General features: G+C 43.1%; 1 protein-coding gene, 1 non-coding gene and 2 pseudogenes across 3 annotated transcripts; 1 reads left to right on the forward strand and 3 right to left on the reverse strand.

The window, feature by feature from the left end:
- Positions 1-7,230: 7,230 nt before the first annotated feature.
- Positions 7,231-7,339, reverse strand: LOC123629108. Its single transcript, XR_006731906.1, has one exon. It is a non-coding gene; the product is annotated as a U6 spliceosomal RNA (small nuclear RNA).
- A 19,288-nt stretch (positions 7,340-26,627) lies between these two features.
- Positions 26,628-26,718, forward strand: LOC123629145 (annotated as a pseudogene).
- Positions 26,719-28,593: 1,875 nt separating this feature from the next.
- Positions 28,594-28,684, reverse strand: LOC123629146 (annotated as a pseudogene).
- A 2,578-nt stretch (positions 28,685-31,262) lies between these two features.
- On the reverse strand, positions 31,263-56,274 carry LOC123629088 (zinc finger protein 736-like). Of its 2 annotated transcripts, XM_045539040.1 has the most exons (6): positions 56,171-56,274; positions 52,854-53,013; positions 51,243-51,369; positions 50,642-50,737; positions 38,735-38,813; positions 35,093-35,159 (listed from the first exon to the last, which is right to left on the reverse strand). In XM_045539040.1, exons 2-6 carry the CDS (start codon positions 52,866-52,868, stop codon positions 35,111-35,113), a joined length of 366 nt encoding a protein of 121 aa, XP_045394996.1. In that variant the 5' UTR covers positions 52,869-53,013; positions 56,171-56,274; the 3' UTR covers positions 35,093-35,110. The 2 variants fall into 2 exon arrangements, with proteins under 2 accessions (XP_045394997.1, XP_045394996.1); XM_045539041.1 differs by lacking the exons at positions 35,093-35,159; positions 38,735-38,813 and adding an exon at positions 31,263-31,445.
- Positions 56,275-72,089: the final 15,815 nt, after the last annotated feature.

Consider the following 72,089-nt stretch of genomic DNA (forward strand, 5'->3'; position numbering starts at 1 on the left):
GCGAAACACCTGTTACTCGGCCTCCTTCAGCCCTGGTTTGACCGCGTCTCCTGTCACTCATGGCCGGAGGGGTGGGGCCTAGAGCCTTATCCAATCCGGCGTGCCGACGTGAGAGCTGTCCAATCAGATGCGCAGCCGGGAAGAAGGAGGCGGCTTCCGGGATCTGGCGCGGCCTTTGTCTCTTCCGCCGGGCTCGGAGCAGCGTCCGCGCTCCGCTGTCGCTCCTGCAGGGGGCCCAGGTGTCTCTGCCGCAGCCCGTGTCACCCGTGACCTGCAGGTACTGGGGGTCCCTAGGGAGGACGCGGGGACGCCCCGGAAGCTGGGACGGGGCGAGTGTGCGGTCGGCGCTCCGAGGGGGCGGGGGCCGGGCGGGCGGCCGGAAGCGGCTGTGGGGACGCGGCCTCCCGGCTTCGCCTCCGGAGTCCGGGACCGAGGTCGGGCCGAGGCGCGCCGGGGCGTTCGGTCCCCTCGGTCCGCGGGGCGGGGCCGGGCCGGGCGGGCAGCGGGGCCCTGGGCGTCCTGGCCCGGCCCGGCGTGTCCTGCGGCCCCAGCCCGAGCGGCTCCGGGCGGCCGCGCGTCTCCCCAGGTTGTGCGGGGACGACGGGAGGGTCCTCCGGGGACGGCGGCGACGCTGTGCGGGGCTGGTGCGGGAGAGGAGGCGTAGTCCGTGAGGGCCTCGTCCCTCCTCCGTCCTGTTAACAGTTAAACTGGGGAAGCGTGGAAACTTAGAATCGTTTATTTAAGCAAATAGTAATTGGTGAATCTGCACGTCCCCAACCGTGGTTTGAGGTCTTGGGGCCACTGGAGGGGCTTGGCTTGCAAGAAAGGCGTTGATAAGGTGCTTGAGGAATGGAAGGAATTTAAATAATTGATTGGGTACAGTTATGTAGCGGCTTCTTTGGAGTATCCCTGTGGCTGTTTTCTGCTTATGTAATCGGAGCTCTATTGGCAGTTTGTGTATGTTGTGATTTACGGGAAATGCATTTGAGTTAGAACTAAATTTCCATACGGAGGAGCCCGGGACACTGTGGCCGGTTCAGTCTAGTTGCTCCCTGACTCAGGGGACCGGTTTCCCCTGCATTTTCCAGATGTGTGGCCAGCAGGGTCTCAAATCCAGTTTGCTCAGCCAGCTGTTCTAACGGGGCCTGTTGGAAATCTGAAATTTCTAGTTCTTTTCCTATGTTCCCAAATGCCTCCTTCCGCTCCCCAACTCATAACATTATGAACTGTTTGTTCCTTATTTATTTTTCAAGCAGACACACTATTGTGCTTGTTGAACATGTTTTTCCCACAGGACTCTGGGTGGCTCTTTTTAAAATATTTGTTTTCTGTTTCTGAACATTTCAGGTAACAGGAAAGCAGAGAATAATCACCTGACACTCCCTGTAAAATTCTTTGTGCTTCTGCTCCTGTTGTCTTCCCTGGGCTCACACACCTTACCAGCTTATCTTTAGGTTGAGGTCCCCGTTGAAAACTTTACAGGGTGACGTGTCCTCAGCCATCCGTGTGTCTTTTCCTGGAGCTGGTTTCACACTGTCTGGGGATGACCCAAGATACCCACAGTGACCGTGTCTCCTGGAACGTGTGGTGAATGTCAGTCCTGTGTCATCTCTGTCCAGAGCACAGGCTGAGGATGGGGATGGAGCCTTGCAGGGGTGGGGAACCTGCGGCCTTCTGATTTCAAGTTTGTTCATTTTTAAGCAGCAAAGGAGGCAAGAAAAGCTTCACCTTTCTCTGCTGCACCCCTTTTAATAAAAGGATTTGTTCTGTACAATTTGGATTCAGTCAAAAGGCCATACTTAAGGTCCTAGAGGGCCACATATTGTCTTAAGGCCGCAGGTTCCCCACTCCTGCAGGGGGAACAGCTGGGTGCCCTGTGGCTGACAGGAGCCTCCTGTTGTAGCCTTCATCTATAAAGCCAATCCATTGGGATAGTAAGGTTTTCTTTCCTGAACCTGAGCTTCCATTCCTTGGAGAAATGCTGGTGCTCAGCCAATAGGATGCTGGTATCGAGAGGAAAGGGCAGAAATGGCTCCTGCCCTCTGGACTCTTTCTCAAAGGACAAGGAAAACTCACCCGAGTGAGGCAGTGCAGGAGCCGGCAAAGCAGTTTGCACTTCAGGCGCACAGAGGCCCAGAGCAGTGTCTGCTGGGACGTGGTCGTTGAGTTTTTCCAGGGAACAGGGTGGGAGTGGGGGAACGTCACACGCGACAGGACGGTCTGACTTGGCCCGGGAGTCACACGTGTCTGTCCTGCAGTCAGCCCCACCCCTCCCTGAGTTTGTCACCTTGAAAAGATTTACTCCTTAACAGTAAAATATATTTTATCAGTAGAGCTCAAAACATAAGAAAATATTTCCAGTGAGGCAAGAAGGAGGTGGCTATGGGGGGGAAAAAATCCAGTCTTACAATATTGCTTTTGTTAAAAATTCTTATTTACCGTTTTCTTTCCCAGAGTGAGTGCTGTAAGGTTCTGAGTTCTGTTCTAGTTTTGGGTGACTTCAATCAGAACCCCAGGGCTTAGCTTTGGGAATGCCACCAGGGAGAGAAAAGATGGGGAAAATATCTCTACAATCATGGCTGCAGGAAAATGAATACCTTTCCACAAGAAAGTGTGGTAAATAAATTGGTGAGTAGGAAATGTTCACCAAGACGTGAGTTCCTCTCTTATGCAGGCTGGAGAATGTTTGATAGTGGATGACTCTGTTCTGTGTCCTGTGATCTGCGTGTCAGAGTTTATAGCTAAATTTATGTGGCAGGACTTGGCAGTTACTAGAAGTGTTCACGTGTGATTCATTATTTACCAAACGATTTGTTATAATAGAAATAGCGATTAAAAGACATGTTTATTGTCTGAAAGGGGTAGATGGTTTTGCTTTTCTTCTTGAGATGTAAAATGTAGGTGCCGTATCATTTTCTTCCCTTCTATAATCATAAACAGGTAGTTTGAGGGATTTTGTTGGATTCTTCTAACACTTGCTGTTTTCTCATTTAAAACTAAGTGAATACTTTTTGCGCCCTTCCTTGGGCTCTCTCTCTGCTGCGACAGTGGGTCTGGTCATCATCTGTGATGTATGTGTCATGCTCTGTAAATCTGTATCTTGCTCTTGCCGTATAATCCTATCTGGCTGTCCTCAATAAACCTCATTTTCGTGCTTGTCTAAAGAAAAAAAATTAATAAGAAAAAAAAAAACTAAGTGAATAATAACCTCACTTGGGAAGCAGAGACCTGGGCTTGGATACTCCAAGCAAAGGTCAATCCTGACCTAGCAGAAGGGGGTCACTGAAGGCCCCGTTAGTCCTTCCTGGGAGCCTCCCCCTCCCAAGTGTCCCAGTCTGTTCACAGCAACCCTGGAAGGAGCCCTTTATAGTGAGAGAAGCTGCAGAGCCCTGGGAAGCTGGGGGTCCGCAGGCAGATGTGGTCGGGGTGGAGGTGGGGGTGTGATGCCCTGTCTGGGGGTGTAATTGTTGTTGTCCTGGGGCTGTTTTAGACAGTAACAAAATACGTTCTAATTTACGTTAGAGGTAACTTTCTTGTAAAGAAGTCTCGGTGTAAAAGCACCAAGGATGACATCTGCAAATGTCTCCGAGGTTAGGCAGACAAGGGCTTTTCTTCACAGCGAAGAGCAAACAAGAGTGGACAGAAGGTGGGAGGGAGGGCAGGATGGGGTGGCGGGGTCCGGTCCCAGATCAGAGAGGTTTCCCGCTGAAGTCAGCCTGTTCTCAGGGGAGGCAGACCCAGGCCTCTCTGTTGGCTCAGTCTGAGCTTGGTCAAAGTGCAGCAGCCTCGGAGGAGGCGAGAAACTGAAGGAAAGTTTGGTTAACAAATAGTTTGTTCTAATCACTTGAGGATACAACTGTTCAGCACATTGTTTATAAGGCAAAAGTAAAACTTTGTGGTCTGTCTGGCTTTGTGATAGGTGAAAAATAGAGCGTAATCTAAACCAAATGGAAAAGGCCTCGTCTGCAGTCGGCTGCTCTCACTGAACATAGAGGCTATGGGATTTCTTCACTCACACTGTTCTCCAGGACATCCATCCTGTTCCCCTGCCACATTTCCTCGTCCCCTACGGCTCTTTCACTCGGCTGTTCCTTAGCCGTATCCTTACAGAAAACTAGTAACAATAATTACAATGTTTTGCTGAGTTCTGTGAGTGCCTCTGTCCAGTTATTGGACTTGAGGAGGGCGACAGAAGCCCCTGATTCATGGGCAGTTGGTCGGAGGCATCGATGGGCCCCAGGGCTTGCCACTGGCATCTGCAGTGGCGACGGTGTTGTGGGACTGAGCCCTGAACTTGTGGGCTGTGTGCGGACTCTGGGTGGCGTCAGTATTGAATTGCTGGACACGCAGCTGGTGTGGAGACTTGGTAGGTGTTCAGCAATCCCCGCACACGCGGTGTCAGGAAAGAGGCATCACAGGTCAGACCTCAGAGTGACTCTCGGTGTTTGGCTGCTGGTGAGAACTGTGACCGTGGAGGAGGGTGAGTGTCCACGCTGCCAGGAGGGGACAGGATGTGTGGGGCTCCCAGAGTTAAATTTCCCAGCTGTTGAGGTTTCTGTCTCTCCCCAGGAGGGAGCCACCCTGGACTACGTCTCCATGGTGCTTGTGGTCTCCAAGGTGGGGACCCTGGTCAGCCTCCTGAGTGTGGGGTTCCTTGTGAACTGTGGAGGAAACAGGCTGCTCACCTGAGCTGATTCCATTTTGTTTCTTTTATAAAATCTTGCTGCCATGTACTTTTAGTTCATCCAAGCATTTAACAGTTTTTAATTTTTTTTTTTTTTTTTTTTTTTTTTTTTTTTGAGACAGAGTCTCACTCTTTTGCCCTGGCTAGAGTGCCGTGGCGTCAGCCTAGCTCACAGCAACCTCAGACTCCTGGGCTCAAGCGATTCTCCTGCCTCAGCCTCCTGAGTAGCTGGGACTACAGGCATGCGCCACCATGCCCGGCTAATTTTTCTATGTATATTTTTTTGGTGTCCATATAATTTCTTTCCATTTTTTAGAAGAGACGGGGTCTCACTCTTGCTCAGGCTGGTCTCGAACTCCTGAGCTCAAACGATCCACCCGCCTCGGCCTCCCAGAGTGCTAGAGTTACAGGCCTGAGCCACTGTGCCCAGCCCATTTAACAGTTTTATTCCATGATTTGAGTGTGAGATTTGTTTTCTTACTTGAAAATGTGAGTGGATTGAGTCATATGGTGTGAAGAAGCAAAGAAGGTTCTCGAGATAAACAGTTTTATGCTGTGTGCAAACACTAAGAATGTAACCCCCATGGACTCAGCGCAGGGAGAACAGACAGCCGTGGGCAGCCCCGGGGGTCCCCAGATGTCGCCTACCTTCCGCACCCTGAGCCGACTGCAGGGCTGGTTCTTACTGTGCTTTGTGAGTTCACCGTCGAGTTGTTGTGAAGCAGTTTTGCTCGGTCTTTCCTGTTGTGAGTTTTCAGTGGCTTAATGCCACCTTTAATATTCCATGAATATTATGCTGAAAAGGTTTTTTGTGGTTTCTGTGGCTGGCTCTGTGGCTGCCGTGCTGCCCTCCGGGGCTGTGTGTCACTCAGTGTACTCCCCCTTGCACAGCTAGTGGGACTTTAGTGTTTGAAGTTTGTTAAGGGTTGTTGAGAAGGCCATTTTTGTTTTGTCCCCAAGTGCTAATCCTTTATGAGTTTTTTTACCTAAAGGGAGAAACGGAGGCACAAAATATAATTTCAGAGTTTACTTGAGCCAAGGTGGGAACAGTTGCCTGGAAGACTGAGACCAGAGTAACCGTGGATGTGAGCTCTGTTTGGTCTTTTTTATAAGCAGACTTTTAAAGTCAAAAAGGGGGAGAAGGAGTGGAGCAATATGAAGTTGTCCCAGGAATTGTCATCAGTTTGCAGAAACGACATTGATTAGTGACTGGCTCTACACTGTTGAACTACAGGGTGTGAGTTACGGTGCTCAGCGTGTGGCTTTGTTAGTGACTTTGTAGCTACTTGTGCTGTCAGAGTCCACACAGGAAACAGGGTTTGCAGATGATTTCTTAGTTCAGGGGTCGGTGGGGAGTGGGCATGGCTGCTGTCACAGTCCTGTGCCCTTCTGGGCCTAATAATTTAGAGAAGGCGGCATTCCTGAACTGACAACTTTGTTTTCTTTATAATTTCCCCTTTTTGATCACAATCCTTCTTTTTAAAAACATTGATTAAATTCTGACTGTTAAGATGTTCTTCACTGTCGGGAAGGCTCGTGGCCATGTAGTCCTATCCTACGTTGGGATGGCGTTAGAGGAGACATTTCAGTGAGGAATTAAAGAGCAGCAAACAGCCAAACTGGGATGCTCTCAATAGAGTGGCAGAAATGAGATTTTAGCCAAATCACTGATTTACATAGCTGGTGTTGCTTATTTTAAATTTTCTACTCTTTGGAATACTATAATTTTAATTTTCCTAGAAGTAAAACAGCAATGCATGTGTTAATAATTTGAATAGCAAAAATACTAAAAGAATGCCAGAACAATAAGAAAATACTTATTTCATTAGGGATCCAGCTAAAAACATCAGCATGAAAATTCAATCCAGGGTTTTTATAGACCCTGTTGTAGGTCAAGTAGCTTCTTTTCTAATTTTTCCTGGATGAGATTCTACTTCATGGGGACTATTTATATATATATATACAACAAAGGTGTTTGCCACCACACATACACCTCCTTGCTCCGGCAATATATAATCTAAAGCAACGTGCTTGCCTAGTACCTCCTCGGCCAGTGAATCAGTAGCTATTTGTTGAGCTGTGATGGAGGGAGTAGTTTCATCAGCATTTTTTCTTTAGGTTATACAAAGATTTCTAATCATGTGTTGATGAGAATTGACAGCCACCAAGGCACAGGTGCCCACCCTGTGAAGTGCATGGAGCTATCTCCTTGGTGGCTAGGAAGATAATTAGCATTTGCCCCCAGTAGAAGTTGATCTAAGTTCATGCCTAGAGAAAAGTCTGAGGGAAGTAGCAGAGTGTTGGTTTTCCTCAGATCTATGTAGAGATAGAGGGGTGATAAAATATCCTAAGAGACTTTGTCCCTTAATTTAGCAGCACAGGGATTGTTCAACAACACCTGATACTTTTTCAAACAGTGCTAGAGTGAATCTTACTTGATGGTGTTTCTAGTAAATAAAGTATCCATGTTGCAGGCCATGATCTTTGATGTTTACATCACCAAAGAGCACCCTGTTCAAAGAAGTTTTTGTTTTGTTTTGTTTTGTTTTAAATATGAACGCTTCCCGAATTTCCGTGTCATCCTTGCACAGGGGCCATGCTAATCTTCTGTGTGCTGTTCCAATTTTAGTACATGTGTGTGCTACCGAAGCAAGCATGGAAGAAACTTTAATTAATTTAAAATTTTTAGTGAGGAGCTTTGTAAGGCCTTGGCAGTAATGAAGAATATCGGCTTTGAGGAGAGCTGGCTGTAGGCTACTTCAGCCGGGTGGATGCACCTTCCTGCTGCTATTTTAAGGGAGAAGGTTGATGTTTTCCAAACGGGGTAAAACGTAAGTTCAACAGAACTAACAGAAGAGTCTTAGGCCAGGGAAGGTTCAAAGTTTCTATAAACTTTGCCAGTTGATTTTGTATTAGCCCATGTATATATTCCACCAGTCTGGAAGAATAAGGGTGATATGCACAATGGAAATGCTAAAAAGTTGGCCCTGTATTACAGATAGACAAATTATTTTACAGTAAAAAGAGTCTGTCAATCTCTGAAGATGAGAAGGAAGTCTCCAGGAAGAAACAGGACAGCACACAATTGATGAAGAAATTTTGTCATTTTATTTCTTTTCATAGTTTACTCAAAAGGTGAACCAAAGTCTTTTATTATCTCTTATCAATACTTCATGAAAATCTTATTTAAAAGATAAAACCAAATTTTATCTTTATCATTGTGAAAGCCAATTTTAATAAAACCTTATGAAAAGATCTAGCCAATGTCAATCAGCTCTGACCACACAAGATTTGTATAAACCTTTTATAACCTCTTATATTTTTCCCATTCTCTTTTTTCTCCAGTCTTCTACATCCATTTAGTTCACTTCATGTTTTTCTTCTTGTATTCTTTTTTTTTTTTGAGACAGAGTCTCACTTTGTTGCCCGGGCTAGAGTGAGTGCCGTGGCGTCAGCCTAGCTCACAGCAACCTCAAACTCCTGGGCTTCAGTGATCCTACTGCCTCAACCTCCCGAGTAGCTGGGACTACAGGCATGTGCCACCATGCCCGGCTAATTTTTTCTATATATATTTTTAGTTGTCTAGATAATTTTTATTTAGTAGATAATTTTTATTAGTAGAGACAGGGTCTCGCTCAGGCTGGTCTTGAACTCCTGACCTCGAGTGATCCACCCGCCTCAGCCTCCCAGCGGGCTAGGATTACAGGGGTGAGCCACCACGCCCAGCCCTTGTATTCTTTTAATGCCACTTTTAAATAAACTCTGTCCTAGGGAAAATTAAATTTTTTGGGAAAAAATACATCTTTATATCTTTTTTATAACCTTCTTCACCAGAAAACACATCTTATTTTCTTCATATGCTCTGTATGTAGAATTCTTTCTGTTCTCATCTCTAGCTTTAGTTACCATATGGTAGTCAGAATTTTAACCCTTGTTAATCTTAGTTTATAGTGAAGACCTAAGAAATAAGCAACTTTTGGGGGACAGGGTCTCAGTCTGTTCCCTGGGCTAAAAGATGGTGGCATAATAATGGCTCACTGCAAGACTTCTGGGCTCAAGTGATCCTACAGGCACGGCCTCCTGAGGAGCTAGCAGTCCAGGTGCATGCAGTCATGCATGGCTATTTTTTTTAATTATTACTTTTTGTAAAGACAGGGTCTTCCTGTCTTGGGCAAGCTGGTCTCAAACTCCTGGGGTGAAGCAATCCTCCTGCCTCAGCCTTACAAAGTGCTAGGTTGACAGGTGTCAGCCACTGCACCTATTTGTCACATGCTAACACTTCATGGGTACATCTTATCTAGTTTTCAGACAGGGTCTCACTCTGTCACGCAGCCTAGAGTACGGTGGCATGAACATAGCTCACTGTCACCTCAAACTCCTGGGCTCAAGTGACCCTTCCAGCTCAGCCTCATGGGAGCTGGGATTACAAATGCGTGCTTCCACACCCAGCTACTTTTTCCATTTTTGTTTTGTTTTGTGTAGAGACAAGTTTTCACTGTGTTGTCCAGGCTGCTCTTGCAGTCCTGACTCAAGCTGTCCTCCTGCCTCAGCTTCCAAAGTGCTAGAATTACAGATGTGAGCCACCACACCCAGCCAACATTTATAATTTTTAAAACTGAGTTTTCTAGTGTCCCTGCCTCTTTATGGACTACAGTCGCTCCTAGAGCACAGTTAGACCAAATTCCCACAAAACCACTCCCACAGGGTCACAGTCAGCAGTCCCGGCCCTGTCGTTCAGTGCCCCTGGCGTCTTCAGACTCGAAACCGACCCAGACACCCTGGGGCTCCGCCACCCACCCAGCAGGGTACACGCACGCCAGGTCAGCCCGAGAACCTCCAGCTCTGCTGTGTCATCCTGCCCAAACGCCAGGCAGTGTGCAGCAGGTGCTGCTTCCCCACCTCTCTGGGCCGTAAATCTGCAGCTTCAGATTCTGAATCCAAGGCCAGGGATCGTTCAGGATGCTCTAGAGCTGCCTGCAGGAGGGCCCCTCCCGCCAGTCTTCCTTCTTCAGCGTGAAACCCAAGGATTCGGAAGCAAGTGGGATTTCTCCTTGAATATACACACAAGACGTGGCCTCCACTTGGGCTTCACAAGACAGGGCCAGACTTCACGCTGGGGATGTACGAAATGCCCACGGTGGGGTAGTGCCTGCGGCAGGAGAGACTAACCTGAAAGACTTCTCTAGGTGGAGCTCCTGTAATTTTCCAGATCTTCTCCAGTCACCTGCTTTAACTGTGGGTGTGGCTTCCAGTGGTCAGTATAAAATCTGGAAGTGAAAACAGTCATCAGCATTGAATCCAACACTTCCATGGACACCAGATCCTACCTTGAACAACATAAGAAGGGAGAAGGTCGATTACCATTGAAAGGTCAGGACCACAAAATATCTAGAGCCATGACCAGAACTCCCCCTGCCTGTACCCGGTGTCACTGGGGCAGTGTGTTCCTCCTTTTCCCCGGGGTTGGCTGGTCAGGGACACATGATATGACACCTTTATCCACAGTCAGCTGCTCCACCAGGGCAGGCTGCTTCCCCGTCCTGACCCCACAGCGTCAGCCTGAGTCTCTCCTGCCTGCATCACCATGGAGACATCAGCCCAAGCTCACTAGGGACCCTGTCACCAACACCCGGAAGTCTTGGAGAGACTGAGGATGTCCTGTGCAGATTGAGGTCAGGATGACAACAGGGTCGAATTCTCCTTCCATCCAAGAGGGATAGCGATGTGTCATCCAGGATTTTTCTCTCCTTTCACAGAAGGGATGGCCTAGGTTGGTCCCCAGATGGGAGTGACTCCAGTTTCCTGGCACTTGAGTAAAGAACAAGGAAGGGGTTTAGAGACTCAAACTGAAACATAAACCAGCTGGCTTCCGTAACTTCAAAGGGCCATGAGAAAAGCAGTGGGAAGCAGTCATGGTTGCTGCTGTTCAGGAACTTTCAGTCTAGAGCACGTGGGTAAATGGCTGAATTCAGCATCAAGTGGTCAGTACACAGAAGGGGAGGTTCTCTTAATGGAAGAATTTATCAGTATAAGCTTTTGCATCACAGAGGTTCTGGTTTGTTCTCTTCCGAATTTCCCGTGTCTCAAGGTATCTTTTATATGCCTCTCGGTTGTTTCTTTGACCCTTTAGTTGTTTAGGAGGTTGTGGTTTAATGTCCACAGACAGAGTAGCAAAATAAATCTTCCAGTTTTCTTCCTGCTGTTGATTTCCAGTTTTATCCCATTGTGATAAGAAAAAAAGCATGATATGATTTTCATTTTCTTAACTTCAAAAGTATTTTTTCTCTTGGTCCAACTTTTGATCTGTCCTGGAGAACATTCCATATGTTCTTAGAGGAATGTGTATTCTCATACTATTGGATAGAATATTATATGTATGTCTGTTAGGGCCATTTTGTATTAAAGTTCCTATTATTGAATTTCTGTCTATTTCTTCCTACAGTTTTGTTAGTGTTCACTTTTAAGCCATCCAGTAAAGTTGTAGATCACAAAATCAGCATTCAAAAATTATTTGCATTTCTATACACTAAAAAACTGTCAGAGAAAATTTAAGATAACAATCCCATTTACAAAAGCATCAAAAATTAACAGTTGTTATGACTCAGTTTAACAAAGAGTTGAAAGTTCTGTTCAGCAGGAATATATAACATATTGATGAAAGTAACTGAAGAAACAAATGGAAGGATACCCCTTGTTTATAGATTGAAAATTTATTATTTATAAAATACTCATAGTACACAAAGCAAACTACCTGTCCAATGTCATTCCTACTAAAATGTCAACGGCATTTTTCACAGAAATAGGAAAACATTCTAAAATTTCTATGGAACCACAAATGACCCCAAATAGATAACAGAATTTTGAGAAAGAAGAGCAAATCTGAAGGCATCACATTTCATATATTTAGGTGGTCCAGTGTTGGGTGCATGTATATTTTTAGTTGTTATGTCCTTGTCACAAATTAACCTTTTTTATTATACAGCAAACTCTTTGACCCATGCGAGAGGTTTTGCGTGGAAGGGCATTTTTTCTAATATGAGTATTATCACCCCTGCACTCTTTTGGTTATCATTTGCACGGAATATCCCTTTCTATCCTTTCACTTTTAACCTATGTTTCTCCTTAAATCAGAAGTGAGATTTTTGTGAAGAGCAGAAATACTTAATTTTTTTGTATTTATTTAGCCACTCTGGCAGTTTTACTTCATTTTCTGCTGCTCTAACAGAATAACAAAGACGGCGTAAATTATAAAGAACAGAAGTTTATTCGGGTCATGATTCTGGCGGCAGGGAAGACCAATGACCAATAATGTGGCACTGGCATCTGGTGACATCCTTTTTGCTGTGACATTAGGGGCTGAAGACAAGGGGGGGAGGGGGACAGTGTGCCAGAAAAGCACAGCCCTGGTGGCCTGATCACTTCTTGAAGCTCTTGTCCCTTAATTCCATCTCAATGGCCATTAAATGTAGCTTAAAGGTGGAAGGCAACATTTAACCAATGGCTGTCTTTTTATTGGATAATTTAATCCTTTTATTTGTAAAGTAATTATTGATAGGAAAGGACTGGCTAATGTGATTTTCTTGTTTTCTGTCTGGCTTATAGTTCCTTTGTTTCTTTCTTCCTTTTGTGCTGCATTCCCTTGGGTTGCCTTTTGTGTATTGTTTTTGCTGTTATGAGCTTTGATTACTTTCTCTTTTTATTTTGTATCTCTCCTGCAGTTTATTCTTCTTAGTGGTTATCATGAGACTTTCATAAAACAACTAACAATCTAATTTAAGACAGCAATTTAACTTTTATGCATAAAAAGTTCACCTTTCTTCCCCTCCACACATTTTATGTTAATACTATATATGCTATACTTTTATTTTGACATTATATATCCATTAACAAAATAGCTGTAATTATTTTTAATACTTTTGTAGCTTTTGTACTAGAGTTGAAAGTGATTTATGCACCACTACTACAATATTAGACCATAGTGAATTTTACTATTTGTTTAGCATTTCTAGTGAGATAAATACTTTCAAGGTTTTATATTGTTAGCATTCCATCATTTTAACTTGAGTAATTCCCCATAGCATTTCTTATAAGACAGATCTATTGGTAATAAATTACCTCAGTTTTTTGTTTTGTTGAAGAACATGTTGACCTCTCTCAAAAGACAGCTTTCTTAAATATACTTGGCAGGGGTTTTTCTACTGCTCTTGTAGCATTTTGCATATATTGTATACCTCCTACCTGGCCCGCAAGATTTCTGCTGGAAAATATGTTGGGAACATTGTAGATGTCTTCCTGCTTTCAACTTGCTCACTTTGTCTTTGAATCTTGACATTTTAAATATAATGTCTCTTTGGGCAATCTTCATTAGGTTTTTCCTGCTTTAGGTATTCTGAGCTTCATGAAACTGGATGTCAGGGCCGGGTGCGGTGGCTCACGCCTGTAATCCTAGCACTCTGGGAGGCCGAGGCGGGTGGATCGCTCGAGGTCAGGAGTTCAAGACCAGCCTGAGGGAGACCCCGTCTCTACTAAAAATAGAAATAAAAAAATTATCTGGACAATTAAAAATATATATAGAAAAAATTAGCCGGGCATGGTGGCGCACGCCTGTGGTCCCAGCTACTGGGGAGGCTGAGGCAGTAGGATCGCTTAAGCCCAGGAGTTTGAGGTTGCTGTGAGCTAGGCTGACGCCACGGCACTCACTCTAGCCTGGGTAACAAAGCAAGACTCTGTCTCAAAAAAAAAAAAAAAAAAAAAAAAAACTGGATGTCAATTTGATTTTCTATAATAGATTTGAAGAGTATTAAGACATTATATCTTTTAAAAATCACTTTATTCTTTTTCCTTCTCTTCTTCTGAAAATCCAAAAATGCATATATTTGTTCACTTTATGAGGCACTATAAAGGCCATGTGCTTTCTTTACTTTTTCTTTTTTTTCCCCTAATTGGCCAGTTTCAAATGACCTATATTTGAGTTTGCTGAAGTTTTATTCTGCATGATTGAGTCTCCTCTTAAAGCTTTTAATTACACGATTTAGTTCTTCAGTTGTGTACTTTATCATCAAGATTTGTTTGAGTTTTTTTTATGGTTTTCATTTCTCTATCAAAATTCTCATTTTGTTCATGCATTGTTACAGAAACCTTTTTTATTATCTATGTTCGTCTTTTATCTGATTGAAATTTCTTTAAAGTTGATAATTTTAATTTTTATGTTAGCCAATTCCTGTATCTCCTTTTTTTTGCAGATGATTACCACAGATTCATTAGTTTTCTTTGGTGGTGATCAGGTTTGCCCGATGGTTTATGATTTGTGTATTCCTGTGTTTGTGTCCCTGACTATGAAGGAGCACTCCCCTCTTTCAGTCATTATCGACTAGTTTGAGAAGTTAAATATCTTGCCATATTTCATCCATGGGCTGATGATATTTTCACGGAGATTCCAGTCAGTTGAGTTTGGAGCCAGGTCCCATGACTGCTACTGGGACTGTAGCGGATTCGTGGTTGGCAGAGCACTCAGTTATCAGGGCATCGTACACTCATGCATCCTGTCTATTCCCTGGGGAGACTGAGCTTTCTTCGAGATCTTGCTCAGTAGGACTGGCGCTGAGACGAGGAACTGCAGTGGTTTCTGCAGATCAGGGGCTTCTACAATAGGTGTGGCAAGTTTGTCTCAATGACAGGCTTCTGAGAGTGCTGTCACCCAGGTCTCTGGATGGGCAGGACTGACCCCTGATCCCAGCTGAGGGGGCTGTGACTGATTCACGGGGCTGCTGCAGCTGGGACCTCAGTCTTCGGTTCTGTCTCTTGGTCCATGGCGTGTCTCCCTGCAGGTGTTGGCGTGGGCAGGGCTGCTTCCAGACCTTGGCTGACAGGGACTGGAACTGAGTTCCAGGGATTCTTAGATCCACAGTGAGACTTGCGTTAGCAGGCCTGCCTTCATGGACGCAGACGGATGCGCTTCCAGACTGCTCCCAGGTTAGCCAGCCTGCTCCTGGGCTGTGACTACCTGCAGCTGGAGGCAGCCGGGTTCCAGTGTTGCTTCAAGATCCACATTCAGGGCTCGGTGTGGTGGCTCACGCCTGTGATCCTAGCACTCTGGAAGGCTAAAGCGGAGGATTGCTTGAGATCGGCAGTTTGAGACCAGCCTGAGCAAGAACGAGACCCTGACTGTCCTAAACACAGAAAAAATGTGTCGGGCGTGGTGGCATGTACCTGTAGTCCCAGCTCCTGGGGAGGCTGAGGCAGGATGATGGCTTGAGGCCAGGAGTTGGAGGTTGCTGTGAGCCAGGCTGACGCCACGGCACTCTCGCCCGGGCAACAGAGTGAGACTCTGTCTCAAGAAAAAAAAAAGATCCACATTCAGATCAGATTTGGTGGTGCTACATACAGGTCACAGATGGATGTTTCTCCCTGAAGATCCCAGTGCGGGCGGGAGTTCTTTTCCCCCGACCATTAATGAGAGGTGAAGAAAGTGGGTTTGGGGCTGAGTCAGGGGCCACAGACAAGACCAAGGGCATCAGGCCTCACCTGAGACACAGGTGGCTCTGAATCTTCCTGGGTATCTTGGCAGATGGTGCTAATGGCGAGACCAAGGGAAAGCGGACCGTAACTAGGTCCCCAGTGAGATGTTGCTACCTTTTGTTCTGTAGCTGGGACTGTGATTAGGCAGCCTGTCACATGGGTGAGGACCTGCCCTCTCACAGCGGCCTTACTGCTTGGTTTTGAGCTGCCCTAGGGCACCACAAGCTCAGTTCTGGATCCCGAAGCTCCCACAAAAGCAGTTTCATCTGGGCACGGCTGCTGCATTGCGCTGTAGGGTACAAATGGGGGGGAGGTCCTGTTCTGTCATCTTGGTGACGTCCTCTCCTGTGAGTTTCACTTTTGTAAATGTTGCATGTCAGTTTGTCTGGGACTTTTAGATTCAAAAGTTCTGAAGCAAAATGCTCACATTTACATGTAATATAAGAATTGAATTAGATTATGAGCAGACACCACATGTGTTAAAATGTTGGAAAGTTTAAGTTTACTGGAAGGAATAAGGAATCATGGAAATTTATATATCTCTTTTCTCAGCCTATATCTAAATGATGGTATAATTTAATCCAAAATGTTTGTTTTATGGCAGTAATTACATGACATTTTATAATGTTTATGTTGTTCCTTTATTTGGAAACATAAAACTTTGCTTAGCTACTAAGGACTGTATTATAGCCATTGTATGTTGTATAAAAGTAGTACCAATACACTCAACAACATAAGAAAGTTTCATTCACTTAAATTTTCTCAGTATGGCCTTTTATTAATGATTATAATGCATTTTATGGGAAATTTTACTACCATACCTTAAATAGCATTGATTCAATATGCCTGTTTTCAGGAGACTCAACCTGTCTTTTCCATTCCCTTTAACACTCCATACTAAAGGAAGCAGTAACCAGTCTTTAGGTAGCCCCAGAAAACCTGAGAGCTTTGGACACATGTTCCATTCTTTTCTTTGTTTTCTGAGAGAGAAACAAGGTCTGGGAAGATTTTTTTCCTGATTCCATTCTGCTGTGGTGCAGAAAGGTAACAGACTTAATTTCATTCTTTCTTAATTTCATTCTTCTTGGCTTTGTGCTCACTGTGGGGGTACTGCAAATTGTACTTTTTTTTTTTTTTTAAGCATGTTTTGTTAAGTTGGTGTATCAATGGAGAAACAAAGGCCTGAAGTTTTTGATTCAGTCATCATGCTGATGTCTTCAGCTTGGAATACTTTTCTATATGTTATTTGTAAAGTATATAGTAATCGGAATTTTAAATTTTTTTGGTATATTTCAGATATATTTTCTCATTTCACCCAAGTCCTGTGGACAAAGAAGTGCATAGAAGCTCCATTCCAGAAAGTGATACTGGGAAGGTTTGTGAGTTGTGGTCTTGAAAATTTACACGTACGGAAAGACTGGGAAAGCGCAGATGAGTGTGAAGGGCAGAATGGATGTTATGATGGACAGAACAAGTGTAGAACAACCACCCATAATGAAAATATCAGTGATACTGTAGGTCAAGAGCATAAAACATTTTGGAAAAAAGCTTCATTTATATCAGATACTTCTGCTGAACCATATGTTTCTCTAAGTAAATATCAGCATCAATTTTTGGAGCATAACTTTTATCAGAAAGAAAATTTGGAAATTCTAGACTGTGGTGTGATGAATGTTCCAAATAATAATTTGGACCAATTAAAATACAGAATTGGATTAAATGTTCAGTCAAACATTTCTGAAGATGTGATATCTAAAAATGAAGGTGAGATTTCTAAATATGATCGATTTGATAGGTCATTTGTTAAAAGTTTATTATTTTTCCACCAAAACATAATACCTTCTTCTACCAAAATCTCCAACAGTAATCACTATGGGAAAGTCTTCACTTGTTCATCTAATCAATATCATGGAATAGATAATTTGGGAAAATATCACACTTACAATAAAACTTTGATGCCCTTTAGCCAGGGTTCTACCCTAAATAATGACCAAGATATTTACATTGCAGACAGAAATAATCACTGCCGTAACTCTGAGAAAACCTCTAATGAAGTGTATAGTTCTAGAAAATATCCGAAAATGCATGTTCAAGAGAACGATTACAAATGTAACAAATGTAAGAAAGTCTTTTTTCAATACTCAAAGCTTATTGTTCATCAGTGTATCCATATTCAAGAGAAGCCTTACAAATACAATAAAGGTTTAGAAGCTTATACCCAGCCTTCAAAACATACTCAGCATCTTGGAATCCATTTTGGAGGAAATTCATACAGATTCAGTAAATGTGAGAAAGTCTTGAGTCAATCATCAAATCAAAGGGAACATAACATAATCCATGCTGAAGAGAAACTCTACAAATGTAAAGAATGTGGCAAATCTTCTAATCATATTTCACATCTTGTTAAACATCAGAGAATTCATACTGGAGAAAAATTTTACAAATGTGGTACTTGTAGCAAATCTTTTACTCGATCCTCAAGTCTTATTGTGCATCAGAGAATTCACACTGGAAAGAAACCCTGCAAATGTAAAGAATGTGGCAAAGTCTTTAACTGTAGTTCACGTCTTACTCAGCACCAGAGAATTCATAATGGAGAAAAATTTCACAAATGTAAAACAAGTAGCAGATCCTTTAGTCATTCCTCAAATCTTGTTGTGCATCAGAAAATTCATTCTGGAGAGAAACCCTACAAATGTAAAAAATGTGGCTTGTCCTTTATCTGGCCTTCAATCCTTAGACAACATCACAAAATTCATACTGGAGAGAAACCCTACAAATGTAAGGAATGTGGGAAAGCCTTTAAGTATAGGTCCCTTCTTACAAAGCACTACAGAATTCATACTGGAGAAAAAGTTTACAAATGCAGTACGTGTAGCAAATCTTTTACTCATTCCTCAAGTCTTATTGTGCACCGGAGAATTCATACTGGAAAAAAATTTTACAAATGTAATACATGTAACAAATGTTTTACTTATTCCTCAAGTCTTATTGTACACCAGAGAATTCATACTGGAGAGAAACCATATGAATGTAAGGAATGTGGTAAAGCCTTTAAAACCAGTTCACAACTTACTCAGCACCAGAGAATTCATACCAGAGAAAAATTTTACAAATGCACAACATGTAGTAAATCCTTTATTCGTTCTTCACATCTTATTGTTCATCAGACAATTCATACTGGAGAGAGACCCTACAAATGTAAAGAATGTGACAAATCCTTTAAGTATAGTTCACATCTTACAAAGCACCAGAGAATTCACACTGGAGAGAAATTTTATAAATGTAATAAATGTAGCAAATCTTTTATTCATTCCTCAAGTCTTACTCAACATCACAGAATTCACACTGGAGAGAAACCATACAAATGTGATGAATGTGGAAAAGCCTTTCAAAATAGTTCACATCTTATTCGACATCAGAGAATTCATACTGGGGAGAAACCCTACAAATGTAAAGACTGTGGGAAAACCTTTACCTGTAGATCATACCTTACTCGACATCAAGGAATTCATACTGGAGAGAAACCCTACAAATGTAAAGAATGTGGCAAGGCCTTTAACTGTAGGTCATACCTTACTCGGCATCAGAGAATTCATAGTAGAAAGACTCTATAGATATAGCAAATAAGAAAATAATATCCAAAATACATAACGTAGAAATTACCAAAAATATGACAGAAAAGGAAACCTTACGGATAAAATAAATGGAAGCATTTAATTAAAATGCAAATTTCATTCTATTGGGGGATTCCCAGAATAAAAAAACTAAAGCACAAACACTTTGAAATTTTATACCAAAACAGAATATCTATTATGGAGAATAATCCAAATTCAAAGCAATTATATGATTTTTTCATATGGTTCAAAGGAGCAAGAACGGCCGGGCGTGGTGGCTGACGCCTGTAATCCTAGCACTCTGGGAGGCCGAGGTGGGTGGATCGCTCACCATCAGGAGTTCGAGACCAGCCTGAGCAAGAGCGAGACCCCCGTCTCTACTAAAAAAATAGAAAGAAATTATCTGGACAACTAAAAATATATATAGAAAAAATGAGCCGGGCATGGTGGCGCATGCCTGTAGTCCCAGCTACTCGGGAGGCTGAGGCAGTAGGATCGCTTGAGCCCAGGAGTTTGAGGTTGCTGTGAGCTAGGCTGACGCCACAGCACTCATTCTAGCCTGGGCAACAGAGTGAGACTCTGTCTCAAAAAAAAAAAAGCAAGAACATAGTCATTCGATACTTTATTTGTGTTGACAGTATTTGACTTGCTTGAAAAGCAGGTATTGATGTAATTCAGCTCTCAATTCAGTTGATGCTGTGCCTTAATTTCTAGTGTTCATATGAAAATATATGATCTTTTCTCTGCATCAGAACTACTAGAGATTATTCTATATTAAGTGGATATAATTAATATGAATTTTTCCATGGCTGTATAATTAAGATGTAAAACCCATGATGAAAATCTAAAGGAAGATGCAGCTTGTCTTTGACTTATATTATAAAACATTCATGGATATAAGCATATGGTGCATGTTGAGAACGTGACTCTTCTGAGTTTAAGTGAGGGGACCAATCTGAATTTACTAAATAAATCATTTTTTCCAGTTGGTCCTTACACGGAACAAACTAGCCACTTAAAATGCTGAGTTATTTTCATAGTAGAATCAAGTAGAAGTCTTGAGTATTATTTGGTGTGATAGAAGACATAGTAGAAGTGTTGAATGTTACTTAATGTGATAGAAATTAATATGCCTTCACAGATATCAGTCAAAAGTAAAGATTACTCCTATCTGGAATGTTATAAATTATTTCCAATCAACATTCAGTAAATAATTAGCCTCACAGGGGTGGGAAACTTGTGGCCTTAAGGCAACCTATGTGGCCTTGTCGATTCTTAAGTGTGACCTTTTAACAGAATCTGAAATTTACGGAACAAATTTTTTTACTAAAAGCGGTATAGCAGACAAAGATGAAGCTTTTCTTACTCATTTGGTGCTTTAAAAACAACAATCTTGAAATCAGAAGACCACGGATGCCCCCACCACGTGATACCTCGAGAAAAATGCTCCTGGAGTTCTTGCAACTGTGTATTACCAGGGAGCATATACTGGATTTTCGGATGCTTTCTGAAGACTGTTTGAACATAATTTGTTTGAATCGATATAACTAACTGATTTTTAAAGTTTAACACAGATATGTAAAGAAGGAATTGTTATCCTGTCATCAACTTTACACTGTCTCATCATGTCTAAGACTGTGGATAACATGTGGAAATAACATTGTATTGGGTGACAGAGTGGCATGATTTCTCTAGTAATCTCAATTCCCTCGGGACTTAAAATTCCTATACTGGGAGGATATTGTCATAGTTACTATTTTGTATTCTTTTCTCATTTTTGTAATCACTGGGATATTGTGATAGTTATAATAAAGTTTCTGTGGGAGTATAATTAGAAAACATACTTTTTAGATCCTAAATCACTATTTATATAGTTTTGCCCCATAATTTTTTGCACATGCTCTCTGAGTCAAATGCATAGAATCTTCTTTTTATTTTAAGTTACTTAGAATGCAATATCTAAATATGCTAAGCTAATAGTTTATATAATCTAATCATTCTCAGAAATTAATTTGAAGATATGAGCAATTCTGCAGTGATATATTTAGTTATGCTTTGTTTAATATACTTTATTTTCTCCATTTTCAATTAGAGAATGAAACTACCTAGCCAAGCTTTTTTTTTTAATTGTTGTCTTCCTTTTAAGACAAATGTACTGATTTTACTGGACTGACTTTTTCAGATAGAAACAGAAGCTTCAAAAATCATGCAGTTGTTTTGACATTTATATAAAAGTAAGAAACACACAGGGCAGTGCTCTATGTGAAATAGATGCTTAATATTATGGAGCAAAACGTTCTTACTGGGGTGAGTTTGTAGATGTAGGTAAGAGACTGAAATGTCCAGAGTGGAGAACTGGCATCAGCTCTGCACGTGCAGAGGGGACATCTGTTGCCAGGCTGCGCAGCTGACTCTCTGAATTTAGAAAGAAAATGCATCTTGTACAATTTTGTGATCGTCTCCAGCTTTTCTCTCTCTTTTATTTTATCCCCACCTGCGTGTGCACCACAGCCCTTCTCCCTCTTGGCCCGTGTTGTGGCTGCGTCCTTCTCACTGCTCTCCGGTGTCACGTCGTCTCACGCAGGGCTTCGTTCTGAGGATTGGTATGAAGTTTTCGTGATACAATGATAATTTGTTTCTGACTGGGAGAGTTTGAAGACATGCGTTGGTTTTATACACACGGTTTAGAGCACTGAATTGAAATAAGAGGAAAGTGGTGCCAGGAGCCCAGAGCACTAAGTCAGGCGGTGAGCACTGTGGGAGACGTGGAGACAGAACAACCGTGACCGTGCTGTGTCTCTCAGAGAGGCGGATGGAACGTACTGGAAAGCGTATATGGGAAACACTTTTGCCATGTGAGAAGCAGGCTGAACTGAGCTCACAGCACTGACTCTGAGTCACAGGTAGTTACAAGGGGTGTCGTCGTATGGCCAAATGTGACATAGATGGGATGGGTACTTTGGGGATATTGTCAGTTGCTGATTGTCAGGGTGGTGGGTTCTGTCCCCATGGTTGGGAATTACTGGGCAGTGTGCGGACCAGGTGCTGTTTGGAGTTTGAGATTGTCGCAGTTCTTCAGACCTCGATCAGCTTTAGTGGCAGGAGATGGGGTGGTGGATGAGTTCAATTTTGTGGGCGTAGCTTTAACATGTCGTGTTGTCAGAGTAAGTGTTTGAGACGAAGATGCCGCTGGGCGACTGAGCTGGGCAGAGTAAGCAAGGTGTGCCGCCGTCACACACAGTCCCAGTTTCCCAGGGAGCTGTGTGTGTGACCCCCGTGCACTTATGCAGAGTATAACCCCAGCTCAGGTGATATCTGCTGTAGGCGGGTGACCCTCCAGGAAAGCCGGCCCACAGGTGGCACGGACCCCTCTTATTGCCACTCATGCTGTCAGTCAGTCATGTCATCCATGCTCTGTTTGGGGCGCTGGGAGAGGGAGGGACGATGGGACGGTCAGATGCACTGGACACTTTAGCCTGAAACATTCTACCCACTTTTTAGGATAGAAACGTCCGTGTTCTTTTACAGCCTACGTTCCCCTTTCACCCAGCCTGTCTCGAATGGAAAGTGGGTTGTGAATTGTGGAAATGGGTACAGTGAGGTTGGGTTGCAGGTTAGGTTCACACAGTTCACATGGACACAGTTGAAATGTAATAATGCACCGTCTTCCGTAGGTACTGGTTTGTGTTCGGGCATACCAAGAGAGGACTGCTGGGTGGTATCGGAATAAAAGACGCGTGTTTTGCCTTATGTCCGTGGCGAGTGTGCAGCGGCACAGGACTGCTCACACAGTCCCCTGACTCCAGGCGCGCTGGTCTGTTTCCATTTCCTCTCTGACACTGTCCACACTCGCTGTTGCTCGCGCACACTAGGGCTGGCGGCTGCCCCGCCAGTGTCACGCCACATCCCTACAGCAGCAGAGAGTGCACGTCACCAGGATAGGACGTAGAGTTTCACTGGAAGCTGCTGCTTTTAAATTCAGAAAAGGCCATTCTCCCTTTGCATTGCTCTGCCTCTTGCTTTCTTACTACTGTTGAGGTTTTTCTGCAAGTTTGCCAGTCCAGGGAACCCAACTAGGGGACTAATGTTTGGGCTCATATGTATGGTTGTCTTCTCCATTAAGGCCTGGGAATGCAATCAAATTGACAGCTTACCGTGACTGGTTTTACGTGGGTTCTGGTCTTGGTTATCCAGATGGGAAGGGGGGCTCAGATGTGGACTGTCCATATGGGGATGGGGAGGGGGAATATTTCCATGAGTACATGGGGTGTGATTCTGAGTACTTTATTTGCCTTGTAGGCTACTCGACTCTGTGGAGAGCAATCAAGACAGATCACCCAAATGAGAATAAGTGGTATATATGCCGTGTGTGTGCGCACCTGTGTGTGAATAAATAGACAGACATTAGACATTCATTCATTCTCAAGAGAGTCAGTGTCACCACTGCTGCGGCCATCACCGCCAGCAGTGCTTTCTTTGCCTTTGGCAGAGAGTCTAAGGCAGGCAAAGGAGTGGGAAAGCCCTGCGGGGGAGAGAGGGGAAAGGCAGGCCCTGACAGGAGGCGGTTGGCACGCTTGAGGAAGCTGAATACCGGCCGGCTCCAAGAAGGGCGTCCCACGTGAGGGGCCGTGGGGTGCACCCGTGGCTCTCCATACCACTCCAGTCGGTCCAAAGTTGGAAGCAGGGACGAACGTGAGGGAAGGGACGCCCTGAGGGCTTTAGCCTTGGGGGAGTAGGGCGACAGATAGCTGCAAAAGTGCATTAGGTCAGGCTTGGTGGGCCGGTCCCACGGGTGGCTACAGAGGTGGTGGGTGTGGCGTCACCAGGGTCAAGGGCAGACTTTGAAAATTCTATCGCCCAGCCCAGAAAGGCTCCCTTATCATCTGCAGGCAAACCGACACCTTTCGTGCATAGAGAAACGTCGTTCGGTGTTTTTACGGAGGCGGTGGCGATGAGGACGACCATGACAACTGCTCCTGTCCCGCTCCTGCCGCTGCCTACACAGGTTGGGAAATGCGTTAAAATCTTCACCCCTCCCTCTCCCCAGCAGGCTGAATGGATGGATCGATCCCCCCACTCGTGGCCAAGGGAACCCCAGGAAGACCCTAAGAAGATGACTGCTTGGCCCTGAGAAGGCAGGTCAGACATACCCGGTCACGCCCCCTCCCTTCTCAGAGCTATCCTTCGCTAACTCGTCAGCCGGCCTGAGGCTATCTGTCTGCGAGACAGAGCTTCCATCACAGCTGCGGGTCATCCCTTGACTTAACAGCGTCCCGTGAGTGAGTGGCTCGGATGAACGGACTTCCTTAGCTTAAAAGATCGCAAGCGTTTAGACAAAGCTGCATCTTTTTTAACCCATTACCCATCCAAGTATCAGTGTAAATCCCGTCATCCCCCGCTTCGAGATGGCTCGCGTTTGGGGTGGGGGGTGGGGGGCAAACCAGCGTACACCGTGTCCCCGTATCGATCCATGACTTCACACAGAGTTCCCATGTCCCTGGAATGTAGAAAACCAAACTGTAACCAGACCACGGCAATAGCACTCACTCCTTGCTTCTCGGCGTGGCTCTCCGGGCCACCGTCAGGGACATCCATCTTACTGAGTTTGGCTTCTTTACCAGGGACAGACCTATACGTGTGCACGTCAGTTTGTGTATAAATAATGCATGCTAAAATTGTACAACCGGAAAAATTGAAAAAGTCATTCAGCACTTTTAACAGACGATCTGGTGTGCCTGCCTGCGTGCGTGTGTGCGTGCGGGCCGGCCGGCTCCACGCTTTATTTTTTGATTTTCATGTTTTCATGTTTTCCATCTGACATGAGTGAGTGGTGTGTGTATTGAAACACCCAGACGCTGGCCTTCCTCGCCTCAAAGGGGAAAATGTCTAGGATTCATTCCCCTTCCCCACTGGCCTTTGAGAGTCGTTGAGGCCCATCCTATGGAAGGACAGATTGGGCCTCCATGGAACAGCTCCATAGAAAAAGAAGTTAGGAAGTCATCTTTGATTTCTACAATGACAAATTCAAAAAGTTAAAATCCCCCAATCGGGGCCGGGTGAGGTGGCTCATGGCTGTAATCCTAGCACTGTGGGAGGCCGAGGCGGGTGGATCACTCGAGGTCAGGAGTTCAAGATCAGCCTCAACAAGAGCGAGACCCGGTCTCTACTAAATAAAAAATAGAAAGAAATTATCTGGCCAACTAAAACATACATGCAGAAAAAAATTAGCCGGGCATGGTGGCGCATGCCTATAGTCCCAGCTACTGGAGAGGCTGAGGCAGTAGGATCGATTCAGCTCAGGAATTTGACGTTCCTGTGAGCTAGGCTGCCGCCACAGCACTCACTCTAGCCGGGACAACATAGCCAGACTCTGCCTGAAAAAAAAAAAAATCCCCCAATCGAACAAGGTATAGAAAAATTATGGTGTTGATGCAATTGGGGTGGGGGGGAGAGCCGGGGCTTCTGGTGTGGGGGTGTGCGGGTGCCAGTGCCTGTGCAGTCGTCATCGTCCTATTAATAACACGGAGAGCAGAATAAAGTTCTGAGACATAAAGATCATACTCGGCTGAGGGAGCCACCGGTGGAGCGAGGGAATGTTTCTTCTACAGGACCAGTATTTCCTTTGCCCCCCCCAATGCCCTAAATAATATGTCGATGAGGACGTACACAGCGTTGTCCCTGGTTGTGGGTCGGGGTGTGGGTGGCGATGGGGGTGGAGGCTTGGCAGGAAGTAAAGTCAAGTGATGTTTTTTTTAATAAAGAGACATACTGACCCCCGGGCTACATGCTGGGGACTTCATCCGTCAGGTCTAAGGAGAACACAGGCAGGCAGTGCTCACCGTCAGTTTCAACTAATTAAAAAAAAAAACACATAGAAAATAGAAAAAAGGGGCGGGCGCGATGGCTCCCGCCTGTAATCCTAGCACTCTGGGAGGCCGAGGCGGGAAGATCACTCAAGGTCAGGAGTTCGAGACCAGCCTCAGCAAGAGCGAGGCACCGCACCAGCCCTGCCCCGTCCCGTCCCTACTGAGAAAGAGAAAGAAATTCTCTGGACAACTAAAAACAGACATAGAAAAACTTAGCCGGACACGGTGGCACGAGCCGGTAGTCCCAGGTATTCGGGAAGCTGAGGCAGAAGGATCGCTTAAGCCGAGGAGTTTGAGGTTGCTGTGAGCGAGGCTGACGCCACGGCACTCTAGCCAGGGCAACAGAAGGAGCCTCTGTCAGAAAGAAAAGAAGAAATAGAAAAAAAGAAAAAAAAAAGAAAGGAAGGAAGGTATTGAGGGAAGGAGGGAGGGAAGAGGACAGAAGGATAGGGGGAGAGAGGGGGTGAGTGAGAGAGAGAGAGGAGAAAACTATTAAAAATTCGGTACCAGGGTGTTCCCGCGCACGTGGGAGATGTGTCTTCTCCCTCACGCCCTGTTTCCTCCACACACACATCACCCGTGTGCCGCAAAAAAAGCAACAAAAAGAGAGAAAGAGATTAAAAAGGGAAAATGGAAACAGGGAAAAAGAGGAAGAAAGAAAGAAATTTTGAAAAAAGAGACCAAAGTCCCAGGGAGAAGGAAGACTACTGAGCCCAGAGCGACACCTGGTGACCAAACCGTGAACGGCACCCTGCGGCCCCAATTCGCCAGAGACATCTGGTGGAGCCCAGGGCACTGTGCCAAGGGAGGCCGAGGGCAACATGCGGCGGACCCGGGGCCACGGCGTCTGCAGCCGATTCCCAGGCGGGCACAGGAGCCGGGGAAACTCATTCTCAGCGCGGGGGGAGGGGAGGGGAAAGAATTGCAAAGTCACCCAGACAGATCCCTTTCTAGTTCATAAACGTGGTGATTGCGTGTTCACACGCACGTGTGAGATGTGCGTCCTGGTGTGTGGGCACATCCCCCGCTGCCGTGAAACTATGAATACGGGAGGAGAAGGGGGGGCAGGAAAACCCAAAGAGAGAATAGATAGATAAAATAGGGCCAAAAAGAAAGTCACACAGTCGGAGAGGTAGTAGGGGAGTGAGAGCAAGTCGGAGACGGCACACAGAAACTCCGAGAGGAGGGGAACGCTGCGATGCGCCCCTCGGCCCGCGCCGGAAGAATACGCATCGCGGGGCGACCCCTGGGGCCGGCGGTGCCAGAGACACCAAATCGGTCCCGAACACACCCCGCCGCCAGGGCAGCCACAAGACCGGACATCCCGTCAAGCGGCGAACGAACGCGGAGGCCGCCTGCACCAGGCACATCTGGACGAACAGCCAGTGTGCTCTCTGCCAGGAGTGGTGGGGGGGGGTGCGATTAAAGTCACGCCAGGTCCCCGAGATTGTTCGTGAGCGTGATAACTGTGCGTGTGCGGAGGAAAAGAGGGGGCGGGGGGGACGCAAAGAAAGGAAGAGCAAACGAGGGTGGGGGAAGGCACACTGTCGGCCACGTAGCTAGGAAAGGAGGCGGAGGGAGTCGAGAAGCCTGCGACGCCAGAGCCCTCTGGTGGTGACCGGTCGCATAGCGTCCACTAGCCGGGACCCACAGAGACTTGTGTGACGGAGACATCTGGTCGGCCCCATGTACCATGGCGTCCGCGGCCAGGCTATGGTAGGGGGTGGGCGCGCGGGGATACGGTCTGTCCTTCGAGGACGCCGGGGAAGGTGCGGGGGGGCGCAACCCGGGGGGACACCATCCCCTCCACGTGGCGCCCGACGTCCCGACTTGGGGTACGCCATCCTCCGCCCACCAGTCCGCCTCCTCCCCGCGCACCCCGCCGAAGCTGGTCCCCCAGGCTGGGACTGGGTTTCTGGGGAGGAGCACGGTGGTGGTGGGGTCCAGACAGGGCGACCGAGGAGCAGGCGGTCGACGGCGGGGCGGGCACGGTGCAGCGCCGCCCCTGTGCTCGGGGATGGCGCCGCGCGGGCCTGGTGGGGGCGCCCATCCAGCCGCGGCCCTCTCTCCCGCCCCGGGGGCGGAGGGGGTCGTCGTCTGGTGGAGACCCGGCCTGCCCCCCCCTTCTTTCCCCGGAGAGTCGGGGTCGACCAGCTGGCCGCCGGCCGGCGAGCCCCCGTGCGAGCAGATAGGGAGAGTCCCGCGGGCGCGGCGCTAGCGCCTCCACCAGTGCCGCGCGCGGACGCCATGATACATGCGGTCGACCAGATGTCCCCGTCACACAGTCTCTGCGGGGCTGGGCTCGTGGACGTCATGCGAACGGTCACCGCCTCAGGGCTCTGGCGTCGCATGCTTCTCGACTCCCTCCGCCTCCCTGCCTCGCTACGTGGCCGACAGTGTGCCTTCCCCCACCCTCGTTTGCTCTTCCTTTCTTTGCGTCCCCCCCGCCCCCTCTTTTCCTCCGCACACGCACAGTTATCACGCTCACGAACAATCTCGGGGACCTGGCGTGACTTTAATCGCACCCCCCCCCACCACTCCTGGCAGAGAGCACACTGGCTGTTCGTCCAGATGTGCCTGGTGCAGGCGGCCTCCGCGTTCGTTCGCCGCTTGACGGGATGTCCGGTCTTGTGGCTGCCCTGGCGGCGGGGTGTGTTCGGGACCGATTTGGTGTCTCTGGCACCGCCGGCCCCAGGGGTCGCCCCGCGATGCGTATTCTTCCGGCGCGGGCCGAGGGGCGCATCGCAGCGTTCCCCTCCTCTCGGAGTTTCTGTGTGCCGTCTCCGACTTGCTCTCACTCCCCTACTACCTCTCCGACTGTGTGACTTTCTTTTTGGCCCTATTTTATCTATCTATTCTCTCTTTGGGTTTTCCTGCCCCCCCTTCTCCTCCCGTATTCATAGTTTCACGGCAGCGGGGGATGTGCCCACACACCAGGACGCACATCTCACACGTGCGTGTGAACACGCAATCACCACGTTTATGAACTAGAAAGGGATCTGTCTGGGTGACTTTGCAATTCTTTCCCCTCCCCTCCCCCCGCGCTGAGAATGAGTTTCCCCGGCTCCTGTGCCCGCCTGGGAATCGGCTGCAGACGCCGTGGCCCCGGGTCCGCCGCATGTTGCCCTCGGCCTCCCTTGGCACAGTGCCCTGGGCTCCACCAGATGTCTCTGGCGAATTGGGGCCGCAGGGTGCCGTTCACGGTTTGGTCACCAGGTGTCGCTCTGGGCTCAGTAGTCTTCCTTCTCCCTGGGACTTTGGTCTCTTTTTTCAAAATTTCTTTCTTTCTTCCTCTTTTTCCCTGTTTCCATTTTCCCTTTTTAATCTCTTTCTCTCTTTTTGTTGCTTTTTTTGCGGCACACGGGTGATGTGTGTGTGGAGGAAACAGGGCGTGAGGGAGAAGACACATCTCCCACGTGCGCGGGAACACCCTGGTACCGAATTTTTAATAGTTTTCTCCTCTCTCTCTCTCACTCACCCCCTCTCTCCCCCTATCCTTCTGTCCTCTTCCCTCCCTCCTTCCCTCAATACCTTCCTTCCTTTCTTTTTTTTTTCTTTTTTTCTATTTCTTCTTTTCTTTCTGACAGAGGCTCCTTCTGTTGCCCTGGCTAGAGTGCCGTGGCGTCAGCCTCGCTCACAGCAACCTCAAACTCCTCGGCTTAAGCGATCCTTCTGCCTCAGCTTCCCGAATACCTGGGACTACCGGCTCGTGCCACCGTGTCCGGCTAAGTTTTTCTATGTCTGTTTTTAGTTGTCCAGAGAATTTCTTTCTCTTTCTCAGTAGGGACGGGACGGGGCAGGGCTGGTGCGGTGCCTCGCTCTTGCTGAGGCTGGTCTCGAACTCCTGACCTTGAGTGATCTTCCCGCCTCGGCCTCCCAGAGTGCTAGGATTACAGGCGGGAGCCATCGCGCCCGCCCCTTTTTTCTATTTTCTATGTGTTTTTTTTTTTAATTAGTTGAAACTGACGGTGAGCACTGCCTGCCTGTGTTCTCCTTAGACCTGACGGATGAAGTCCCCAGCATGTAGCCCGGGGGTCAGTATGTCTCTTTATTAAAAAAAACATCACTTGACTTTACTTCCTGCCAAGCCTCCACCCCCATCGCCACCCACACCCCGACCCACAACCAGGGACAACGCTGTGTACGTCCTCATCGACATATTATTTAGGGCATTGGGGGGGGCAAAGGAAATACTGGTCCTGTAGAAGAAACATTCCCTCGCTCCACCGGTGGCTCCCTCAGCCGAGTATGATCTTTATGTCTCAGAACTTTATTCTGCTCTCCGTGTTATTAATAGGACGATGACGACTGCACAGGCACTGGCACCCGCACACCCCCACACCAGAAGCCCCGGCTCTCCCCCCCACCCCAATTGCATCAACACCATAATTTTTCTATACCTTGTTCGATTGGGGGATTTTTTTTTTTTTCAGGCAGAGTCTGGCTATGTTGTCCCGGCTAGAGTGAGTGCTGTGGCGGCAGCCTAGCTCACAGGAACGTCAAATTCCTGAGCTGAATCGATCCTACTGCCTCAGCCTCTCCAGTAGCTGGGACTATAGGCATGCGCCACCATGCCCGGCTAATTTTTTTCTGCATGTATGTTTTAGTTGGCCAGATAATTTCTTTCTATTTTTTATTTAGTAGAGACCGGGTCTCGCTCTTGTTGAGGCTGATCTTGAACTCCTGACCTCGAGTGATCCACCCGCCTCGGCCTCCCACAGTGCTAGGATTACAGCCATGAGCCACCTCACCCGGCCCCGATTGGGGGATTTTAACTTTTTGAATTTGTCATTGTAGAAATCAAAGATGACTTCCTAACTTCTTTTTCTATGGAGCTGTTCCATGGAGGCCCAATCTGTCCTTCCATAGGATGGGCCTCAACGACTCTCAAAGGCCAGTGGGGAAGGGGAATGAATCCTAGACATTTTCCCCTTTGAGGCGAGGAAGGCCAGCGTCTGGGTGTTTCAATACACACACCACTCACTCATGTCAGATGGAAAACATGAAAACATGAAAATCAAAAAATAAAGCGTGGAGCCGGCCGGCCCGCACGCACACACGCACGCAGGCAGGCACACCAGATCGTCTGTTAAAAGTGCTGAATGACTTTTTCAATTTTTCCGGTTGTACAATTTTAGCATGCATTATTTATACACAAACTGACGTGCACACGTATAGGTCTGTCCCTGGTAAAGAAGCCAAACTCAGTAAGATGGATGTCCCTGACGGTGGCCCGGAGAGCCACGCCGAGAAGCAAGGAGTGAGTGCTATTGCCGTGGTCTGGTTACAGTTTGGTTTTCTACATTCCAGGGACATGGGAACTCTGTGTGAAGTCATGGATCGATACGGGGACACGGTGTACGCTGGTTTGCCCCCCACCCCCCACCCCAAACGCGAGCCATCTCGAAGCGGGGGATGACGGGATTTACACTGATACTTGGATGGGTAATGGGTTAAAAAAGATGCAGCTTTGTCTAAACGCTTGCGATCTTTTAAGCTAAGGAAGTCCGTTCATCCGAGCCACTCACTCACGGGACGCTGTTAAGTCAAGGGATGACCCGCAGCTGTGATGGAAGCTCTGTCTCGCAGACAGATAGCCTCAGGCCGGCTGACGAGTTAGCGAAGGATAGCTCTGAGAAGGGAGGGGGCGTGACCGGGTATGTCTGACCTGCCTTCTCAGGGCCAAGCAGTCATCTTCTTAGGGTCTTCCTGGGGTTCCCTTGGCCACGAGTGGGGGGATCGATCCATCCATTCAGCCTGCTGGGGAGAGGGAGGGGTGAAGATTTTAACGCATTTCCCAACCTGTGTAGGCAGCGGCAGGAGCGGGACAGGAGCAGTTGTCATGGTCGTCCTCATCGCCACCGCCTCCGTAAAAACACCGAACGACGTTTCTCTATGCACGAAAGGTGTCGGTTTGCCTGCAGATGATAAGGGAGCCTTTCTGGGCTGGGCGATAGAATTTTCAAAGTCTGCCCTTGACCCTGGTGACGCCACACCCACCACCTCTGTAGCCACCCGTGGGACCGGCCCACCAAGCCTGACCTAATGCACTTTTGCAGCTATCTGTCGCCCTACTCCCCCAAGGCTAAAGCCCTCAGGGCGTCCCTTCCCTCACGTTCGTCCCTGCTTCCAACTTTGGACCGACTGGAGTGGTATGGAGAGCCACGGGTGCACCCCACGGCCCCTCACGTGGGACGCCCTTCTTGGAGCCGGCCGGTATTCAGCTTCCTCAAGCGTGCCAACCGCCTCCTGTCAGGGCCTGCCTTTCCCCTCTCTCCCCCGCAGGGCTTTCCCACTCCTTTGCCTGCCTTAGACTCTCTGCCAAAGGCAAAGAAAGCACTGCTGGCGGTGATGGCCGCAGCAGTGGTGACACTGACTCTCTTGAGAATGAATGAATGTCTAATGTCTGTCTATTTATTCACACACAGGTGCGCACACACACGGCATATATACCACTTATTCTCATTTGGGTGATCTGTCTTGATTGCTCTCCACAGAGTCGAGTAGCCTACAAGGCAAATAAAGTACTCAGAATCACACCCCATGTACTCATGGAAATATTCCCCCTCCCCATCCCCATATGGACAGTCCACATCTGAGCCCCCCTTCCCATCTGGATAACCAAGACCAGAACCCACGTAAAACCAGTCACGGTAAGCTGTCAATTTGATTGCATTCCCAGGCCTTAATGGAGAAGACAACCATACATATGAGCCCAAACATTAGTCCCCTAGTTGGGTTCCCTGGACTGGCAAACTTGCAGAAAAACCTCAACAGTAGTAAGAAAGCAAGAGGCAGAGCAATGCAAAGGGAGAATGGCCTTTTCTGAATTTAAAAGCAGCAGCTTCCAGTGAAACTCTACGTCCTATCCTGGTGACGTGCACTCTCTGCTGCTGTAGGGATGTGGCGTGACACTGGCGGGGCAGCCGCCAGCCCTAGTGTGCGCGAGCAACAGCGAGTGTGGACAGTGTCAGAGAGGAAATGGAAACAGACCAGCGCGCCTGGAGTCAGGGGACTGTGTGAGCAGTCCTGTGCCGCTGCACACTCGCCACGGACATAAGGCAAAACACGCGTCTTTTATTCCGATACCACCCAGCAGTCCTCTCTTGGTATGCCCGAACACAAACCAGTACCTACGGAAGACGGTGCATTATTACATTTCAACTGTGTCCATGTGAACTGTGTGAACCTAACCTGCAACCCAACCTCACTGTACCCATTTCCACAATTCACAACCCACTTTCCATTCGAGACAGGCTGGGTGAAAGGGGAACGTAGGCTGTAAAAGAACACGGACGTTTCTATCCTAAAAAGTGGGTAGAATGTTTCAGGCTAAAGTGTCCAGTGCATCTGACCGTCCCATCGTCCCTCCCTCTCCCAGCGCCCCAAACAGAGCATGGATGACATGACTGACTGACAGCATGAGTGGCAATAAGAGGGGTCCGTGCCACCTGTGGGCCGGCTTTCCTGGAGGGTCACCCGCCTACAGCAGATATCACCTGAGCTGGGGTTATACTCTGCATAAGTGCACGGGGGTCACACACACAGCTCCCTGGGAAACTGGGACTGTGTGTGACGGCGGCACACCTTGCTTACTCTGCCCAGCTCAGTCGCCCAGCGGCATCTTCGTCTCAAACACTTACTCTGACAACACGACATGTTAAAGCTACGCCCACAAAATTGAACTCATCCACCACCCCATCTCCTGCCACTAAAGCTGATCGAGGTCTGAAGAACTGCGACAATCTCAAACTCCAAACAGCACCTGGTCCGCACACTGCCCAGTAATTCCCAACCATGGGGACAGAACCCACCACCCTGACAATCAGCAACTGACAATATCCCCAAAGTACCCATCCCATCTATGTCACATTTGGCCATACGACGACACCCCTTGTAACTACCTGTGACTCAGAGTCAGTGCTGTGAGCTCAGTTCAGCCTGCTTCTCACATGGCAAAAGTGTTTCCCATATACGCTTTCCAGTACGTTCCATCCGCCTCTCTGAGAGACACAGCACGGTCACGGTTGTTCTGTCTCCACGTCTCCCACAGTGCTCACCGCCTGACTTAGTGCTCTGGGCTCCTGGCACCACTTTCCTCTTATTTCAATTCAGTGCTCTAAACCGTGTGTATAAAACCAACGCATGTCTTCAAACTCTCCCAGTCAGAAACAAATTATCATTGTATCACGAAAACTTCATACCAATCCTCAGAACGAAGCCCTGCGTGAGACGACGTGACACCGGAGAGCAGTGAGAAGGACGCAGCCACAACACGGGCCAAGAGGGAGAAGGGCTGTGGTGCACACGCAGGTGGGGATAAAATAAAAGAGAGAGAAAAGCTGGAGACGATCACAAAATTGTACAAGATGCATTTTCTTTCTAAATTCAGAGAGTCAGCTGCGCAGCCTGGCAACAGATGTCCCCTCTGCACGTGCAGAGCTGATGCCAGTTCTCCACTCTGGACATTTCAGTCTCTTACCTACATCTACAAACTCACCCCAGTAAGAACGTTTTGCTCCATAATATTAAGCATCTATTTCACATAGAGCACTGCCCTGTGTGTTTCTTACTTTTATATAAATGTCAAAACAACTGCATGATTTTTGAAGCTTCTGTTTCTATCTGAAAAAGTCAGTCCAGTAAAATCAGTACATTTGTCTTAAAAGGAAGACAACAATTAAAAAAAAAAGCTTGGCTAGGTAGTTTCATTCTCTAATTGAAAATGGAGAAAATAAAGTATATTAAACAAAGCATAACTAAATATATCACTGCAGAATTGCTCATATCTTCAAATTAATTTCTGAGAATGATTAGATTATATAAACTATTAGCTTAGCATATTTAGATATTGCATTCTAAGTAACTTAAAATAAAAAGAAGATTCTATGCATTTGACTCAGAGAGCATGTGCAAAAAATTATGGGGCAAAACTATATAAATAGTGATTTAGGATCTAAAAAGTATGTTTTCTAATTATACTCCCACAGAAACTTTATTATAACTATCACAATATCCCAGTGATTACAAAAATGAGAAAAGAATACAAAATAGTAACTATGACAATATCCTCCCAGTATAGGAATTTTAAGTCCCGAGGGAATTGAGATTACTAGAGAAATCATGCCACTCTGTCACCCAATACAATGTTATTTCCACATGTTATCCACAGTCTTAGACATGATGAGACAGTGTAAAGTTGATGACAGGATAACAATTCCTTCTTTACATATCTGTGTTAAACTTTAAAAATCAGTTAGTTATATCGATTCAAACAAATTATGTTCAAACAGTCTTCAGAAAGCATCCGAAAATCCAGTATATGCTCCCTGGTAATACACAGTTGCAAGAACTCCAGGAGCATTTTTCTCGAGGTATCACGTGGTGGGGGCATCCGTGGTCTTCTGATTTCAAGATTGTTGTTTTTAAAGCACCAAATGAGTAAGAAAAGCTTCATCTTTGTCTGCTATACCGCTTTTAGTAAAAAAATTTGTTCCGTAAATTTCAGATTCTGTTAAAAGGTCACACTTAAGAATCGACAAGGCCACATAGGTTGCCTTAAGGCCACAAGTTTCCCACCCCTGTGAGGCTAATTATTTACTGAATGTTGATTGGAAATAATTTATAACATTCCAGATAGGAGTAATCTTTACTTTTGACTGATATCTGTGAAGGCATATTAATTTCTATCACATTAAGTAACATTCAACACTTCTACTATGTCTTCTATCACACCAAATAATACTCAAGACTTCTACTTGATTCTACTATGAAAATAACTCAGCATTTTAAGTGGCTAGTTTGTTCCGTGTAAGGACCAACTGGAAAAAATGATTTATTTAGTAAATTCAGATTGGTCCCCTCACTTAAACTCAGAAGAGTCACGTTCTCAACATGCACCATATGCTTATATCCATGAATGTTTTATAATATAAGTCAAAGACAAGCTGCATCTTCCTTTAGATTTTCATCATGGGTTTTACATCTTAATTATACAGCCATGGAAAAATTCATATTAATTATATCCACTTAATATAGAATAATCTCTAGTAGTTCTGATGCAGAGAAAAGATCATATATTTTCATATGAACACTAGAAATTAAGGCACAGCATCAACTGAATTGAGAGCTGAATTACATCAATACCTGCTTTTCAAGCAAGTCAAATACTGTCAACACAAATAAAGTATCGAATGACTATGTTCTTGCTTTTTTTTTTTTGAGACAGAGTCTCACTCTGTTGCCCAGGCTAGAATGAGTGCTGTGGCGTCAGCCTAGCTCACAGCAACCTCAAACTCCTGGGCTCAAGCGATCCTACTGCCTCAGCCTCCCGAGTAGCTGGGACTACAGGCATGCGCCACCATGCCCGGCTCATTTTTTCTATATATATTTTTAGTTGTCCAGATAATTTCTTTCTATTTTTTTAGTAGAGACGGGGGTCTCGCTCTTGCTCAGGCTGGTCTCGAACTCCTGATGGTGAGCGATCCACCCACCTCGGCCTCCCAGAGTGCTAGGATTACAGGCGTCAGCCACCACGCCCGGCCGTTCTTGCTCCTTTGAACCATATGAAAAAATCATATAATTGCTTTGAATTTGGATTATTCTCCATAATAGATATTCTGTTTTGGTATAAAATTTCAAAGTGTTTGTGCTTTAGTTTTTTTATTCTGGGAATCCCCCAATAGAATGAAATTTGCATTTTAATTAAATGCTTCCATTTATTTTATCCATAAGGTTTCCTTTTCTGTCATATTTTTGGTAATTTCTACGTTATGTATTTTGGATATTATTTTCTTATTTGCTATATCTATAGAGTCTTTCTACTATGAATTCTCTGATGCCGAGTAAGGTATGACCTACAGTTAAAGGCCTTGCCACATTCTTTACATTTGTAGGGTTTCTCTCCAGTATGAATTCCTTGATGTCGAGTAAGGTATGATCTACAGGTAAAGGTTTTCCCACAGTCTTTACATTTGTAGGGTTTCTCCCCAGTATGAATTCTCTGATGTCGAATAAGATGTGAACTATTTTGAAAGGCTTTTCCACATTCATCACATTTGTATGGTTTCTCTCCAGTGTGAATTCTGTGATGTTGAGTAAGACTTGAGGAATGAATAAAAGATTTGCTACATTTATTACATTTATAAAATTTCTCTCCAGTGTGAATTCTCTGGTGCTTTGTAAGATGTGAACTATACTTAAAGGATTTGTCACATTCTTTACATTTGTAGGGTCTCTCTCCAGTATGAATTGTCTGATGAACAATAAGATGTGAAGAACGAATAAAGGATTTACTACATGTTGTGCATTTGTAAAATTTTTCTCTGGTATGAATTCTCTGGTGCTGAGTAAGTTGTGAACTGGTTTTAAAGGCTTTACCACATTCCTTACATTCATATGGTTTCTCTCCAGTATGAATTCTCTGGTGTACAATAAGACTTGAGGAATAAGTAAAACATTTGTTACATGTATTACATTTGTAAAATTTTTTTCCAGTATGAATTCTCCGGTGCACAATAAGACTTGAGGAATGAGTAAAAGATTTGCTACACGTACTGCATTTGTAAACTTTTTCTCCAGTATGAATTCTGTAGTGCTTTGTAAGAAGGGACCTATACTTAAAGGCTTTCCCACATTCCTTACATTTGTAGGGTTTCTCTCCAGTATGAATTTTGTGATGTTGTCTAAGGATTGAAGGCCAGATAAAGGACAAGCCACATTTTTTACATTTGTAGGGTTTCTCTCCAGAATGAATTTTCTGATGCACAACAAGATTTGAGGAATGACTAAAGGATCTGCTACTTGTTTTACATTTGTGAAATTTTTCTCCATTATGAATTCTCTGGTGCTGAGTAAGACGTGAACTACAGTTAAAGACTTTGCCACATTCTTTACATTTGCAGGGTTTCTTTCCAGTGTGAATTCTCTGATGCACAATAAGACTTGAGGATCGAGTAAAAGATTTGCTACAAGTACCACATTTGTAAAATTTTTCTCCAGTATGAATTCTCTGATGTTTAACAAGATGTGAAATATGATTAGAAGATTTGCCACATTCTTTACATTTGTAGAGTTTCTCTTCAGCATGGATTATGTTATGTTCCCTTTGATTTGATGATTGACTCAAGACTTTCTCACATTTACTGAATCTGTATGAATTTCCTCCAAAATGGATTCCAAGATGCTGAGTATGTTTTGAAGGCTGGGTATAAGCTTCTAAACCTTTATTGTATTTGTAAGGCTTCTCTTGAATATGGATACACTGATGAACAATAAGCTTTGAGTATTGAAAAAAGACTTTCTTACATTTGTTACATTTGTAATCGTTCTCTTGAACATGCATTTTCGGATATTTTCTAGAACTATACACTTCATTAGAGGTTTTCTCAGAGTTACGGCAGTGATTATTTCTGTCTGCAATGTAAATATCTTGGTCATTATTTAGGGTAGAACCCTGGCTAAAGGGCATCAAAGTTTTATTGTAAGTGTGATATTTTCCCAAATTATCTATTCCATGATATTGATTAGATGAACAAGTGAAGACTTTCCCATAGTGATTACTGTTGGAGATTTTGGTAGAAGAAGGTATTATGTTTTGGTGGAAAAATAATAAACTTTTAACAAATGACCTATCAAATCGATCATATTTAGAAATCTCACCTTCATTTTTAGATATCACATCTTCAGAAATGTTTGACTGAACATTTAATCCAATTCTGTATTTTAATTGGTCCAAATTATTATTTGGAACATTCATCACACCACAGTCTAGAATTTCCAAATTTTCTTTCTGATAAAAGTTATGCTCCAAAAATTGATGCTGATATTTACTTAGAGAAACATATGGTTCAGCAGAAGTATCTGATATAAATGAAGCTTTTTTCCAAAATGTTTTATGCTCTTGACCTACAGTATCACTGATATTTTCATTATGGGTGGTTGTTCTACACTTGTTCTGTCCATCATAACATCCATTCTGCCCTTCACACTCATCTACGCTTTCCCAGTCTTTCCATACGTGTAAATTTTCAAGACCACAACTCACAAACCTTCCCAGTATCACTTTCTGGAATGGAGCTTCTATGCACTTCTTTGTCCACAGGACTTGGGTGAAATGAGAAAATATATCTGAAATATACCAAAAAAATTTAAAATTCCGATTACTATATACTTTACAAATAACATATAGAAAAGTATTCCAAGCTGAAGACATCAGCATGATGACTGAATCAAAAACTTCAGGCCTTTGTTTCTCCATTGATACACCAACTTAACAAAACATGCTTAAAAAAAAAAAAAGTACAATTTGCAGTACCCCCACAGTGAGCACAAAGCCAAGAAGAATGAAATTAAGAAAGAATGAAATTAAGTCTGTTACCTTTCTGCACCACAGCAGAATGGAATCAGGAAAAAAATCTTCCCAGACCTTGTTTCTCTCTCAGAAAACAAAGAAAAGAATGGAACATGTGTCCAAAGCTCTCAGGTTTTCTGGGGCTACCTAAAGACTGGTTACTGCTTCCTTTAGTATGGAGTGTTAAAGGGAATGGAAAAGACAGGTTGAGTCTCCTGAAAACAGGCATATTGAATCAATGCTATTTAAGGTATGGTAGTAAAATTTCCCATAAAATGCATTATAATCATTAATAAAAGGCCATACTGAGAAAATTTAAGTGAATGAAACTTTCTTATGTTGTTGAGTGTATTGGTACTACTTTTATACAACATACAATGGCTATAATACAGTCCTTAGTAGCTAAGCAAAGTTTTATGTTTCCAAATAAAGGAACAACATAAACATTATAAAATGTCATGTAATTACTGCCATAAAACAAACATTTTGGATTAAATTATACCATCATTTAGATATAGGCTGAGAAAAAAGATATATAAATTTCCATGATTCCTTATTCCTTCCAGTAAACTTAAACTTTCCAACATTTTAACACATGTGGTGTCTGCTCATAATCTAATTCAATTCTTATATTACATGTAAATGTGAGCATTTTGCTTCAGAACTTTTGAATCTAAAAGTCCCAGACAAACTGACATGCAACATTTACAAAAGTGAAACTCACAGGAGAGGACGTCACCAAGATGACAGAACAGGACCTCCCCCCCATTTGTACCCTACAGCGCAATGCAGCAGCCGTGCCCAGATGAAACTGCTTTTGTGGGAGCTTCGGGATCCAGAACTGAGCTTGTGGTGCCCTAGGGCAGCTCAAAACCAAGCAGTAAGGCCGCTGTGAGAGGGCAGGTCCTCACCCATGTGACAGGCTGCCTAATCACAGTCCCAGCTACAGAACAAAAGGTAGCAACATCTCACTGGGGACCTAGTTACGGTCCGCTTTCCCTTGGTCTCGCCATTAGCACTATCTGCCAAGATACCCAGGAAGATTCAGAGCCACCTGTGTCTCAGGTGAGGCCTGATGCCCTTGGTCTTGTCTGTGGCCCCTGACTCAGCCCCAAACCCACTTTCTTCACCTCTCATTAATGGTCGGGGGAAAAGAACTCCCGCCCGCACTGGGATCTTCAGGGAGAAACATCCATCTGTGACCTGTATGTAGCACCACCAAATCTGATCTGAATGTGGATCTTTTTTTTTTCTTGAGACAGAGTCTCACTCTGTTGCCCGGGCGAGAGTGCCGTGGCGTCAGCCTGGCTCACAGCAACCTCCAACTCCTGGCCTCAAGCCATCATCCTGCCTCAGCCTCCCCAGGAGCTGGGACTACAGGTACATGCCACCACGCCCGACACATTTTTTCTGTGTTTAGGACAGTCAGGGTCTCGTTCTTGCTCAGGCTGGTCTCAAACTGCCGATCTCAAGCAATCCTCCGCTTTAGCCTTCCAGAGTGCTAGGATCACAGGCGTGAGCCACCACACCGAGCCCTGAATGTGGATCTTGAAGCAACACTGGAACCCGGCTGCCTCCAGCTGCAGGTAGTCACAGCCCAGGAGCAGGCTGGCTAACCTGGGAGCAGTCTGGAAGCGCATCCGTCTGCGTCCATGAAGGCAGGCCTGCTAACGCAAGTCTCACTGTGGATCTAAGAATCCCTGGAACTCAGTTCCAGTCCCTGTCAGCCAAGGTCTGGAAGCAGCCCTGCCCACGCCAACACCTGCAGGGAGACACGCCATGGACCAAGAGACAGAACCGAAGACTGAGGTCCCAGCTGCAGCAGCCCCGTGAATCAGTCACAGCCCCCTCAGCTGGGATCAGGGGTCAGTCCTGCCCATCCAGAGACCTGGGTGACAGCACTCTCAGAAGCCTGTCATTGAGACAAACTTGCCACACCTATTGTAGAAGCCCCTGATCTGCAGAAACCACTGCAGTTCCTCGTCTCAGCGCCAGTCCTACTGAGCAAGATCTCGAAGAAAGCTCAGTCTCCCCAGGGAATAGACAGGATGCATGAGTGTACGATGCCCTGATAACTGAGTGCTCTGCCAACCACGAATCCGCTACAGTCCCAGTAGCAGTCATGGGACCTGGCTCCAAACTCAACTGACTGGAATCTCCGTGAAAATATCATCAGCCCATGGATGAAATATGGCAAGATATTTAACTTCTCAAACTAGTCGATAATGACTGAAAGAGGGGAGTGCTCCTTCATAGTCAGGGACACAAACACAGGAATACACAAATCATAAACCATCGGGCAAACCTGATCACCACCAAAGAAAACTAATGAATCTGTGGTAATCATCTGCAAAATAATGGAGAACTGGCTAACAAAGAATTTAAGGTAATCATCTTTTTGAAATCTCAGATAGCCTGATTGGCCCGAGTGTGTGATGTTTACAACTAATTGATCAGAAACAGTTACAGATTCCTTTGTTCCTTCTCCACTCCTACTGCTTCACTTAACCAGCCTTTAAAAAATAAAAATAGGCCAGGCGCAGTGGCTCACGCCTGTAATCCTAGCCCTCTGGGAGGCCGAGGCGGGTGGATAGCTCGAGGTCAGGAGTTCGACACCAGCCTGAGTGAGATCCCGTCTCTACTAAAAATAGAAAGAAATTATCTGGCTAACTAAAAATATATATAGAAAAAAATTAGCTGGGCATGGTGGCGCATGCCCATAGTCCCAGCTACTCAGGAGGCTGAGGCAGGAGGATCGCTTAAGCCCAGGAGTTTGAGGTTGCTGTGAGCTAGGCTGACGCCACGGCACTCACTCTAGCCTGGGCAACAAAGTGAGACTCTGTCTCAAAAAATAAATAAATTAATTAATTAAAAATAAAAATAAAAATAAATAAATAAAATATCAGATAGAAAAGAACACTGAACTATAACAAAAAAGTTTTCTGTAAAAATGCATGAACAAAATGAGAATATTAATATAGGCATGAATACCACTAAAAAACAAACCCTCAGGGTGAGGTACACCAACGTAGAACTAAAAAATGTAATTGAAAGCCTTAAAAGGATACTAAATCATGGAGAAAAGAATTCAGCAAACTCAAAGACAGTTCATTTGAAAGTAGCCAATTAAAAGAAAAAAAATGCAAAGGTAAAGAAAGCATATGGGCTTTACAATGTATAATAAAGCAAATATATGCACTTTAGGATTTTCAGAAGCAGAAGAGAAAAAGAAAAAAGTGATTATTTAAAGATATAATATCCTTATACTCTCCAAATCTAGAAACGAGTATTGAAATCCAATTTCATAAGGCTCAAAATACATAAAGAGAAACCTAATGAAGACTGCCCATGGAGGTAATTCATCACCAGTAGACCAGTCTTACAAGAACTGGTAAAGGGAATTTTTCAAGTTAAAATGATGGAATGTGGCTGGGCATGGTGGCTCACACCTGTAATCCTACCACTCTGGGAGGCTGAGGCGGGAGGATCGCTCAAGTTCAGGAGTTCGAGACCAGCCTGAGCAAGAGCAAGACTCCGTCTCTACTAAAAATAGAAAGAGATTATCTGGCCAACTAAAAAATATATATAGAAAAAATTAGCCGGGCATGGTGGCGCATGCCTGTAGTCCCAGCTACTCGGGAGGCTGAGGCAGGAGGATCGCTTAAGCCCAGGAGTTTGAGGTTGCTGTGAGCTAGGCTGATGGCACGGCACTCACTCTAGCCCGGGCAACACAGTGAGACTCTGTCTCAAAAAAAAAAAAAAAAAAAAAAAAGATAAAAATTATATCAAGTTTTTTTTCTTATCACAATGGTATAAAACTGGAAATCAATATCAGGAGTAAAACTGGAAAACTCACAAATACGTGGATAATAAATGTGTTCCTGAACAACTAAAGGGTCACAGAAGAAACCAAGAGGGAAATAAAAGGTACCTTGAGACACATGAAATTGGGAAGACAACAAACCAGAACTTCTGGGATGCAACAAAGTAGCTCTAAGACAGAAGTTTATACTGATAAATTCTTACATTAACATAAAAATAAAGATTTTAAATAAATATCTTAACTTTAAACCCCAAGGAACCTAAATAAGAACAAAATAATCCCAATGGTAGTATAATGAAGGAAATAAAGGTTAGAGCAAAAAAATTAAATAGAGACTAGAGAGCCAATGGAAAAGGTCAAAAAGACTGTTGAGTTTTTAAAAGAAAACAAAATTGACAAACTTCTGGCTAGATTAACCAAGGGAAAAAAAAGAAGATTCAAAATATTATAAATGAAAGAGAAGATATTATAACTAATGCCACAGAATTCAAAAATATATATTAAAAGACTAACCATTATATGAAAACAAATTGGATATATTAGAATAAATTCCTAGAAACATGGCCAGGCGCGGTGGCTCACGCCTGTAATCCTAGCCCTCTGGGAGGCCAAGGCGGGTGGATCACTCGAGGTCAGGAGTTCGAGACCAGCCTGAGTGAGACCTCGTCTCTACTAAAAAAATAGAAATAAATTATCTGGCCAACTAAAAATATATATAGAAAAAATTAGCCAGGCATGGTGGCGCATGCCTGTAGTCCCAGCTACTCGGGAGGCTGAGGCAGTAGGATCGCTTAAGCCCAGGAGTCTGAGGTTGCTGTGAGCTAGGCTGACGCCACGGCACTTACTATAGCCCGGGCAACAAAGTGACACTCTGTCTCAAAAAAAAAAAAAAAAAAAAAAGAATAAATTCCTAGAAACAAGCCCACCAAGATTAAATTATGAAGAAACAAAAATACTAAACAGACCAATGAGAAAGGCAATTGAGAGAATAAATAAAAATCCCTCAAAGAACAAATTTCAAGGCCGAGTGAGTCCCTCAGTGAATTTTATAAGCATTTGAAGAATTAATGTCAATACTTCTCAATCACTTCCAAAAAATTAAAGGGAGGAAACACTACCAAACTCATTTTACAAGGCTATCAATACCCTCATACTAAAGCCAGATAAGGACACTAAACAAACAAACAAAACCTACAAGCCAGTATCCCTGATGAAGACACAAGCAAAAGGTCTCAACAAAATATGAGAAATCAAATTCAAAGAATCACACACCATGATCAAATGGGATTTATCTCTGGGATGCAAGGATGTTTCAACATACACAAATCAATAAAAATGATATACCATAAAAACAGAATAAAAAATAACAATAATATAATCATCTTAAAAGTTTTATTAAAAACATTTGACAATATTAAACATACTTTCATAATAAAAACTCAAAATAATATACATTCAAATGTATGTACCTGAACATAATAAACGCCATGTATAAGAAGCCCTTGGATACCATTATACTCAACAGTGAAACACTGTAAGTTTTTCCTCTAGCATCAGGAACAAGACAAGGAAGCCCAATCTCACCACTTTTATTCAGCATAGTACTAGAAGGCTGAGACGCAGTAGTTAGGTTAGGGGAAAAAAAGGGCATTCAAATCAGAAATGAGTAAGTAAAATTCTCTCTGCTGGGACATGAGGTAATCTTCTCTCATAAATATAAAACCCTAAAGACTATACCAAAATCTATTTAGAATAAATCCATCAAGTTGCAGATCACAAAATCAACATGCAACAATCAGTTGCATTTCTATACACTAAAATAAACAGAAAAAAGTAAACAGTCCCATTTACAAAAGCATAAAAAAGTTTAAAATTCTAATGTCAATTTAACAAACAGGTGAAAGATCTGTTAGCAAAATCTGTAACATATTGATAAAAGTAAATAAACAAATAAATGGAAAAATACCCCTTGTTCATTGATTGGAAAAAATAATATTGATAAAATGTTCATAGTACACAAAGCTACAGATCCAATGCAATTCCCATTAAAATTTCAATGGCATTTTTCACAGAAATAGAAAAACATTCTAAAATTTCTGTGGAACCACAAATGACCCCAAACAGACAACACAATTTTGAGAAAGAAGAACAAAGATGCAAGTATCACACTTCTGAAGGAAACTATTACAAAGCTATGCTAATCAAGAGTGTGGTACTGACATACAAACAGACACACAAACCAATGAAACAGAAAAGAGAAAGCAGAAATAAACCCATGTGCATACAGTCAACTAATTTTTGAAAAGGGCACCAAGATACAAAAAGGGGAAAGTATTCAATAAATGATGTTAAATAGTACCTATCCACATGTAAAATGAAATAGAAGACAAAAAAAATTAACTGAAAAGGGATTAATATCAAATGTCAGACCAAAAACTGTATAACTTCTCAGAGAAAGCATAGGGAACAAACTCTTTCACACAAGCCTCATCAATGACGTTTTGGATACAAAACCAAAAAAGCACATGCTACAAAACAAGAAAACAAAAGCAAAAGCAAATGGGAATACATAAAACTAAAGTTTCTGCACGGTACAGGAAACAAGGAACAATGTGAAAAAAAAAAAAAACAACCCAAAGAGTGGAAGAAAATATATCTGATGAGAGTCAGTGGAACGGCCCTGCAAGAAATGCTAAATTGAGTCCATTATGTTGAAAAATGAAATGATGCTAAACACCATAATAAAATCACACAAAATTATAAAGTTCTCTGCTAAAGGTAAATCTATACACAGATATAGAGTTCTCCACTATCATAATGATGGTATACGAAACTTTTAAAATTTTACTATAGAATTTTTTTATAGTGGAAAATTCTGTTAATAGATGCACAATACAAAAAATTACAATTTGCGACATTCATAATGAAGGAAGGGAATGTAAAGAGGTATAGTTTTTGTATTCAGTGGAAGTGAAGTTTTATGAAATTAAAGTATATTGCTATAACTTTAAGATGTATGATATAAATTCCATTTCTCAAGGTGATCACAAAGAAAATGCCATAGAAAGTAAGTAAAAAGTCATGGCTTATCTTCTGATGCTGGGAAAAGAATAAAAAGAAAGTAAAAACAAAAACAAAAAAATAAGCAAGCCAAAGGAAATGGGAAAGGAATCAAAGCTTGCCACTACAAAATCAAAAGGACAAAAATTAAGGCACTCTGAGTGGAAATGGGGGAAAATATAGCTACAAGAAACAGAAAACAATTCACAAAATGTTGATAGTAACTTCATTTCCTTCAGTAATTACTTTAAATAGAAATGAATTATACTCCCTAATGACAAGAAATAAAATGGCTGTATAGATTAACAACAAAGAAGACAATATAACATGCTGCCTAAAAAAGATTCACTTTAGCTGTAAGGAGTAAAATAGGCTGAAAATAAAAGGATAAAATTTATTCCATGCAAATAATAACCACAACAGGGTCAGGTGGCCATAATTAGATAAAATGCACTTTTAGGTCAAAAAACTGTTGCAAAGGCAAAGGTTAATATTATGTAAGGGTACAGCTGATCCATTTACCAGCAATCTATAACACATAGACACACACACAGAGTTCCCAAATATACAAAGCAAATATGGACAGAAGTACAAGTAATACACAGCAACACAATAATTGTAGGAAACTTCAAGCCCCACTTCCAATAAAGAATAGGAAAGTCAGATAGAAGACCAATAAGAAACAGGAAATTTGAACAATTTTATAGGCCAATCAAACGGAATAGAAATACACAGAACTACAGTCAAAAGCAGTGGCATATACAATATACTACTCATATATGGCACATTCTCTTTGGACTCATAACAAGTCATCAAATTTAAGAAGACAAATCATACAATTTTTCTTTTCTGAACAAATGAAACTAGAAATCAAAACAAAAGAGAAACTGGCAAATCCAAAAATATGTGAAGGTTAAAGCCACTTTGAAACTTTGAACAAATTCTTTCCCAAGAGTCCAATGACTTAATATTGTTAAGATGTCAGCATAACACACGGTGTTGAACCAATTCAAGGGAATCTCTATAAAAATCTCAACGGTGCTCTTTCCCCGCTGCCGCACAGTGCTGCGGTGGTGGAGGCTCAGGTGCAGTCAAGATTCGGCTGCTCCCGTAACCCGTGGGCACGGCTGAGCAAGGCATGGCTGCTGGAGGTGGAGTGGACACTAGAACTGCACACAGGGCTGCTGGAGGCCACCCTCACCCACGATGGCCTTGCCTGCATGTGACATTCACAAATCTGCCAACGCCTCAGACGAGGGCCACACCCACCTTTGTGTGCTTGTATCCAACTACCCGGAACCTACGTATGTCAAGTTTGTAGAGGACCTTCGTGCTGAACACCAAATCCACCCAACTAACACTGATGACAACAAGAAAGCGGGGGAATGGGTAGGCCTGTGTAACACAGACAGACAGAGAAAACCCTGTACAGTGCTTGGTCGTAGTCGTGTAGTAGTTAGGGATTCTGGCAAAGAGTCTCAGCCCAAGGATGTCATCAAAGACAACTTCGGATGCCAGAAATGAACGAATACAACTGTGGCTCATGGTCCTCAAATAAAAAAAATCTCAATGGTACTTTGACAGAAATACAAAAAACTTCCTAAAAGAAATTGTAGAGACTGTGAATAGCCAAATCCTCTTTACAAAAAGAGGAACTACCCTTTCTGATTTCAAAACAAAGCTACAGAAATAAAAACAATGGGGTCCTGGCTCAAAGACAGATGCACAGATGATGGAAAAGAATAGAGAGCCCAACAGAAAACCCTGTGTATACAATCAAATCATCTTTCACAAGATTGCCATGGCCACACCATGGGAAAGGAGAGCCTTTCAACAAACGGTGTAAAAACTACACGTCTACATGGAAAAAGTCGAACCTTACCCATGCATCATATACAAAACATATCTAAAACGGCTTAAATACTTAAACATGAGAAATATAGCTACAAACCTGTTGAAGGAAAATATAGAGGAAAGATCATGATATTAATCTTTGCACATTTTCTTGGATATGACATAAAAAAGGGACATCAAACTCCAGAACTTCTGCACATGAAAGAAAACATTTTGTGGAGTGAAAATACTACATAAGATATTGGTGACAATATTTTCAAATCACGTATTTGATAAGTGTTAATATCTGGAATATATAAAATATCTTAATGCTCAAAACAACAGAAAGTGAATAACTTGATAAAAAATAGACAAAGGATTGGACTGATATTTCTCTAAAGAAGAGATAAAAATGGGTAACAAGGATTTGAAACGATGCTCAAAATTAATAGCCTTTAGAAAAATACAAATAAAAACCACAGTAAGATATTACTTCACAACTATTAAAGTGGCCACAAAAAAATAACCAAAGACTAACAAAGCTATTGGGAATGTGGAGAGATTGGTATGCTCGTGGGGAAGAATGAGCAGCCACTATGAAACACGGCATGGGGGTTCCTCAAAACATTCGAAATGAAATTATCATCCGATCCCACAATCCCACTTTGAGTAGGTATCCAAAGTATACAACGTAGGAGCTGGAATTGATATCTGTATACCCGGGTACAAAAGTAAAAGGTGGAAGCAACACAGATGTCCCTCGACTCATGACCAGTTAAAGAAAATGTGGCACCTGCATACAATGCAATATCACTCAGACTTGGAAGAAAACAATCTCACCACAGGCTACAGTGAGGAGAAACTTTGAGAATATTATGTCAACTGAATAAGCCAGTACCGAAATGACAGATAATGTATGAGATATCTTCAACAGCCAAAATCATAAAAACAAAGTAGAATGGTGTTTTTCAAGGCCTGGAAAGAGGGTAAAATGGGCAGTTCTTCAATGGGCACCAAGTTTTAGTTCTGCAGGATATAAAAGTTCTAGAGGTCTTGTGAGTAACAATGTGAATATAATTAACACTACTGATCTTTACACTTAAAAATTTAACATGGTAAATTTTACATTTTTACCACAATTAACTTTTTAAATGGATAACTAAAAGAGATACAAAGTTAAAAAGCTTTCCAAAAATTAGCTTCAAAGCACAAAAGTATTTCTCTCACATGAAGAAAATGGAGGTTCATCAGTAAACACAGAGAAATTAAGACTATTGCCATGACTACTCACCGAGGCAAGATAAAACAGACTGTTGACAACAAGCCAGAAGAAGAAATATACAAGAAAATCCATGAACAAAGTTAGAGTCATATCTATAGAGACAAACAGACACACACACATAAAATTTAGTTGATAGAACTATGCCTGATTCATATTTTAATTAAGCTCCACATTGACATAAAAGTATATAAAGTTGTAAATCTTTCTTCAAAAATTATAATAAACAGGTAAAACCAAAAACACAATAAACTGATGCCAAGGAAATGACCCCCCGCCCAAAAAACCCAGTAATATGATAATGCAAAGGAAGAATAAAGGAATATTTATGAATAAAATTCTGCATGCAATATTGTTATGAATTTAGAAAACATTTTTCTAAATAACTACAATGACTGTGGACTCCTGGGGAATAGGAATCTTGAATCCTTGGCATGCAGTGTGCAGCAGTAAAATTTTACAGAAAATGCATTACAATCATTAATGAAAAGCTCTAAGGAGAAAGCTGTAATAAATAAGCATTTAAAAGACACTAATGGCCCGGGCGCGGTGGCTCACGCCTGTAATCCTAGCACTCTGGGAGGCTGAGGCGGGTGGATCGCTCGAGGACAGGAGTTCGAGACCAGCCTGAGCAAGAGCGAGACCCCCGTCTCTACTAAAAATAGAAAGAAATTGTCTGGCCAACTAAAATACATATATGTAGAAAAAAATTAGCCGGGCATGGTGGCGCATGCCTGTAATCCCAGCTACTCGGGAGGCTGAGGCAGTAGGATCGCTTAAGCCTAGGAGTTTGAGGTTGCTGTGAGCTAGGCTGATGCCACAGCACTCACTCTAGCCCGGGCAACAAAGCAAGACTCTGTCTCAAAAAAAAAAAAAAAAAAAAAAAAAAAAGTTCAAAGTGGGAATCACATTCTATGATGCCTAATGACACAGTACATTTAAGAAATCTAGGAAGGAGTGGATACACTTAGATGCATTACAGTTCAGGAAAATGGAAATATAGTTTAAATTATTAATCTCAGTTTATACCATACTATAAAAATTTGAAGTTAAAATATCATTTTTATATTTAGGGAGATTCTTAGTATTTTAATGAAATTACTGGGTATGAATTCCGACAACATAGCAATGGAAACCTCCACATGACAGGAAAATACAAAACAGAAAATGAGCGTCTGTCGCTGGTGCTCCTGGGATTTCTGAAGCAAATATCAATAACACCACTACTCACACACGTTTCAGACACCATGCAATAAGGGAAGGTAAAAAATACTTCCAAATGGAGTTCCTCAAAACTATGCAGATATTCCCATGTCCCCAAAAGCAATGGAAGAGGACGCAGATCATGCAGTTTCTCATAAGCCACGAAGAGGACTTCGGCTCTCACTGTAACCCTGAGGGAAGGTCACTGAAGGGAAGTAGGGTCCCTAGAGAATGCAAGAGCATGGGGCAGAAGATGCCCCTAGGTGACAGCCAGAGAAAGAAACCCAGGCTTCTCAGAAACCATCTCCATTCGAGCAGAGATTCCCAAACTACATTTTAAGGTCTGGCTTCTTCCCTGAACTTTGGCCCTCTCACCTGTGTCATCTGCCGCATTCACTCCCACCTACCTGGGTGTGTGGCTCCTGCCTCATGTCTCCTCACAGGCCCGGGCTCTTGCCTGTGCTCCAGACAGGAAATCAGGTCCAGCTCAGAGGCAGCAAGACCTGTGTCATTAGAAAGAGGCAACGTGACTCGTGCCAGGATTCTCCAATTACCAACCTCGTACTGTGCTTAGTAGAGAAGAAAGAACATTGTAGAGGTTCTGGAAAATTAAACTCCAAATACTGTTTCTTCACAGAACCAGGAGGATATTTAGAAATTATTTAAAACTTTGTGAGTTCTTAGTTCCACTATCTAGTATTTAAATGAAACACTGGTGGTCAAAATTGAATTTTAAGGTCTGGAGAACAATGTTTTATGCTACCAAATTTTTAGACTTGTCACCCATCTGGAGTGAAGTATACAGGCCAGCTCACGAAAGGGAAGGTTCATATCAAGATAAAACAACTTGAAGATTCTCCTTTCTACACCAGCAAGCCCCAAAGTGTTCCTTGAAAGCAGTTCTTGTTCTGAAAGTCATTCATGCAAAGCAGAAATTCCCATACAACATTCCATAAGAAAATAAAACCCTTAGGGTGCATTAAGACTCCTAAAGGAAGTCATCCTCACCCACAGAGACCAGGTTTGCGTAGTTCTCTAACATCACATCCCGATGCAAATTCTGCTGAGCAGGGTCCAGGCACGCCCACTCCTCCACAGAGAATTTTATGGCCACGTCCCTGAATGTCAACAATCCCTAGGGGGAAAAACGTATTTACCAAACAGCCATGGCCAACGCTCTTAATTTCACTAAAGGTGAAACGAGAGAGGGAAGAGAAGTGGCTTTGACTTACGTGAGTGACTGGAATTACCCAGCAATTAACACAGTAACATCCTCTAATGCATTCTCTACTCTGGGGACAGAGGGCAGCAAAGAGATCCACAAAACATGCAGATACTGTACTTTTGTGCATGATAAAGTATTCATATAAATTAAGGGCATCCACAGAGGCATATACATTTTTGAGTGCTGTATACATATACACATCATATACAATAAGCTGTATATGTTTCTCATGTGGAAAAGTCAAGGTGAGTTAGAAAGGCATGACTGAAATTTCAATGTGCACGGCTGTGAACTGGAGATCGTACTGAAGTGCAGATTCTGATTCAGGAGATCTGGAGTGGGGCCTGAGTTTCTGCATTTCTCACACACTCACCAGTAATTCCAACTCTTCCAGCCCATAGAAAATATCTTGTCAAACATACAGCAAGTAGTAGAACCTGGGTTTTATCCTGGTTCACCTGACCAGTACACAAAGATGAGAGCCTTCATTCTCCAAAGCAAGCTATAAGCCAAAAACCAAAACCAAGAAAAAGGAGAACTGCCAGATGAAATGTGATGATTTATGTACCTCCCTGAGTAAAACTCCCCATGATACTTACTGACAATTTAGAAAATCATCACTACAGTAGAGGAGTCTGTCAGAGACCGCTTTAACCGAGTAAGTAAACTTCACACCAACTGTTAAGACCGTAAGTTTGTGTCAGGTGCTGATGTGCACAGGACACCACATCACTGCTGTGACATTACTGGCCACCAATAAATACCTATACTGTGAATCCAATCATAAATAATATCAGTTTTATGCCAAGTTCAAACCACATATATATTTCCCATGTTCTGTAATCGCTAATGGTTTATTTTATTTAAATAGTCCCGCAGCATCCTACAGAGCACAACTCTTCCAATTAAACTGTTTTCCAGAAATTTCTGAGTTATCTGGGGCAATTTATACCATCCTCTTTGAATGTGCCTTTTAAAATCCTGTTTGGCATAAGGATGACGGGGCATCCACATGCGACCTCACAGGACAGGTCCCCCCACTGACAGCTGAGGACCCAGCCCCGTGCCCCAGAGGATTCTCCGGTATCCACATCTTCCCGTGCTGCTCTGTCAGAAAGGGAGCATGCTCAGTCCTGCAGGCCACAAACTCACGGTGGGAACTGTGCAGGCTATGTGAACAGCCTGCATGGAGAGAAGGCAGAGAAGGCTCTGCTATGCAGGGGAGGAGGATTTTAAGGAGCCCTTGAGTATCTGAAGAAGAATGGAAACTAAGTAGTTGAGACAATCTTGTTCGGCAGAACCACCAGAAGCAGAGAAGCAAAGGTTTGCAAATCCCAAATACAGGACATTCTAGCAGTGAAAGTGGACACAGCCCCTGACCTGGGAGAACTTACCTGAGAACCAGCCATTTCTTCCTCTTCCTCCGGCCTCTCTAAGGCGCCCTCTCAGCTGAGGTCATCTGCACAGGTCACAGCTGCATCTTGAGAATGTGCATGTCAAGGCCTCAGCGCGACCCCTCCATCTGCTACCACCACACCCGCAGGCGGAAGGACCCTGAAGCGCAGAAAATACGACATTCACCTGCCCTTTGTCACAGTAGAGAATCGGGGACACCGAGCTCCCACATAAATACCAAAATGTGCATTTCTCCTTCCCTGCCCTCAGGTGCCCTCCCCTGCCACAGACACCGGCAATTTCTGCTGCAGCAGCGGGAATACGGGCCACACTGGTTTCCCCCCAAGCAAACCCAAGCAGCGCCGGTCCTGTGACCTCGACTTTGGAAAAAAGGCTGGACTCAACTCTCATGAACTGATCTGGGAGCCCACATGCTTGACCCTGGCCTCACCTCAGAATCACATGAGGCAGGTAATTAAAACCACATGGATGCTCCCACCCTGACGAATAGAATCTGCAGGGTGGGCACAGGTGACCGTGTTCCTTCAACCTGGCCATGGAGTAGAGCTGAAAGCCTGGGCTGTGCTACTTAGCTGAGCATCACGTCTCAAGCTTCAGTGGACACATAAATCAACTGTTATTCCAGGTCCCACTTTAAGCAATGTGATTCAGCAGGTGTGGAGGTGGTCCATGGATTGGGCTTTATTCACAAGTCTCCTGTTAATGCTAATGTTGCTTCCTCAGATATGTGAACAGTCTCCGCCAGCTAGAGACAGCAGGCACAGCACCAAGTTCCTTACACCCAACACTTCCATCACAACATAAATAATTCTGGTCCAAATGAAGACCACCACCCACCGTCCTGAAACATTCTCCGCTGGCCCTTTCAGGTTTACGGAGGCTGCAGAAGGCAGCTCTATCTGAGGAAGCCATCTGGAAAACTGCATGGACACGTGCATTAAGGCGATGCTGACTGACCACGCCCTGAGTGCTCCCAAGTATGCTGCCTGCGGCGTGCTGGGACCTCACGTTCACTGTGTGAGTTCACCCTCCTAACACCCTGGGGGTCAGGCACTAAGCGTCCCATAATTCCTAGCAGAATCTAGACTTTCGGCCCAGCTTTTTCATTTTTCTTCTCTGCCACTGATGAAATAAAAACTGTACAGAATAAAAGATATTTCTTTTCCCTGGTAGCATTCCCAAAGCTAAGCTCTGGGATTCTGTTTGAAATACCCCAAAATTGAACTGAACTCAGAACCTTACACCACTGACTCTGGGGAAGAAATAACATAAAAAAGAATTTTTTAACAAATGGGATATACGACTAGATTTTTTTTTCCCTGAAAGCCACCTTGTTCTTGCCCCTCTTTGGAAATATTTTATTATCTTTCAGGCTCTACTGATAAAACACAGTTTATAATTAATGAATAAATCTTTTCAAGGTGACGTATTCAGAGAAAGGTGATGGTGAGTGCAGCACAGATACGTGTGACTCCAGTGTCAAGTCAGACCATCTGATCACTCTGGAAATCCTCCCACCCTCATCCTGCTCATTGAAGGACTCAGTGACCACCATCCCAGGGGACACTGTGCTGTGCCTGTGTGCCGGAAGTGCAAATGTCTTTGCAGATTTTTGCACTGCCTGACTTGAGCACGTTTTCCTTGTCTTTTGGTACAGTTTTCCCTCCCTTCAAAAGTCTAAAAGAACCCAGAGGGCAGGAATCATTTCTGCCCTTTCCTCCCAATACCAGCACTTTACTGGCTAAGCACCAATGTGTCTCCAAAAAAATGGAAGCTCAGATTTAGGAAAGAAAACCTTAATGTCCCAGTGGGTTAGCTTTTCAGATGAAGGGTACAACGGTAGACTCCTATCAGCACCAGGGAATACAGCTGTTCTCCCTAGAGGAAACAGCCCCACTCCTCAGACTGTCCTCTGGGAGAAACTGACACAGAGCTGACATGCACCACATGTTCCAGGAGACACGGTCACTGTGGGTATCTTGGGTCATCCCCAGACAGTTGTGAAACCAGGACCAGGAAAAGACACAAGGATGGCTGAGGACACGTCACCCTGTAAAGTTTTCAAAGGGGACCTCAACCTAAAGATAATCTGGTAAGGTGTGTGAGCCCAGGGAAGATAAAAGGATGAGGAGCACATACAATTTTTACAGGGGAGTGTCAGGTAATTTATTCTCTGCTTTACGGTCCTGTGAAATGTTTAGAAACAGAAAACAAATATTTTAAAAAAGCCACTCACAGCCCTGTGAAAAAATAATTAAAATATTTTGTCTGCTTGAAAAATAAATATAGGACAAATAGTTGATAATGTTATGAGTTGGGGAGGGGTAGCAGGCATTTAGGAATGTGGGGAAGGAACCGGAAATTTGGGATTTCCAACAGGCCCTGTTAGAACAGTTAGGCTGGGCAAACTGGATTTGAGTCTTGGATTTGAGACCCTGCTTCCCATATATTTGGAAAATGCAGGGAAAAGCAGTCCCTTTAGGGAATTTTAAGATAATTAAATAAGGAGCAATTAAACTGAAGGGGCCATACTGCTCTGGTTCCTACCTATGGAAACCTAATTCTGACTCAAACGCATTTCCTGTAAATACAACTTAAAAGGAAAAAAACTTAGGCAAACAACTACAAAATGCCCTAAAACTCTGATTACAAAACCCGAAAACAACCACGTGGATAGTCCAAATAAACCCGCTATAACCGTACCCAATAAATTGTTTAATTTGGTTTGCTTCCTCGTCCGCCTCATAAGTCTTTCCTTCAAGCCCCTCCAGTGGCCCCAAGACCTCAAACCACGGTTGGGGACGTGCAGATTCACCAATTACTATTTGCTTAAATAAACGATTCTAAGTTTCCACGCTTCCCCAGTTTAACTGTTAACAGGACGGAGGAGGGACGAGGCCCTCACGGACTACGCCTCCTCTCCCGCACCAGCCCCGCACAGCGTCGCCGCCGTCCCCGGAGGACCCTCCCGTCGTCCCCGCACAACCTGGGGAGACGCGCGGCCGCCCGGAGCCGCTCGGGCTGGGGCCGCAGGACACGCCGGGCCGGGCCAGGACGCCCAGGGCCCCGCTGCCCGCCCGGCCCGGCCCCGCCCCGCGGACCGAGGGGACCGAACGCCCCGGCGCGCCTCGGCCCGACCTCGGTCCCGGACTCCGGAGGCGAAGCCGGGAGGCCGCGTCCCCACAGCCGCTTCCGGCCGCCCGCCCGGCCCCCGCCCCCTCGGAGCGCCGACCGCACACTCGCCCCGTCCCAGCTTCCGGGGCGTCCCCGCGTCCTCCCTAGGGACCCCCAGTACCTGCAGGTCACGGGTGACACGGGCTGCGGCAGAGACACCTGGGCCCCCTGCAGGAGCGACAGCGGAGCGCGGACGCTGCTCCGAGCCCGGCGGAAGAGACAAAGGCCGCGCCAGATCCCGGAAGCCGCCTCCTTCTTCCCGGCTGCGCATCTGATTGGACAGCTCTCACGTCGGCACGCCGGATTGGATAAGGCTCTAGGCCCCACCCCTCCGGCCATGAGTGACGGGAGACGCGGTCAAACCAGGGCTGAAGGAGGCCGAGTAACAGGTGTTTCGCCCTATGTAGCTTTAAGTGTTCTCACACCAAAACATGATAAGCATGTGAGGTGTAATGCATATGTTAATTAGCTTGATTTAGCGATTTCACATTGTAACGTATTTCAAAACATTATATTGTACACGTGAATATGTTCAATTTTATTTGTCAATTTAAGTAAGTTAAATACTAAAAGGGAAAACAAATTTATTCTATGAAGCCATTGTTACCCAAATAACAAAGCCAGACAAAAGCATCACATGGACAGAAATGTATAGACCATTATCTCTTAAAAATACAGACACATATTCTCAAGTATAGTAGCAAACTCAATGCAACAACATATAAACATGATTGGACGCATTCACCAAATTTTTATCTGACAAACGCAAGTATGGTTTAACAACTACAAACAATGCAATACATCATAATAATAGAATAAAGTACAAAAAATTATTTTGATTGAGACAGATGAGCTTTTGATAAGTTCAATGCCTGTTCATAATAACCACACACACCCGGAAAACCAGGAATAGAAGGGAATTTTCTGGAACTGCTGAGGGCACCTGTGAAAAATCTACAGCTAATAACATATGTCATATTGAAAACCTGAGTGCTTTATACGTTTGTCAAAGTCAAAATACAAATGTAGAGACAAATCTCTGAATTTAATGTTTTATCTAGAAGAAAAGAAGTGTAATTTGAGGCCCACATGCAGACCGGGTGGTCTTTGGTACGTCTGAGGAACAAAGGCTAAGGTGCTATAGAAAGAAGAAATGTTATGTGTAGCTCTTTAAGCAGGTTTGTTGGCACTTGTATGGGTTTGGGGAGCCGGCCAGCCCTGGCTGGTGAGGGATGGTGCTGAGAACATCAGTCCTAGAGTTACAGCAGGTTAAATCAGGAGCTGTAGATAAAACTGGTTTCAGGTTACAATTAGTACTTTCAGTAGTCAGGATTCCAGAAAATTACATTGTCGGAGTGATTTTTGTACCCTGAGTGCTTTCCCTCTGGTTTCTCAATTCTGTTTTAGTTAGATATGACAAGAAGGACCCAATTTTTGTGACAACTTTCACACCTGAGTTTGGGAACAAGACAAGAATGTCTACTGTTACCACTTCTATTCAATATTATAGTGGAGGTTTCAGCCAGGGTATCACTATAGCCAGGGTGACAGAGCAGGACTCTGTCTCAAAAAAAAAAAAAAAATTCAACATTTTAGTAATAAAACCTCTCAACAAATTAGGGGTAGAAAGAATGTATTTCAGTGTGATAAAAGCATATATCACAAGCCCATAGCTAACATCATACTCAAACAAAAAGTTGAAAGCTTTTTCTCTAATTTCAGAAACAAACAAAATATTCTCACTTTCTTTTCAACATGGCACTGGAAGTTCTTGCCAGAGATATTAGGCAAAAAAGAAATAAAAGCATTCAAATTGGAAAGGAAAGGAAGAATATAGATTTTCTGTCTGCAGATGATATGATCTTATGTATAGAATATCCTGAAGACTGTGTCAAAAAATTTGTTAGAACTAATAAATGAATTCAATTAGATTTCAGGATACAAAACATACAGAAATCAGTAGCATTTTAATACACTAACAATGAAATATCCAATAAAGAAATCAAGAGAACAATCCCACTTACAATAGATTAAAATGCTTAGGAGTAGATTTAGTCAAGGAGGTGAAAGATATGTACTAAAAACTTTAAACATTAATGAGAGAAATTGAAGTACATAAATAGAAAGACATCCCATGTTCCTGGATTGCGGGAATTAATACTGTATATTTATCCATGCTCACCAAAATGATATAAAGTTTCAAAACAATCTCTATCAAATTTCCCAGGACATTTTTTGAAGACATAGCAAACAATTCTATAATTTGTATAAAACAACAAAAAATCCTGAAGAGCCAAAGAAATCTTCAGCAAGAAGACAAAGCTTGGGACACCCACACTACCGGATAGCAAAATGTACTACACAGCCACAGTAATCAACACAGTGCAGTACTGTCTTAAAACCAGGCAAATACATTAATGGAACAAGTTAGCTGAAGTGTACACAGTAAACTAATTTTTGACAAGGCCATCCAGAAGGTACTATGGAAAAAGGAAAGTCCTTCCAGCCACTGTCTGGCTAAAAAAAAAAAAGAAAAAAAAGAAAGGAAAGTCTTTTCAATTAATGATGCTGGGGAAACTGCATTCTCACATGCTGCAGAAGGAAGTTCAATTCTTATCTCATTCCAGATACAAAATTGCCTTAAAAATGGATTGAACTTAAATGTTAAGACCTGAAAGTATAAAACTACAGTAAGACAATACAGTGGAAAAGTTTAGAACACTGGTCTATGCAAAAATATTTTCGATATGACCCCAAAAGCAAAAACAGACAAATGCAATTCCATGATGATAAAAAACATCTGCACAGCAAAAGAAGCAATCAACAGAGTGAAGAGATAACCCATGGAATGAGAGAAAATATTTTCAGTCCATACATCTAGTAGAGGATTAACATTCAAATAGATAAGGAACTCAAGCAACTCAATGGCAAGTAAACAAATAATTCCTTAAAAATAGGCAAATAACATAAAGTCATTTCTACAAAGAATACATACAAATGGTCAACAGTTATGTGAAAAAATGATGAATATCACTACACATCAGAAAAATGCAAATTAAAACCACAATGAGATACTTCCTCACACATGTTGATATAGCTGCTATGAAAAACAAAACAAGTATTGAGGAGGATGTGGGAAAAGGGAAGCATAGTACACTGTTGCTGGGATTGTACATTAGTGAAAGCATTATGAAAAACAATATGAAGATACCTACAGAAATTAAAAATAGAACTACTACATGATCCAGCAATTTGGTAATGGGTATGTATTCAAAGAAAAGGAAATCAGAACATCAGAGATATGTGCACTCCCATATTTGTTGCATTATTCGTAATAGACAAGATAAGGAATCCACTGTAGTACTCATCAATGAAGAATGGACAGGCCGGGCGCGATGGCTCACGCCTGTAATCCTAGCACTCTGGGAGGCTGAAGCGGGTGGATTGCTCAAGGTCAGGAGTTCGAGACCAGCCTGAGCAAGACCCCGTCTCTACTAAAAATAGAAAGAAATTATCTGGACAACTAAAAATATATATAGAAAAAATTAGCCGGTCATGGTGGCACATGCCTATAGTCCCAGCTACTCGGGAGGCTAAGGCAGTAGGATCGCTTAAGCCCAGGAGTCTGAGGTTGCTTTGAGCTAGGCTGATGCCACGGCACTCACTCTAGCCCGGGCAACAAAGTGAGACTCTGTCTCAAAAAAAAAAAAAAAAAGAAAAGGAAAAAAGAATGGACAAAGATAATATAATATCATACAGAATGGGATACTTTTGAATCTTAAAAAAATGAAATAAATCCTGTTATTTGTGACATGAATAAACCTACATGACATTCTCTTAAGTAAAACAGCCATGGACAGAAAGATAAACACTGCATAATCTCAGTTATATGTAGAATCTAAAAAAGTAACACTAATTGAAGCAGAGGGCAGAATGGTGATAACAAGGAGCTGGGGAAGGAAAAGATGAAAAGATGTTGGACAAAAAATATAAAATGTCAATTACCGAGGAAGAAAAAGTTCAAGAGATTTGTTGCACAAATTGATGACTATAATTACTAGCAATGTATACTTGAAAATTGCTAAGAAAATAAACATTTAAGTGTTATTACCATAACAAAACAAATACATGTGGTAATAATATATATGGTAATATAATTGGATTGATTTAGCCATCTCACATTGTATATGTACCAAGACATCACGTTGTGTAACATATATACTATTTGTCAATAAATAAATAAATAAAGTAAAAATACATGGAAAGAGTAAAGATCACCTGCAATCTCATCAGTCATAGATAACCACTGTTAACGCCGCTTGCATAATCTTATTCACCTTAGGTACACACACACACAATTTGCGTAACTGAGATGGAAACACACATGACTTAATTTTTCTGTAATTATGAGCACCTTTTTGCCCTTTTCCTTTTCTTTCCAGATCAGGCTCTAAATTCCTGGAAAATCATCCAGTTACTTTCTTTAATAAGATTATAAACACACATACATACTCATCCCCACAATACACACACAGACACAGCAGGTTTTGGGTCAATGTTTATAAACAAAAGACTTTTATTATACGCATTTTCATTTTGCATCTTGTTTTCTGAGTCAAAATTTCTTGTGGAGATTTTTATAGTTATCTTGTATAGTTTCCAGTCATTCTTCATAATATCCATATGATTCTTCATGATATGGCTGTACCACAGTTGATTCAGTCATTATTATGCTGGTTACTGTCAGACTTAAAAAATAATACATAGGCTGGGCGCGGTGGCTCATGCCTCTTATCTTAGCACTCTGGGAGGCCGAGGTGGGCAGATCATTTGAGTTCAGGAGTTCGAGACCAGCCTGAGCAAGAGTTAGACCCCGTCTCTACTAAAAAATAGAAAGAAATTAGCTGGACAACTAAAAATATAAAGAAAAAATTAGCCGGGCATGGTGGCGCATGCCTGTAGTCCCAGCTACTCAGGGGGCTGAGGCAGAAGGATGGCTTAAGCCCCGGAGTTTGAGGTTGCTGTGAGCTAGGCTGACGCCACGGCACTCTAGCCAGGGTGACAGAGAGGGACTCTGCCTCAAAAATAATAATAATACTAATACACAAAATAGTTCCATGTATGTATGTGATTTACTAAGACTTCTATTTCATGTATTTGGAAAAATTTCCAAAATTAGAATTTTTGAGGAGAAGGGCAAACAAGCTTTAATTTTATTAAATTGAATTCCATTAAAAAGGTATAACACTGCAATTTATACCAGAAATGCATAAGGGTGCACTTTTCCACACATTCTATCTGCCAAGGGATTTTAGAGTTTTTGTTTTGTTTTTGATGTCCTAAGAGATGTTAAATAATATATACTGCAATTTAACTTGTATTGCCTGTGCATCATGAAGGATTATTGTTGACAATGATTGTTTCAATACAATTCAATTGTAAAATTAATTTATGATTGATGTGGGCTGACAACCACTTCATGACTGCAATTTCATTAGACATGAAAAGCTCAAGACAATCTTTCCACATCAAGGGAAACTTTAGTAGGGCCATAGCATTGGGTTCACCAGTTCCAGCAGAAGTTTATTGTCTTTTTTCATGAGACAAATGAAATTGTCCTCGAGGCAACTGTCACAAAGCCAGAGCAATCCTTGCCTGGTTGTGTCCATTGCGGCCCTTGGTCGCAGTGGCATCTGGTTGGCCCTCTGCCTTTGCTCTGCTACCTGTGTGGGAAGGCCGTCTCCACTCTGGCCTTAGGCAGCAATCTGCGTCTCTTCCAGATGCAGTCACCGAGCACCTCCTGAGGTCCCAACACAACAACTTCCTGATTCTGTATAACAACAAAAATTTTCCTTATGTCAATCGGTCACATAAACCTTACTTACGACCCTCTGTTTCTTCCAGTCTGTTTGCTTCTAGGGTGACTACTTCACCTTCACTGTCAAACCTCGAAGTGATTTCAGTCACTTTTATCCCTGTGTTCCATGGTGATATATTTATACATTTATGTAGATAAATTGCAGTCTTTTTTTTTTTTTTTTTTTTTTTTTTTTGAGACAGAGCCTCACTTTGTTGCCCGGGCTAGAGTGAGTGCCGTGGCGTCAGCCTAGCTCACAGCAACCTCAGACTCCTGGGCTCAAGCCATCCTTCTGCCTCAGCCCCCTGAGTAGCTGGGACTACAGGCATGTGCCACCATGCCTGGCTAATTTTTTCTATATATATATTTTTAGTTGTCCAGATAATTTCTTTCTATTTTTAGTAGAGACGGGGTCTCGCTCAGGCTGGTCTCAAACTCCTGACCTCGAGCGATCCACCCGCCTCGGTCTTCCAGAGGGCTAGGATTACAGGCGTGAGCCTCCGCACCCAGCCAAATTGCGGTCTTATAAGACATTAAAATATTCCCTGAAAAGACTTAGCTGTGACTATGTGCTGATTCCAGAGGTACTGTTGAGCACTAGCTGTGGCCAGGTAGATGGGTGACACGTCAGTGAAGCATTTTCAGACCCTGACCTCCACTCTGTCTTCTGAGTTCCTGCTGAAGTCACTGGAGGAAGGGTCTGAATCTAGAGCTAGAGACAGTGGCTTGGAACCTGCCAAGTCGAGAGGAAAGGCAACTGCATCCAACTTGCCCACCATACACTTGCTATTATTGTCCAAAGTTAGGTGTGCTAATTTCTAAATTGTATACAGGAGCTGATGAATTTTGATTATCAGAGAATTTCCAGCAGTGTTTCCACCCAAGACATGCAGAAAGAATAGTCCAACATGTTGGGTTTGCCAATACAAGATAGATAGATAGATAGATGGATAGATAGAAAGTTATACTGTGATAGCTTCTGATAAGATCCACTCGTTTTACATACCGGCCACATTTATCCTGAAAATCCGGTGCTTATCACAGTAAAACTTTACAAGAACTGAATTACCAATAACACTTAACAAAGATGAGTCTCAAGGATGCTAATAGATGTTTCAGGTATGAAGAGAGAAGATTGGTACTTTGTCTATGCTGTGAACAGGTTTGAAGCACAGCAGTTTAATCATCTTTGGAAACAAAAGGTTAGAAACTGATCAATAAAAAGCCCTTAACAAACGTTTTTTATGATTTACTTAATATTTTAGATTGAATCCAGCCATGTGGTTTGTCCATAGGGCTGCAGTAAAGTTCCTCATCCTAGGAGAGGCAATTATAAATGCTTCCGAAGTCTTCACCTCTTGACCTTCTAGATAGCTTTTTTTCTAGCTTCATTTTATGAGTTGTGCTTAGAGAGTGGATGTTTTCCCAGTATTTTCTGAAGAGCCCCCATCACATCCTTGTTCCTCAGACTGTAGATGAGGGGGTTGAGCATGGGCGTGAGGACAGTGCAAAATACAGAAACTGCCTGCTCCTGCTCAGCGCTGTGGGACGAGCCAGGCGTCATATACATATAAACACATGGTCCAAGATAAAGGCTCACCACGGTGAGATGAGAGGAGCAGGTGGCCAGGGCTTTGTTTCTGCCTTGGGGAGACTTCATATGAAGGACAGTGAGGAGAATGAGGCTGTAGGAGGACATGATAAGTACAAAGGGGATGAGGATGAATGCAATGCCCATCACAAAGACCACAAGCTCGTAGGTGGACGTGTCTTTGCATGAGATCTTCATGATTGCTGGCATCTCACAGAAGAAATGGTGGATTTTCCTGGAGCCACAGATAGGAAGATTCATGGTATAGAGTGTGTGGGCTGTAGAAGCTAAAATGCCCCCCATCCAGGATGTTATCGCCATTTTCAGACAGACGTCCTGGTTCATGACGACTGCGTATCTCAGGGGGTTGCAGACAGCTACGTAATGGTCATAGGCCATGAGCGTCAAGAGGATGCATTCAGCACCCCCAAGAGTAAAGAAGAAAAATATCTGTGTTCCACAGTCGAGACGTGTAATGTTCCTCTTTCCAGAGAAAAAGTTGATGGCCATCTTGGGAACAGTGCTGCTGGATGAGGGCCAGGTCTACGACCGAAAGCTGGCTGAGCAGGAAGTACATTGGAGTGTGGAGCCTCACGTCCACCCATATCAGCAGGAGCAGGATGACATTCCCCGTGACGGCAGCGACGTAGACCAGGATGATAACACAGACCAGGATGCTGACATGCTTCATACCGGGGAAGAGTCCGAGGAGAATAAAATCTGTTGTTAATGTCTCATTTCCTCCCTCCATGGCTGTGACTCATCTGGTGGAACCAAAAGAAGAAGGCAAACAGAACAAAAGTCGAATGAAATTTTATAAGACCTCTTGACATATGTTTTATTGGTCAGCTACTGCTTCAATGCTGTGATGTAAACTATGACTCTCCAGATTTCAGTATTTATAACAATAAACCTGTATTTTCTTGCTCCTACATCTGTAGGTCAGGAGAGGCATTTTGCTCTACGTGAATGGTCATGTACAGACATACTCCTCCACCTGTCTCACATTTTGGCAACTGCTCTTCTCCTGGAGGATGGTAAAAGCCAAAAAGGGGCAGGCAGAACTGTATGATTTTTCCAAAGGCCTGAGCTTTGGATCGACTCTGTGACTTTCAGCCACATTCCACTGACTACGGAAAGTCACGTGTTGAAGCCAAAGGTCATTGTAGCAGGGAACTAAACTCCATCCACAGGGCATCATAACAGAGATGAGAAGTGAAGAAAAAACTGAAAGCAATTGGGCAATTAATTAATGCTTTTCAAAACTGCTACTGTGGCTCTCCTCAATGTTCTGGTGTAGATTCTGGGTTTTCAGATAGTTTATAAGTCAATTGTTAGTCTTCTGTTTAATGTGGTCTAGTAAACCTAACACTGGAGACCCGTCAGCCAAATGTGGTGGTGTTTGCCTATGGTCTCAGCTACTCAGGAGGCTGAGGAGGTGGGGGGAATCACTTAATACCGGGAGTTGGAGGCTGCAGTGAGCTGTGGTCTTGCCACTGTACCCCAGTCTGGGTGACAGAGCAAGACTTTACCTCTGAATGATGATGATGATGATGATAGGGACCTATTTGTTCCTGTGATCTCAAACATATTTCACTATGGAAAATGACTTGAGATTACATATAGCCATTGAATCTATCCACAGCCAAACATACATTAGGTAAATATATAAATTCTTTTCCTTGTGCTCCTGTACCTGTGGATCTGATTATCTATATCCATGGACGAAGCTCTAGATGGGTGTGAAATACAGTAAAATGATGAATTCCTGCAGCTGAATGGAATGGGGGAGGTCATTTTCTATAAGAGGGCACATCAGCCAAGGAAGGAAATGATGTAGTTAGTATTGTGCTTTCCTTTATTTTTTTTTATTTTTTATTTTTTTGAGACAGAGTCTCACTTTGTTGCCCGGGCTAGAGTGAGTGCCGTGGCATCAGCCTAGCTCACAGCAACCTCAGACTCCTGGGCTTAAGCGATCCTACTGCCTCAGCCTCCCGAGTAGCTGGGACTACAGGCATGAGCCACCATGCCCGGCTAATTTTTTTTTTGTATATATATTTTTTAGTTGTCCAGATAATTTCTTTCTATTTTTAGTAGAGACGGGGTCTCACTCTTGCTCAGGCTGGTCTCGAACTCCTGACCTCGAGCGATCCACCCGCCTCGGCCTCCCAGAGCTAGGATTACAGGCGTGAGCCACCGCGCCCAGCCTGTGCTTTCCTTTAGATTTACTCATAGCACCCTGATATAAACCACACCAGCACAAAATCGGAAATAATTACTAAATCAAATTTCATAAACTGTAAGTGAGAAATTAGATTGTTGCCATGTTGAAGTGGAAAGAAAGCCCTACCCTCAAGACTATGGCAGTAGAAATGAAGGAGATTCTACTGTACACATCCTGGAATAGGTATTTAAAAACTAAGCCTGGAATGTATTTTTTGTGACCATGCAACCAATTATGCAGATGGCACTTATGCAATTGAGAAAACACGTAAAGCCACAACAAGCCCGTAGGGTAAGAAATGCAGTTGAGGGTTGGGGAGAGGGCAGATTCCCAAAGGAAAACTCTAATCAGCACACGAGGATCCAGGAAGACTGTGCACTGCCCCAGCCAGACCTGACTAGTGGAGGTTGCTGGTGGCGACAGTGATGGCTGTACATGCCTACTGAAAATGTGCAAGTGCACTGAGAACGTTCTGTTAATTCTGCTCTGTAGATATTTATTAGGTTCATTCACTTCAGGGACCCACTCACTGTGTCTTCCTAGAGCTGACTGTTGCATTTTCAGGGAGAGGGGATGAAAAGCTCTTGGGGTCAAGGAGGTCGAAGTTGAAGAAAGAGCCAGATCCAGGAGGTAATTTAACTTAGGAAAAATGTTTTTAATGTTAGCCCATATTCTTAAAGTTGCACCCAGTTATTTGAACTAAATATTGACCTCTGACCTCTCAAGTTGCTACAAAGGGCTCTTTATGGGGAAGACTACCCTGCAGAGGGGAAAGCAGCAGATGGGATTCCTGAAAGCCAGGCCAGCCTCTCCCCGACGTTACCTGCGTCTGTGCTACACACGGGTTTACATCACCAGGCCACGCTGCTCCAGGCAGTGATGTTCCCGACTACTTTCTGAAGAGGGCTTGGTGCTGGGAGAGTTGGACGTTCTGATTGCTACATGCAGGCATTATTTTTTGAATTAATATCAACAATTATAAGTACACATGACAATAGCAAGTGACCCAGAGGATTCTTGTGGCAAACAGACGCCCACAGGGGAGGTGAGTCCCTAGGCATCTATTAATTGGCTTGTTTACCTCCATTGCACTGGATTCTGCCCAAACAAGACTCGATGGGGAAAACGACACTGTTTATCCAGGACTTTATTTTCCTGGGTTGCCTAAAGATGTCTCATATTTTGGTCCCTCTTGGGATATCATTTTCTTGTATTGCTTTTCTGATTTCTCAACAAGCTATGACACTCACTGAACTTACAGGAAGATGGGAAAATTCACTTCCAGTAGCAGCCACATGTGGAACAGATTTTTTTCTCTTGCATGATCAAACAGTATTACCCCTAAGAACAAATGTAGGTATTCACCATCATGCAAGATTTATGACTATCTTGTTTCTCCAGCAATGTTTTGATGGTTTTGCACAAGTAAAATATAAACATACTACAGGTAAAAAGTTTTTAAAAATACACAAATACAAGGAGTAATTATTAAGAGTCTTATTGTCCAACCCATCTCCACCCCTTTCTGTGGAAGTAACAATGGTAGCAAATAGGTATATATCTTTCCAATCTTTTGCTATTCAATATACACATGCACGACTTTCTCTATGTTTTATTTTTAGTTTTTAAAAATAAACTGTTTTAAGAAACAAAAACAAAACAAAAAAGAATAAAGCAAAATAAACTTTATTCTGAAATAATTTTTGATGTACAGAAAAGAAACAAGGATAATACTGAGAATTCCCATATAGCAGCTCCCCTTGATGTTAATCATAGCAAATTTTTTAAAACTAAGAAATTACCATTGGTATGTTACTATTAGCTAAACTCCAGACTTTATTTGGAGTTCTCCAATTTTTCCACTAATGCTTTTTTTATTGTTGTTCCAGGATCAAACACAGGATACTTTGTTTTATTTAGTCTTTATGTTTTCTTAGTCTCTTCTGGTTTACGACAGGTTCTCAATCTTTCTTACTTTGATTAATGACCTTAACAGTTTTGAAGAGTATCTGTCAGATGTTTTGTACAATGTCCTACAATCTGGGTTTCCCTGAGGTTTTGCAATGACTAGACTGATATGATCTGTTTCAGGAAAGATTACCACATAGATGATATTGTTTCATATGAGGGAGTACATGCTAGCAACATAAGTTATCAGTGGTATTGTTAACCTTTATCACTTAGTTAAGGTACTGTTGGTAAGGACTTTTTTATTTTAAAATTATTGTTATATCCTTTTCATACTCTGTTCTTTGAAAGAGAATTCTAAGTCCAGTCTGCACTCACGGGGTTAAGGATTTAATCTCTACCTTCAAGAGTGTTTGCATATGTTATTAGAAATTCTTCTGTAAGAAAATTTTGTCATTGTTTCCTCCATTTATTTGATAAAACATTTATTTTTGTCAATACGGATTAATTTATATATATTTTAATTTATACATAATATTTGCTTTTTAAAATCTTTTTTGCTATTAGTTTGTTATTTATTTTTATTCCAGAATATTACGGGGGCACAAATGTTTAGGTTACACATACTGCCTTTGCCCCACCTGAGTCAGAGCTACAAGTGTGCCCATCCCCCAGACAGTGCTCACCGCATCCTTTAGGTGTGAATATACCATCCCCTCCCCCCATCTGCCCGACACCTGATGAATGTTACTATCATATATGCACATAAGTGTTGATCAGTTAGTACCAATTTGATGGGGAGTACATGTGGTGCTTGTGTTTCCATTCTTGTGATACTTCACTTAGTAGAATGGGCTCCAGCTCCATCCAGGATAATACAAGAGGTGCTAGATCACCATTGTGTTTTGTGCCTGAGTAGAACTCCATGGCCTGTGACATCCTCCTCTCTGAGCAGTGGCGGCCACTCTGCCCAAGGCAGGCTGGGCCGGGTGTGCTCCCCACCCCCCGGGGCAGCTCAGCCACTCGGCCTCCCCGGACCCCAGGCAGGCTCGGTCTGTCTCCCCCACGGGACGAGAGCCCTGTGTCCCGCTGCAGGCCCGAGGCTTCCAGGTGGGGCGAGGGGAAAAGTCCTTTCCCCTTTCCCTGGCCCCTGGAACGCCCCTGATTCGGTCTGTGCCGATCTTGCCCTTCCATCCTCCTCTCCCTCACTGTTCAGCTCCTGCTCGTGGTGTCCTGGACTCCACTGGCCTCAGACCCCGTGGTCCACTCCCGGTGGGCTCCCACCCTCCACTCTCCCGGGGCCAAACCTCAGCTCCTCTACCAGGAAGGTCTGAGCCTTGACCCGAGTCGGGCCTCTTGCCAGGAATGGAGTTGAAGAGTAAAGTTTCTGTTAGGTTTCTCTTGGCTTGTTTGTGTCTGTGAGCAGAAGACAACTGAGCCCAGAAATAAGTCTGTATGTATATGATCAAATGATCTTCCACAAGGTTGCCATGATCATCACCCAACGGGGAAAAGAGAATCCTCTCAACAAATGGTGTTGAAAAACTAGATATCTACATGGAAGAAGCAGAGTTGGACTCTTCCATTGGACTATATATAAAAATATTTTAAATGCATTAAATATATAAGAAATGTGACTAACAAAACTCTTAGAATAAAATTTAGGAAAAAAGATCATGACATTAGTCTTGGAATTATTTTCTTAGATATGATATCAGATGCATAAGTGAGAAAGAATAGAAAAATGGAACTACATCAAATTTCAACATTTCTGCACACAGAAAGAATGAATTAGTGAAGTGAAAACATCACATATTAAGTGGGTAAATATATCTGAAAATCATATTTGATAGGAGCTAATATCCAAAATATATAAACAACTTTTGAAACTCAAAAAGAAAAAAAATGAACTTGACTAAAAAATGAACAAAGGATTGAACTGTCAATTCTCCAGAGAATATGCAAATAGCCAGCAACCATTTAAAAAGATGTTCAAAATTACCAATTTATAGAGAAATGGAAAGCAAGATCACGATAAGATAACACCTTACACTCATTAGAATGGCCACTATATTAAAAAAATCTGTTGAGGATGTGGAGAAATCAGAACCCTTGTGAACTGTTCAAGAGTAAAAAATGATGCAGTCACTATGAAATATAGTATGGAGCTTCATCAAAAAATTAAAAATAGAATTCTATGATCAACAATCCCACTTTAAAGTATATATCCAAAGTATTCAACACAGGAGCTAGAAGTGAGATTTGCATATCCATGCATATTGCAGGATTACTCACAAAACCCAAAAGGTAGATGTCCCTCAGATGAGGAACAATGAAATATAATGTGACATATTCATACAATGAAGTAAATTCAGTCTTAAAAAAGTAAATCTTGTCACATTCCATTATATGATAAGGATGAACCTTGAGGATATTATGTTAACTGAAATAAGCCATGAACAAAGTGACAGACTGTATATGCTTCCACATACATAAGATTTCTTAAGTAGTCAGACTCACAGCAAAAGCAAACACACTGGTGTTTATCAAGGGCTGGAGAGGGGGTAAAACGGGCAGTTGTTCCTTAGTGAGCATTGAGTATTTGGGCAGGACCTGTTTTCCTCAGGGAACCTAAAGAGTTGTGGGTTGGCGGGTTTCCCCAAGGTCTAATGCTCCACACTTTTCTACATCCAATTCCTCATTCTCTTTGGCTTTTAGATGCACACATGTGTACATGGAAGTTTTATGTTGTGTCTACATGTGTGTGTAAGTCTATACATGTGTTTCTATTGTTTGTACATAGTACCAAATTAAAGATAAATGAGTACTCCTAAGTTAAATAAATAAATATCTTTAAAGTTCACGTGATTTGAGTAAATCCTTTGGTAAACATAACTTTTTAGTATTGTTGGTTTAGTATAAACTATGTTAACTGACTTATCAGAAAAATGTGTGTATTTATTAATAACTTTAAGGTGACTGCTTTTATGATACTTGCCTAAAATTCACTAATATAAAAATGGTTAATACAAAATTTAACTTGAGGTAATTGATAGATTAGTCTAATGGCTCCTGAGATTTTCCAAATACAGTTATTAAGAATCAATAAATAAAATAGATGTAAATGGGATTAAAGTTTATACATGAACTTATAATAATATTATGTTTTATAATATGTTTACTTAAAAAGGTTTCTCAGATATTTTGGTAACTATATTCTTAGACTTCTGCTGAACTAAATAATGGATATTCATTAAATACATAGGTTTTTCCAAATAAGATACAATGCTAAAATACTAATTACTAAATATGAGTTTAAGCTTACATACTTTTGGGTTTTTATTTCAGAAGAACAAAAGATGTTTGAATCTGTTAGTAAATATATCCTGTTCCACATTGAAAAGTTGTTCCATTAGTAGCCTACATTCTAAAAGTTATAAAAATGTATGTTCATAAAATATTAGTATGCAACTGATAGTTAAAGTTCCTTACATCTTAGATTTTCACCATAAAGGACTAAGTCTTAAAATTGTGACTAACGTGGTGACTAAAACTAGTGATAAGAAGAGAAAAATATTCTATATACAGTGTATATAAAGTAAATGTGTTTTCTGGTGAAAAGTTATAAAAAAAGAAACAGGATATAATTTTCCTAGTTTAGAGGTTATTTAAAGGTTGCATTACATTAAAGATGGAAAAATTAGATAGAAAAACTGAATGGATATAGAAAGTTGGAAAAAGAAAGATAATGGAAAAAATAGCAAGAGATTATAAAATATTTATAGAAATCTTACCATGTGTGGTCAAAGATGATTGAGATTGGATAGATCTGTTTAAGGTTTTACTAAAATTTTGTTTAGTAATACAATACAAGAGTAAAATTTGGTTTTATCTTTCAAATAAAATTTTCTTGAATTAATAAGAAGTAATAGATGACTTTGGTTCACTTTTTGAATAAACTATAAAAAAAAATTTCTTTGTCAATGGCATCCTTAACCATGACCATTTTAAGTCTTGTTCTAGTCCTTCTTGGGGAGTTCCTTCTGAGCTTCACAGAAACCAAGAAACCCCTTCTGCTGGTCAAATAATTCAATCTGTTTGTAATATATGACTGATTTTTCAGCATTTCTGCTGTGCATACCACCCTCAGTCTTCTGACCGGTGGAAAGCACAAATAGGGTAGTAAATAATCAACTGGCAACATTTACAGAAACTTCTAACTTTCCCAGCCTATGGCTCTTCCCTAGATTAACCTAAATTGTTACTCCAACACAGGCATGCACCAAGGAAAGATTTAAAAAAGTAAAATGAACTTGGGGAAAAAAAAAAAAAAAAACAAAAAACCCCACCTGTTTACCAAAACATCACCTCTAGCATTACCAGTATTAGAGCCACTACCCGCCCAATGACACATGTTCACGGCCACGGTCTCCTGCCCATGCAAAGGTAGCATAATCACT

Source organism: Lemur catta, chromosome Y (assembly GCF_020740605.2).
Source record: "Lemur catta isolate mLemCat1 chromosome Y, mLemCat1.pri, whole genome shotgun sequence".
NCBI lineage: Eukaryota > Metazoa > Chordata > Mammalia > Primates > Lemuridae > Lemur > Lemur catta.

What these genes read in the sequence shown, in the direction of transcription:
- LOC123629088 (XM_045539040.1), bottom strand. An exon ending in CGCAAACCTGGTCTCTGTGG is followed by an intron (nt 50,738 to 51,242) that starts GTGAGGATGACT and finishes CTAATGACACAG; the next exon opens with GTCTTGCTGCCTCTGAGCTG. An exon ending in GGCAGGAGCCACACACCCAG is followed by an intron (nt 38,814 to 50,641) that starts GTAGGTGGGAGT and finishes GGTATATTTCAG; the next exon opens with ATATATTTTCTCATTTCACC.